General features: G+C 35.4%; 4 protein-coding genes across 7 annotated transcripts; 3 read left to right on the top strand and 1 right to left on the bottom strand.

Annotated features, from left to right (window-relative positions):
- The first annotated feature begins 21,519 nt into the window (after nucleotides 1–21,519).
- Nucleotides 21,520–29,754, top strand: LOC132275140 (cyclin-T1-4-like). 4 transcript variants are annotated; one of them, XM_059776547.1, is made up of 7 exons: nucleotides 21,522–21,808; nucleotides 22,852–23,404; nucleotides 23,548–23,629; nucleotides 24,254–24,388; nucleotides 24,823–24,998; nucleotides 29,105–29,250; nucleotides 29,438–29,754. In XM_059776547.1, exons 2-7 carry the CDS (start codon nucleotides 22,857–22,859, stop codon nucleotides 29,470–29,472), a joined length of 1,122 nt encoding a protein of 373 aa, XP_059632530.1. In that variant the 5' UTR covers nucleotides 21,522–21,808; nucleotides 22,852–22,856; the 3' UTR covers nucleotides 29,473–29,754. The 4 variants fall into 4 exon arrangements, with proteins under 4 accessions (XP_059632532.1, XP_059632530.1, XP_059632529.1 ...); XM_059776546.1 differs by having other exon boundaries at nucleotides 21,522–21,812; XM_059776548.1 differs by having other exon boundaries at nucleotides 21,526–21,812; nucleotides 29,441–29,754.
- A 2,584-nt stretch (nucleotides 29,755–32,338) lies between these two features.
- Nucleotides 32,339–54,469, top strand: LOC132275139 (long chain acyl-CoA synthetase 6, peroxisomal). The gene is made up of 23 exons (XM_059776545.1): nucleotides 32,339–32,471; nucleotides 33,970–34,030; nucleotides 34,110–34,187; nucleotides 34,335–34,406; nucleotides 34,486–34,567; nucleotides 34,733–34,838; nucleotides 34,927–35,003; nucleotides 35,409–35,453; nucleotides 35,548–35,634; nucleotides 48,600–48,689; nucleotides 48,884–48,963; nucleotides 49,079–49,172; nucleotides 49,667–49,755; nucleotides 49,838–49,926; nucleotides 50,695–50,824; nucleotides 50,975–51,093; nucleotides 52,368–52,491; nucleotides 52,592–52,678; nucleotides 53,073–53,176; nucleotides 53,241–53,326; nucleotides 53,845–53,931; nucleotides 54,006–54,092; nucleotides 54,180–54,469. The coding sequence occupies exons 1-23, from the start codon at nucleotides 32,354–32,356 to the stop codon at nucleotides 54,276–54,278; spliced, it is 2,091 nt and encodes a 696-aa protein (XP_059632528.1). The 5' UTR covers nucleotides 32,339–32,353; the 3' UTR covers nucleotides 54,279–54,469.
- A 5,041-nt stretch (nucleotides 54,470–59,510) lies between these two features.
- Nucleotides 59,511–63,694, top strand: LOC132275137 (sugar transport protein 8-like). Its single transcript, XM_059776543.1, has 4 exons — nucleotides 59,511–60,031; nucleotides 60,704–61,023; nucleotides 62,389–63,015; nucleotides 63,111–63,694. The coding sequence occupies exons 1-4, from the start codon at nucleotides 59,911–59,913 to the stop codon at nucleotides 63,522–63,524; spliced, it is 1,482 nt and encodes a 493-aa protein (XP_059632526.1). The 5' UTR covers nucleotides 59,511–59,910; the 3' UTR covers nucleotides 63,525–63,694.
- A 2,100-nt stretch (nucleotides 63,695–65,794) lies between these two features.
- LOC132275138 (sugar transport protein 8-like) lies at nucleotides 65,795–68,082 on the bottom strand. The gene is made up of 4 exons (XM_059776544.1): nucleotides 67,851–68,082; nucleotides 67,285–67,604; nucleotides 66,517–67,143; nucleotides 65,795–66,320 (listed from the first exon to the last, which is right to left on the bottom strand). Exons 1-4 carry the CDS (start codon nucleotides 67,960–67,962, stop codon nucleotides 65,907–65,909), a joined length of 1,473 nt encoding a protein of 490 aa, XP_059632527.1. The 5' UTR covers nucleotides 67,963–68,082; the 3' UTR covers nucleotides 65,795–65,906.
- Between the last annotated feature and the right edge of the window lie 4,007 nt (nucleotides 68,083–72,089).

Genomic DNA, 72,089 nt, shown 5'->3' with positions numbered 1-72,089 from the left:
TTCCCATTGTATTTCAAGTTGTAAATATTTTTAAAGCCATGTAATATTCATCAAAGGATGCTATGAAGCTTCAAGAAGGTCCAAGAGGGTTAAATTAGGCTTCAGAAATTTTCTGGGATTTTTTAGCAATTTTTCAGAATTTTTCTGGAATTTTTTAAGGCCTAATTTAATTTCTGGAAATTTTTATTAATTTTTCTGGATTTTTCGGCGTTTTTCCGGTGGCCGGAGCATCACCGGCGGCGAGAAGAGACGTCGGAGGAGGCTAGAATCAGGTGTGGCAGCGGTGGGGTGAGCCTGGCGCGTGAGGAACACGCGCCAGGAGGTGACATATGCTGGCGCGTGCATTGCACGCGCCAGCCAAGTGTGTATGGCCTCCACGCGCGTGCAGGCGCGTGGAGGCGCGTCCCACGCGTCCCACACGCGTGCCAGCGCGTGGGGGCGCGTCCCACGCGTCCCAGGCGCGTGCCAGCGCGTGGGGGCGCGTGGCTTCACCTGCAGCATGCCCCAGGCGCGTGTGAGCGCGTGTAGGGCCCTCCAGTCGCGTTCCAAGCAGTGTTTTGCTTCTTCTAGCGCGTATCAACCTCCTGCGGGTGTTTGCAAGCTGATGGAAGATCCTCGCGCAATACTTAGAGTAATTAAATGTTAAAAGCTGAATCCATTGGCCATTTAATTTGCTTTATCTGTCATTTATTGTTGTATGTGATGCATGAAATAATTAATTGCTAATTATTATTATTCATGCATTGGATCCATGATATTTATTTAAATGGCTTGATTTATATTAGTTAAATTATGAAAATTAATTGGATTTGATTACTAATTAATTAGAGGGCACTTATTGGGAAACGAAAAATTATTTTTATAAATTATTTTTGAAGTGTGCCTCAAGTTAAATATTAGTGAATCGTTTAAAGTCCAAATATTTTCTAAATTTAATTGGATTAAAATCAAGACGTTTTGCATGCATTATATCATGTAAATGAATAAAATGAAAACCCTGATTATGAATGATCAAAAATTGAGTGGGAGCGGGGATTTTTATACATTGCCCCATGGCCTTCGTTATTAAAACCATTGTAATTAGATCTTCAAAAATAAGGCCCCACGCATGATTTGAAGAGTCTTAATATTACAAGAATGGTTGTCTTATGAAAATAAAAATATTAAATGTTCATTGTAATTAGATCTTTAAAAATAAGGCCCTACGCATGATTTAAAGAGTCTAGATTATAATGACAACATATTTAATGTTTTATTTTTCATTAGAGCATTAATAATGTTATACACTCAATCTAAAATCAATAGTGTTAGCTCCCCAACGGAGTGGTCTACACTAGGTGATTTTAGAAAGGCTAAACATAATCGGGAGTCATTTCATATAGATAGACAAGGCATTGTCTTAAGAGATATGAAGATGATGGGATTTGCCCGCCAATAGCAATAATGAACTTCGCCAACCGAATAAGTTATTGGTGTATTGGTTATCCGATTTTTCATGTAGTGGTTAAGGGACCCACATACTATTTTAATGGAAGTGCTCACCTAATAGTAAATGAATCTCAACAATAGTAATAATGAACTCCTCCAACAGGATAAGTTATTGACATATTGATTGGTTGATTTATTATGCTACAGAGTTGAGGGACCCGCATTAATTAAAAGGGATTGTTCACCAATAATGATAATGATCTCTTGTTCGATTGAGATTTATTATATTATATGGTTAACAAACTCATTTTAATTTTAAATATGCATGACAGATTTAATAATTCACCTTGCATATTGTATGAATGCATTTATATTCAGATTAATTATGTCTAATCCAGTTTATCTACTTGCTTACATATTCTATGATATTGGACCTTATTTATAATGACTGGAAAATGAACTTAGATATTTTATTCACAACGTAAGGGTACAAAATGTGTTTATTACTCCTATACCTATCTCTTTTACTTTGAGATACCAAATTTGACATTAATGCTTTTAATAAATTAGATAAGGCAACTGATATGACTTGGTGCAATATACTAGAGTTTAGCTCGAATATACTCCAAAGCTAACATTTGTATTATTTTATTTTCTTCAAGCATCATATTAAATGTCAATGAGATATTTTGGTGAGATTAGATAGAGCATATGCCTAAGTACTGTGTCAAATTTAAATACCATCAAGATAGCCTGATGAACTCCAGTTTGAAATCAAATTTTGGAAAATGATTGTTTATTATTTAAAAATTAGCTGGAGATCAATAAGGCTGACTTGGGTGGTAAGTTTCAAGTTGACATGATTATTGCCTTGTTACCAAACTCATTCGACTCTGTTAGAGTGAACTAAATAAGGAATCAGTTTGAGTTCACACTCGCTGATATTCTTATAGAATTGGTAACAGAAGAAGGGATAATCAAGAGTATGGGCGTTCCTATCAATCTAACCTAGTCTATACCATCTTCTTCTAGGCCCAAGTGGATGGGCAAAGCAAAGAAGAAGGATGATAATAGGACTAGGCTAGCACAAAACATAGGTATCTAAAAGGTTAAAGGGAATAAGGCAGTGTATGTGGAGGGCGAATGAAACTGTTTCTTTTGCCGTTAACTAAGACACTAAAGGACAAACTGTCTAAGCAATGACGTGGCATAGGAAAATATATATTTAATCATTGAGCCATGTTATGTGGTTGTATCTATTGATTCCTGATGGATAGATTCTGGAGCCACTAAACATGTTTGCAATTTATTGTAAGGATTTCAGGAATCCAGAAGCCTTGATGATATGGGTATATATTTATCTTTTGACCTGATGCCAAGGTTGTAACTAAGTCAGTGGGAGTATTACATCTGAAATTAGAGAGTGTGAGGATATTAGTATTAGAGAACTATCTTTATGCACAGAAGTGAAACGCAATCTCATTCTTATTTCACTTTTGGCTTATAAAAAACTAGATCGTTATTTTGTAAAACTGGTTTTATAAAATTGAATAGATATGTGATTGCTTCTGGTGTATTGAAAGATGGTTAATATACTATAATCACAAGCTCTTAAGATTTGCAGGATGTAGAAACTAATGTTGCATCTTCTAGATTGAATGTTAAGAGAAAATTTGTTATTCCTGACTCATTGTATTTTTGGTGTCTATTTTTGGGTTGTAATCAATCAAAATGAGATTTAAAGATTGGTTAAAGAAGGTTTATTACCTAGTGAGGCAGAGGAGACTAAACCAAACTTGTGAATCTTGTTTTGAAGGATAGATAACTCTAAGGGCTTAATCAGCCAAATGAAATAGACATAAAGAACAATTGGAGTCGGTACACACGTACACGTGTAGTCTTATGAACATCCAATCAAGATTACTCACGTTTTGGATAAATTTACCTGTTGCGACACAAGTCTTATACTTTTGGTATATTCCGAGAGGGTCAAGACTGATGTGGAGCACAGATTAGGTAAACTTATTAAGACACTTCGATCTGATCGAGTATTTGAGTATTTCTTGGGATAGTGCAAAGACTATATGGTCAATGAGGGTGTTATGTACCAGTTTTCCGCAATTGACGCTAAATTAATTTAGGTGTCAAATAGGAATAACAGAATTCCACTTAACATGGTTAGATCTATGATCAGGAATGCCACATTATCTCTTTCATTTAAGAGTTTAGCGTTAATGACATCGATGCGCATTATGAACTGCATTCCATCTTAGTCTGTCTCAAGGATACCGTTGAGCTGTGTTTTTGACTAAATATTAGTTTGAATCATATGCACATATGGGGTAGTCTTGCACACGTGCGTTTGATATGGACAAGTAAGTTGGAATCAGATCATAGGCATGCTAGATTTGATAGCTACTCTAAATGTCACTAGGATGGATTATTTTATGATCTCAAAGATAAAAGTTGATTGTTTTCACTCACTGTTTATCTATAGGAGAATCATATTATGAATCACATACCTAGTAGCATAATGTTAGAGAATTTGGTATGAGTACCAGATGTACCACATGTGAACACACTTATTATAGAGATTGAGAATAATATATGAATTCCCTATTGATGCGTTAGCATCATCTACTACACAGATTCTTGCATCGGTACATTGATGTAGTGGGAGGATTATCATCCAATTCGACAGAATCATGTTTTTAGGTGAGACCATTATGGACATCCCTGTTAAACATGAGTTGGACCCAGTAAGCTACACGGAAGCGTGAACCGATGTGGATACAGATCGTTTTGGTGAGTTACTATGAAATCAGAGTTGGAATCTATGTATTCTAATAAATTCTGGGATCTTGTAGAACTTTCTAGTAGGGTGATTCCTATGGAAGGCAAGTTAATCTACAAAAAGATACCAGAAGATTTCTTAGTGAATAAATCATGAGTGTACAAGGGAATGTCATTATTTTTCTTAATTCTATATATTGATGACATCCTACTCATTTATAATGACGTGGAAGTTTTGTCATCAATTATAAGGTAGTTGTTCAATTACTTTTAAATGAAGGATTTTCAAGATGTAAGCTATATTCCTAGGATCCAGCTTTTGCAAGATCAGGTTAAAAGGAAAATAGGCTTATCTTAATAATCCTACATTGATAAAGTTTTGACCAAGTTTGGTATGCATAACTCAAAGAATGAGTTCTTGCTTTATTGATATGGATCGCTCTCTCTAGTAAGTAGTTTTTCAAGACTAGCAGAGGAGATTGAGCAAATGAGACTGGAACAATATGTTTCGGCATATGAGAGTCTCATATATGCCATGGTCTATACCAAACAGGACATCCGCTACATGGTGGGATAGTCAGTAGAGATCAGTCCAATACTGGACTTGACAACTGGTCTATTGTGAAAAATATCATTAAGTACCTAAGGAGAATCAATGATATCATACTCATTTATGGATGTGATGATATGGTCCTAGTCAGGTATGCTAGTTCTGATTTTCAATCAGAAGTAGATACTATGAGGTTCATGACTTAGTGTATGTTCACTTAATGGAAGGGAAATCAGTTGGTAGATTGTCAAGCAGATTTCAACTGTTGACTCAAACCTGCAGGTAGAACATATTGCAGCCTTAAAGGTGGCAATATAAGCCTATTGGTTTGATCTCACTGATTTAGAGGTTGTGGAGCATACTAGCCTGCCTATCGAGCTATATTGTGACAATAGTGCAGAAGTAGTCCAAACCAATGACCCAAGGTTCCATAGAGGAACAAGATACACTGAGAGGAAGTATCATGTTCGACATGATATTGTCCGGCAAGAAAATGCACTTGTAGTTAAAACATTGCATTGGAACACAACTTTGTTGATCCATTATCAAAGGTGTCATTGATCAATAATTTTGATCATCATCTGGATAACATTGGAGTTAGGTGCAATTTGAATTGGCTATGAGGGCAAGTGGGAGCTGTTGGGATTTATATGCCCTGGCATAGCAAATTCCTATCTGGATTGTATTGACATATGTTCCTGACATATCTGAAATATTTATGATTTATATAATTGGTGAATTCAATGTATTATGTTTCAATTCACTATGAAATTGATAGTGTCCAGTTAATTACAAAAAATATTTATATATATGTATGTGATGACAATCAATGCATGATATATAAATAGTAATTATAAATTGTTCATAGTCGGTAATTATGGATGGACTCATAATTAATTAAGACTTGAACTGGATCCGCGTTAGGTTGAGATATATTGCGAGAGCCGTCGTATGCAATTACTCCCTATTACCGTCATGGCATTTGACTCTTAAGCATGAGAAAAGTATAGACTCTTTTATTAATTAATAATTACTTTGATTTGTTCGGCGGATTCTTCGGGATCCTTAGACCGACACCTTGGGTAGTTATGTAATTAATAGTTAGAGGGTTATATTTTCAATATTTGCATCATTGCTACTTGTATTTATTTTGTATTGATTATGGTTGATCACAAAGTAAATTCGAAGGCCTTCGTGTGTTTTTAGACAAAATGATTTATTATATATTTATTTATTTAAATTATTATTTTTGTCAAACAAATGTTTTATTGTGATCGAGCCAGAAATAATCAAAGGTACCAAAATAAATATATTAATTAAGTAGTCGGATTGATGGCTATATTTATCCGATAACTAATTATGCATAGAGGGGTCAAAGTGCAATATTGACTTAGAGGTTATTTATTATTTAATTGGAGTTCAATTAATTTCTTTTAGTGGAGTAGAAATTAATTTATGAATTAATTGAATTGGGTCCATGGACCGGGCCAATTATTAATTCATTGTAGCCAATAAAATAATAGGCCCAATGGATTCTCACTCATAGCCCAACTTGATATTGGAATCATATTAGATTTGAGACATATGAATTAGAGATGGAGAAGGATTTGTTGTTTCCTTTTCTTTATTTTTATGTTGCCTATAAATATACATGGTCTATGTATATTTTAGGGGGTGATTTTTATGAGAAGGAAAAAGGAATAAATTTTCTCTCTCTAGAAAATTAGGGTTTATGTTCTCATCTAATGGAGGCTCCCACAAGCCTAGTTTTCCAAGGTCATTCAAGGAGGCTTATGAGTGATTCCTAAAGGCAAGACCATTACCAAGAAGATGGAAATCCATGGAAAAGATGTTTAGCAAAAGGGATCTACAATAAGTGAGAACATTCACTTTAGAGGAGAGATCTGAGGTTTACTCAAACCTTGATGTAAGTATTCAATCTTTTAGTTGAATAATACATCATATTTTATTTTATTTTTTGCATAAAACTTGTCTCTATGTGATGAATCAAGATCTATAAATTTAAATCCCTCAAAAAGTTTTTAAAACTAGCACGTTTCCCAACACCATTATCCCAATAACCATCATCATCGTCGCCTTTATTTCGGTATTTAACAAAATTTCAAAAATAATTTATGAATTTGTGTCGGAACAAGAGGTCCGAACCAATTAAAGAAAGACATATGCAACTTAGCAATCGATAAAAAACATTCACGAATCTTAATGAACATACAACACATAGCCAAACAGCTCAAATTAAAAAGGAGTTGATACTGACGCTCCACTGTGTTCCTCTCGCTCTCTAACTCCCTTTATTATTAAAATAAAAGGATCGTATTGCCCTCTTTCTTATTTTTACAAAGATGAATTTTCATTTATTATATAATATATATATATATATATATATATATTTCCTTTTCTCTTTTTCAACTGTAATCTTTCCCCTTTCATACTATGCAAACAAACTTAAGAAAACCATTATAAAAAACCCATTACTCTGAACTCCAAAAAGGCGAAACAAATTAACTTAACAACTCAAAAAATATATATATAAATAAAAAAAAAAAAAACAACTTAAAACACTCACAATATTTCATTTAAAGTAATATTTTTGAGAGAAATTATAGAGGCAAACAGAGTAGAGAGAATACAAAGATGGAAAAAATAAATTGTTTGTACGAGAAGACACCAATGAAGAGAAATAAAGATAACCATTGTTTGTCTTAACGGTAAAGGGAGACTAAGGAGAGATCTGGTGAGTTACAATAATATTGGAAGGTTTGTGATGCCCAACATGATGCATTATCTTATCAAACTCTAAATTTAACCTCTTTCAATTTTTAAGCTTTCTTTGTTCCATTACCAATTTAAGAACAATAATGGTGGTTTCGGCATTCTAAATTTCACCTCTTTCAATTTTCAACCATAAGTAAGTAAGCAATATGGACGCGAATCCTCTCAAGTCACTTTGTCCTGTTATCCCATGTGGTGCACATACTTGGTCTATATTTGGCCACATTGACGACGGCCGTTCCAATACGCCAAACTGAATGTAGTGAATGTGTGGTTCAAGAAAAGCCTTTTATGTCAAATTTAAATTTATAAAAACCACTATCAACACTACTACTAACGTAGCAAGAGTGAGTAGGGATCGTCCCAAGGGATTGTACGTGTTGGAATTTCAACTTCGACTCTAGTGTACCAAATGATTGCAAAAGAGAATTGGGTTGGTTGATTACTTCTAGAAAAGAATTAATTTAAATGCATTAAGATAAAGAGTAAGTAAGAAGGAAAGGTCTTGGGGTGTAGAGATCACCGCCAAACAATACTATTCTAAACCATAATCAAGTGACTAATGAGGGAAATGAATGTGTTGCAACAATGTTGTGTGTGTAAAAGACATTCAATTAGTAAGGGTGACTCAACAAGTGCAAATTGTCTCAATCAATATGTGTGAGGCCACAATACATCTATTGGTAGAGGAATATATTGTCTAGACATCATGTGAAGAGAACAAAATATCAAATCAAGTCATTGAACCTTTCATTAAGCTCATAGTCCAAGCAATCCATAAGGATGACTTAGTTAAACATGCATTATCTAAACATCATGTGAGAGGCCACAATTTATCTATTGGGAGAGGAATAAATTGTCTAAACACATGTGAAAGATACAACATATCATAACTAGTCATTAATCCTTCATTAAGCTCACAATCCACATGCAACACAATATTAGAGGAATATGCCATTTGGACTCACAAGCATGGAACATCAAACATCAAGAGTAGATTGTCCTCCCATCTAACATTATATTACCACTACACTAAATCTACACTACTAGCATGAAAATAAAGCTATCTAGACTAGGGGAGAGGCACAAGCCATCAAGAATAGGCATAAACCATCAAATGAACCAAAATAACATTCATTAAGCATATCATCTTGATAATCTCTAGATCTATAGCATCAATACACATAGACATGCATCAAAAATACTAAATCTAGAGATAAGCACATGAATATCCTACTCTAGCATACATAGACATATGGGTAGAATAAAATAGTCAATTGGAAGCATTAAACCATACAAACCATGAAATAATCAAGATTTATATATACATGAATATCAAGATGTATCATACAACACTAATCCCTCAATAATACATAAGATTAGAGTATAGAAAGCATGCTTGGGGCTAACTCTAGCCCCAAGAGGATGTCTAGACACTCATGGTAGTGATGATCTAACCCTCAAGGGCTAACTCCATGGCTGCTCCTTGTTGGTGAAGATCTCCTCCAATGGTGCTCTAGCTTCCCTCATTCCTCCTCTCCAAGAAGAGCCTCCAAGATGATTTTCAATGTGTGACAAGAGACTCTAGGCTCCTCTCCAAACAGTGTATCATATTCCTTATATAGGTAGGTCAAATACACCCTATGATGAGCTGTGGTCGTGCAAGGCATATTCTCCAATGATTGGGTGAAGGACGGAATAAATGAGCTGGACTTTAACTTTTTCTCGCTGGAGGAAGTTCGATCGATCGAACCTTAACTTGGATCGATCGAAGATGGGTTCGATCGATCGAACTGCATCTTGGATCGATCGAAATGGTCTGACTCCTCCGGATAAGGACAAGGTTGAGATATTTCGAAGATATTTATGGGGAAAAGGACAAAAGTGGTTGGTAGGCGTACAGCTGTGGATAAAATCAATCATTTGAATATGACAAAATAGGGTTCGATCGATCGAAGGTGATGTTGGATCGATCGAACTTGGAATTTCAGCAAAGGCCAAGGTTGGATCTATCGAGAAGTACTGTGATCGATCATAGATGTTCGATCGATCGAACTCTAAGTTGGATCGATCAAACTTTTCAGCTGCACAACTTTGATTCCTTTTTGCTCCTTGCTTTCTCCACTTTGCTCCCTCCTTTGGTTTATCTCAGGATTGCTTCAATTAAGCTCTTATTTGGCTGAGTTAGCTCAATTTTGGGATTAGTGCCTGAAAATATAAATAACACGTAATAAGTTTAAAACGGCAAAATAAGATAGATAAAGGTACTAGAATGCTTAAGCTTAACGGGTTTAAATGCGCACTTTTCAGTGCTCATCACACATCCTTATTTGTTTAAGTGCCATTGAGACCGCATTTGGATGCGGTAATTACACAAAATAGCTTAGTCCCTCACCACCACCTTCACCCTCAAAACAAGGTATTTACATAGTGCCGACTAAATAATGTCACACATAAATGTAACTCAACATATTTGTAATGTTTCTCAATTTTCTATTTTTCAGGTATTTTTCGAATATTTGAATAATTTTTCTTTTTCTTGCCTTGTTTTGCGTGTAATGCACTGGTTTGCGTGCCATGAAGGTACCGAGAGTGGTTTGGGGTATATCTTTGAGTTTAGAACTGTCATTTCACCAATTTAAGGATTTTTTTGTCAGGGAGGTCCCGGGTAAGTCCCGCACCTGATTTTTTCGCACTCGGAATTATTTTTTAGGGTCGTTGCATTTTATATATTATTATTTGGGGTGTATCTATGTGGTTGTGTATTTTATTACACCATGGTAGCATGTTTAGTGTGTGTATGTGCATAAGGAGGCTTTTTAGGCATTTTAGAGGTCAAGCAGGACCCACTTTGACCATAGGATTGTAAAAGACCACTCCTCCAGATTTTTTTGGGTTGTTTTTTGTAATACCCCTAGTTTTCAAAAGGATAGAGTTGGAAATTTAATTTTGTTTTTCATTGATTAATTAATTTAGTTATGTGACTTAGTTGTTTTGTTTTTTTAAGTGATTAATTCTGGTTGCTTAAATGATTTTAATTGTTTTGTTTCCTTATTTGAATTAAGTGTTGTATTATTTGTTAATTTTTTTTTTAGTTAATTGGTGTATTTGATTTATTTATTTACGTGTATTAATTGGCTGTTATTAATTACTGTAATTACATAATTGTTTAATATAGTTAATTCACGGTTTATGGGAGCTGGTGTATCGTGACTTAGGGTTTTAGATGTCAAGATGTAGCCGCCTTGTTATTTTGCCTATTAAGATGTTTTATTCTCGGAATACAACTAGAATTAGGGTTTAGGGTTTATAAGTCTATAAATATACATATTTACATTCTACCTAGGGTTGCAAACAAATAAATTTCTCGGAGAAACAGAGGGAGGAGTTAGAGAGAAACGCAGAGTATCCTTGGTTGATTATTAAAGCAGTTCAAAGAGGAAGGCATGGGGTGTTTCTAGGTTGAACTAAAGCACTGGAGGAGCAGACTTGCTGTTAGGACACAAACGTATCTTACAGAAACTGTGGAATTAGAGTTTCAAATCTGAAACTCCAAGGCAAGTTTCTGATCTTCTCTTTCCCAGGAATTTGTGTTCTGTGCATGCTTAGTTACACTCCAGGAATTAAAGTAAGACTTAATGACATTATTTATACATGTTATAACAGTATTAAACATCATTGAATATAATCTGTTTTCATAGTTTTACACATTCAGCTTAAAATCTTATTGTCGATGCTTTACAAATTGATGTTTAGTTCCGTTATTGTTTGTATAACTCTGTCTTGTGGTTACTCTGGGATGTGAGTGGGATCTTAAAAACTAAAATTAAACATGTTAAATAAGTTTCTAGCATGATGGAATTGAATCTGTTTCTCAATCGACTACAAGTTCAGTCTTTTGTATGGTTGCCGTTGTTTCAAACTTTGATCTGTTATTCAACTAAAAGGGGTATAACTCTGTCTGGTGATTTATCTGGGATGAGGATAGGACTTTAAAATCTGTAATAAAACTATTTTTAAAGACTGTAACCGCCGGAGTCGAAGATGACAGATGCAGAACAAGCCAGGGCTCTTAGGGGTGAGAACAGGCTCCAAAAATAGAGGGAGCCTGCTCCCAAAACACTAGAGCCGGCTCTCTAGGGGTGAGAGCCGGCTCCCACCCATCTAGAGCCGGCTCCCAAGGAAGGGGAGCTGGCTCTCCTAAAGTAGAGAAGGCTCTGTGAAACTTAGAGCCTTCTCTTTCTCTTAAAGGTGCGTAAAACTGAAATTTTATGTTCTGTTTGGCTGAGTCTGGGTTTCTGGAATGGTTTAAAGGCTGTTGAGTGAGGTAATACACTGCTTATGATGTATGAAATAATTAAGAACCAAGCTTACATTCTGAATCTGGGACAGAATTAACATTAGTTTGATCAAAGGTCCAAATGTGGTTAAGGGAGCAACTGGCTTGTGTTGCAGACTGATGTGCAATTTGTTTTCTTTGCATGGTCTTAAGTTTTGAATTATGATCTGTAGTTGAGTTATGAACATTATGTTATTTAAATACATGTATGCTTGGTTGGGATTGACTGATAGCTTAAATATATTATATATCTCATTTGCTACAACACTGTCTAGAAGAGATTTGATTTCTTTACATGTTCTTAGGTTTTGAAGCATGGTTGGCAGCTCTGTTATAAGCAGGTTGTTATTCAATTATGTGTATGTGTGTTTGGAATAGTCTGATGCTTAATTCAGTACATAAATGCACAATTATAGTATTGTTTGGAGAAGGAAGTTGCATAAACCTGTTATATCAATTTAATGGACTGAAACTTGGGTTCTAAGTCTTTCAGTGGAGGCATGGCTTAGTTACACCCATGTTTAACTATATTTATGTTGGACCAAATTTATATACACCTTGCTACGGAACTGCATCGATTTATGTACAAATTGAGGAATGTGAATGCTTAGATTATTTTGGCAGTTTACATTATTTGAATGTTATAGTTAGGCCTTATAATGAATGCCTAATATTGATATATATATATTTAAATTATAATGATGCATATTTTGGAGAATGGTTGTTGAATACATTGTGTTATTTGTAAACTATGCTATTTGGAGGGTTGTATGCACCGGTATGGGACGGTGGCATATTAGGGACGGATTAGTTAAAATACTAACTCCTACCTATTTTTGAATAAGTTGAATTAACTATAAAAGTTAAGTTCTACTTGTATGGATGTATATGCACCGGTATGGGACGGTGGCATATTAGGGATGGCTTAGTTTAAAAAAAATACTAAGACCTACCTATTCTGAAATAAGATGGATTAACTACAAAAGTTAAGTCCTACTTATAACTTTGTGTCAGGTCAATAAGCTTTTTGAATGACACACTTTGAACGGACTTTATACATTTATTATATGTGCCATGGTATAAGCCTGAGTCTCAGGACCATGGTTAGGGCGCGTATATCGCCTAGGATGGATAACTGGACATAGGTGTTGTCCCCTGGTAGGTCTAGGTACCCATGCCCACCTTAGGGTGCGTATTTGCATGTTACCTTCTATTCAGGCTGAGACAGACTTACTGGACTAACAAGCGTCCTATAGTGTGTACTATATATACATATATGGACTACTCTAGATATTGTTGAGTCTATCTAAGATGTATCTGCATATCGAATTCCTGTTTGGATCGTAATAGATCAGGACTTGCATGTAGGCCTGACCCACTCCTTTATTTTTCAGGTATTCTCCAGTACCAGGCTTAGAGATTGATCGTGTTGATGCAGATACGGACACTCACTCTTCCGGTTACATAGGATTTCCTTTCTATTTTGGTTTTGGATTTTAATACTATAAATTTATTCAAGGATTTGGGATTAGGGGTCCACTAGGTGGATTCCCGAGTTGTACAGATTTGAAGGATTTAAATGTTATTAATTTTATTATCTTAAGTTGAGGATTTTTATTTTAGAATTCTTTCAGCGTTTTATTATTTTAATTTTAATTCAATTTTTTTTTTTTTATTTCTGCTTGTTTACATATTAATTGTTTGGTATCCCTCGGATCTGTGCTCGGACTTGATCACCCGTGGCTCTAGAATCGAGGGGTATTACATTTTTCCTCCTCCCAAAGCTCCTTCTCTCTCTACAAACTCTCTCTCTCTCTCTCAATTTAAGCATTTAAGCCCTGATTTCATCCATTTCTTGTGAGATTTAAACTTTGCCATTGAAGGCAAAGTTGACGAGCTCGACAAGGGCTACAATTTGATCGAAGTTGATTTTCAATTGGACTACCTTGGGATTTCAAAATTTTGGGGAAAATTGGGACTTTGCTCTTCTATTGAGGTAGGGTTTCTAAAGCATTAATTCTTTGGTTCTAATGAGCTAATTTCCTTGTATTTGCATGTTTGTATCAATTATTGCAAAAATAAATGCTTAAATGATATTACTTCATGTTTTACATGTTAAAAATGCCATGATTAATGGTTGATGGTATGAGAATTGGTGTATTACTTATTCCCAAAGCATGCAAGTATGATTGTAGCTAATATATGAACTGTTCGTATTCGTATGAGGTTGCAATACATGAAACATTCATGCATTGGCATTAGGTGAAAAAAAATTAGATTTTTAAATGAAAAGCCGATTTTGGGAAAAGTTTTGAAATAATGTTTGCGAAAACCGGATGGCAAGGAGTTACCTTGTGTCAGTGGCGTTAATCAGCGGTAGAGCCAGGATTTCAATTCAAAGGGGGCACAATTTATAAAACAAATAAATAAATAAATAAACACGCAAAAAGAAGAATTTTACGACGAAAAAAGAAAAAAAAAATTGAAATAAATTTGAATGGAAAAAAAATTAGAGTGTGATTCAAAAAGGGAAATTTGACTTTTAAAAAAATTTTTTTTTTAAAGGAATTTAAAGAATAAAAGAAAATAAAAGTTAAGATAATTTAGATAAAAAATTTTGGGGGGCATGATATATAATTTTTCATACATACTTGAAAAAAAAATACAAATTAACTATATATATTCTATTAGGTGAGCCAGGCCAGGGGGCATGGGCCCCCAGGCCTTAATTGGCTCCACCCCTGGCGTTAATAGAACCTTAAAGAAACGTAGGGAGACTGCTCTACACGTGGTTGAGTTACCTAGGTCCCAAATGACACTAAGGAGTTGCCTTAGGTCAGGGATAATTAACCAATCCTTCTCTTGTGGTACCGGGGAGTTGCCTCGGGCTGGGTTACATTAACGATTTGACAGTTATTATGTTGGAAAAGATTTTGAAATAAATGGGGATTAACATTAGCATTACATTGCATATTATTGATGGTGATCGTATTGACATAATGATATTTACTTGATTTATTTTCCCCAAGGTATGCATGATCCCTTCTCTATATTCCGTTATTTGTTTGTGATTCACGAGGTCATTAAGAGGTGTGTTTCAGACACTACGTACTGAATCGTTGTGCTCATCCCTTTATTACCATTTTTCACGTCACGACAAGGAAATAATTGAAGAAGGGCACCTCTGTAATACCCCTAGTTTTAAAAGGGATATAATTGAAATTTTATTATTTATTTTATTGTTTTCAGTATTTATTTTATTATTTTTAGGTGCTTACGTGACTATGTGTGAAATTTGAATTACGTGTTGTTTGAATTGACTTTTTAATTATGTGTTTAATTGTATTTTATTTTTTCTATAATTGAATTAAATTCATTTTAACTTGTTTAAATGCTTTGTTATTTTATTTAAATGAGTTAATTCAGTTTAAATTATTAATGAATTAAATTGTACTGTTAATTAGGGTTTAAGGTTGGTATATCTCATGCCGACTCAATTAGGTTTTCCATGGTGGATTAGGATTGGGCTTAGGGTTTCGATTAGTGCCTATATATATACTGTCATGTGTCTTCAAAAGGGTTTAGAACCCTATACACGTATAGTAGGATGGAGAGAAAACAGAGAGACGTTGTGGGGGAAACAGAACAACCTGGGTGAAGGTCTTGGCTGTGGTTTAAGGGTCGGACTTAGGAGAAGGGAAGGCTGAGCAGTAGGAGGTGGAGTGGACAGTAATCGGACATCGCCGGAAAGCTTAGGAAGACGACAACAAAGTTTTGAATCAAAAACTGTAGAGGCAAGTTATTTCCTTCATCCTTCCCTTTGGCTTGTGTTCTGTGCATCTAGATGGTCTCTAGGGTTTAATTAATCATTAACTGAGTTTCACATGTATAATAGATGCTATATTGATGATCTGTATGGGTTAAAATCTGAGTAATTACAGTTCGTGCATATTTGATATCAGTGTGTTTCTTAAAGCATGAAAAGTCTTTAGAACTTGTAGTTTATGTATTTGATTTTAACTGCTGTAAACACACCATGGGGATTATACTGGACATAGTTGGGACTCTTAGGAACTGTTGTAAAACCAAACAGACAGGTTGAGAGTGGCCGGAGACAAAGAAGAAGGCCGGAGGAGGTTCAGGTTTTTTTTTTTATGATTGAGCCTGCCCTTTTTTTTTTTTTTTTTTTAATTGAGCCTGCTCAATGTGTTTAGAGCCGGCTCTTTTTTTTAATGGAGCCTGCTCAAAGTGTTTGGAGCCGGCTCTTTTTTTTTTTTAATTGAGCCTGTTCAATGTTTGTTTGGAGCCTGCTCTACGAGTTTAAGAGCAGAATCCCTTGTTTTCGTGAAATCTGGACTTTTGGGCCCTGTTTGGGTACTTGTTTGGTGTTCTGAAATGGTTTTTGAAGTGCACTGTGGGTTTTAAACCTACTTTCATGAATTATTAAAGTCTCACATGGCAAAGATTATACCCATAGACTAGTGGATGAAACAGTATTAAACTATACAATTTAACATACTGTTAACGGACGGGTGGAACTGAATTGTTCTCGAAAATTCTAGGACTGCACAGAATGATTAAGAAGTTAATTTCAGGTGTTAATAGAACTTTAATTGATTAAAGTTTACCCCTAAATTAACGAAACAAACCATATAAAATTTATGCATTTATTTATACGGTTAAAGGATGAAAGAACACTTAAATTGCCTAAGCTTAATTTTGGCAATCCAGCAGGATCTAGTATGTTTATAAATCTTATTTTGGTTGCATGCTAGGATCATTTAATTAACAAGTTTGATCTATGCATATCTTGGATGTTAATGGTTAAAGTACTATATTCTTTTCTGCAGTTACTTGGACTATGGATTTGGGATTTTAATTGCTAGATTATTAAACTGTTTTTGCAATTACTTTGATTAAATGTTTGAATTCTAATTGCTGGATTATTAAACTGTTTATGCAATTACTTGGATTAAATGTTTGGATTCAAATTGCTGGATTATTAAATTATTTATGCAATTACTTGGATTATGGATTGGGATTTTTATTGCTGGACTATTAAACTGTTTTAGCAATTGTAGGGATGGTATTTTGGGATTATAGTTGATGTACTGTTTCAATTCTGTTTTATCAACTAGTTGGATTATGTGGATTTATTTGATGTACTGATTGAGTTATTGTATCATTTATGGATCATATGCATGGTATGCACCGGTATGGGACGGTGGTATACGGAAGGACGGATTAGATCAAAACGCTAATTCCAACCCGTTCATACATACGGAATGGATTAACTAAAACAGTTAAATCCTTCATGGTTTCATGTCCTGTCAATTAAAACAGTTGAACGACATATTGGATGGTTGTTTATATTTTCTGTTAGTAGAATAGATTGGGATTTAATTAAAACATTTAAATTCTAATTTTATGTCGTGTCATGGCAACGAACTGTTGAGTGGCACTACATTGGTTTGGATGGGAATTTATATATATAAATTATGGTACCGCGATCTGAGCTTGAGTCTCATAGTCGACGGTTAGGGAGCGTATATGCAGTAGGATGCGTAGCTAGCTATGTTGGTTGAGGTATACCCTGTTAGGCTTAGGTAGTCATGCCCACTCAAGTGTGTTTTTGCATGTTACCTTTTATTCAGGTTGAGACCTTCAGTATAGCCTAGTGAGAGTCCTGTAGTGTGGTTATATGTATATATCTATTTACGGATTATATAGATATGGTTGAGACATCGATGTATCTGCGTATCGGGTCTCAGTTTGGATTGTAATTAGGATAGAACTTGTTCGTGGGCCTGACCCACTATTATTTTTCAAGTAACGGACAGTATCAGGTCTTAGAGCTTGTTCGTGCTGAGCAGAGATGACTACTCACTTTACCGACGACATAGGCGGTTCCTATATGATTTAGCATTGGATTCCTTTCCGGTGGTTCATTTCTCAGTGTTGGTTTTATTAGAAGTCCACTAGATGGATTCCCGAGTTGTATTAGAATTGGAGAAGTTGGATGTATCAGATTAATACTTTATTTATAAAAATTTTATTCTGAGGTTTTCAGTTTTGGTTTATCATTCTAGTTTCTTTTCAGCAATTTATTTATTCCTGTTTTCTTAATTGTATTCTGTGTTCATTTATTGCTAATTGGTTTGATATCCTCGGGTAATCGGGTGTGGGCCTGGTTAACCAGCATCCGGAAATCCGGGAGTATCACAACCTCACAAGCTTAGTTGGGGTTAATGGTTGCATTTTGTGAACTTTTTTTATTCAATGGTTGCATTTTTGTAAACTTTTTGTAAAACATTGTATTTTGTGGCATTAAGGCCCGAACTTGTAATGTTTTGTAATTGTTGCAATGGTAATGTAACTTTATTCTTTTGGGTTTGTAATTATCAATTTTAAGCACTTTTATGTAAGCTAATGATTGAGGAATTGAAGTTTTTTTGTGTTGCCATGTTGTAGCCTCTATAAGTTGGCTTGGTAATTTACTTTAGACTATCCATGTATGTTGGAGTTGAGGAGGGATTGAGTGTCTAGCTTTGAATGCATTTAAAATGGCCAATTTTAGGCTTCCTGGGTGGGGAGCTGACTATTTTTTTTTAAGGGAGCCAGCTCCTTTTTGTCTATTAGGCTTTTACGCCAACTTCTCTAAAAGGAGCCGGCTCCCTTGCTACTATTATACATTTTTTATTATTATTTGTCTCTAGGACTTTCTCCAACCCTTTTTAAAGCTATTACAGGCCTTGTATACCATCCATTTGGATACTGTTGATGATTCGAAACTAGTTGAAATGTTACATGATAATTTATTCACGCTTGATGACTATTTCACTCTTCGTCCCCACATTTGGGTTTGGATTTCGAGTTTGATTTATTTATTTCGCTTATGCACCAGGTCATGGGGATTAGGGGTGTGACAATATTATTTATGTTATTATTTGATATTAAATGTATGCGGCAATTTATTTATTTTTATATATTTCTTAGAATACATGTATTAGCCCAACAATACATACATCATTCAAGTCAGGAGTGCGATTCGAAAGCGAAACCTCAAGGACTTACCTCCCAAATCCCTGCTAACGTCATTGCCCTTGGAGGCAATGCATGAGACAATTACACATAAATGTATTCACATGTTATTATTTGATATTTATGAAAAAAAATTGGTAAAAATTAATATTAATTGTCACACTCAGTACCTTCACCATCAAAAGAAAGTATTCACATAGTGTTGAATAACTAATGTCACACATAAATCAAACCCAAAAATTTGGAGATACCGATCGACGCTTAAGGACTAGACATCTACCGAAATCCCCTAATTGGTCAACGTGTGGCCAGTTCACATCGACCGAGTCTCGTATACATTAAAAAGAAAAACCACACTCACCACTTTCACCATCAAAAGAAGGTATTTACATAGTGCTTAATAACTAATATCACACATAAATCTTACCAAAAAAATTGGAGATATTGACCGATGCCTAAGGACCAGACGTCGACCGAAAGTCCTTAACCGGTCAATGTATAGCCACTTCACGTCGACTGAGTCCTATATACATGGAAAAAAAAAAAAAAAAAAAGACTATGACTCTTTTCATTATTTTGCTAAACACTGAGTATTTTGTAAACATCGAGTATTTTTGTATGTTGTCTAAAGTTAGCCCAAACAACTTTAACTTTGGGATGGAACTCTTTAAATTAACTTATGATAATGATTTTTATGATGCTCTATTTTTTTTGTAGTAAAATATATTTAACTTCAAATAATAACATAAATAATATGTTGAATTGAGTTACATTTATGTATGACATTATTTAGCCGGCGCTATATGAATACCTTGTTTTGGGGTGAAGATAGTGACGAGGGAGTAAGTTATTTTGTGTAATTGCCACATCCAAACATGGTTTCATGGCACTTAAATAAATAATGATGTGACCAACTATAGGCTAAGCAATATGCACTGCATGGGACAACATGGCAAAGTGATTTAAGAGGATTTGCTCCCGAGGAATATATGATTTCAGCATGGCAATTGACATTTGACTAAGGCAATTGATGCTTCAACCATTGTCTAAGTGATAAAAAAAAAAATGAATTTTTGGTGATGGTGTCGGATTGGCCTTTTGCAACAATAATTCTTTCCAATATTAATTTAGGGTTGGGGAGAGTGTTTCGCAGATAAAAGGATATATGAGTAATGTTGTCAAATTTAAAGTGCCAAAGGAGAATGTAGGAGCGAAATGAGAACAAATACAACAAAAACCGGCCCTAAAGAGACATATATTTCTGGGTGAATTAAACTATAGAAGCTATTAGCCATTTCTAATGCAGAAATTCCTCGTTACATTTTCGGATGTTTGTGTAAATTTCTCTATTCACAGATTTTTGCGCACACAATGCGAAGTCAACATTTGCTATGGTAACTTTTAATAAAAACAATTATATCATAGAAATTGATTCTTGTACCGATTTGTTGTATGAATTGTCAAGTTTGCTTAATTTAATTGGTTCATATATGCAACAAATAAAGAAGTGACCTTTTCACTTACTTGTATTGTGCATAAATAAATTTTCAAAAAGGTAATTCACTATAATAACATTACTCTTGTATCATTTTCCAAAAAATTTGTATTTCCTTTATTGTATCATTTTCCAAAAAAATTGTATTTCCTTTATTTGAACATTAAAAGTGATAACTTTTTAAAGACAAAATTACCCTTTCAATGTTGGACTTTATTCTATAAATTCAATGCGTATATAGATATTTTTTAAAAAAAATTTGTGAAAATTTATTGGTTATCAAAAATTTTAAAAGTGGTGATATATTATTGACCTTTCCGGATGAAGACAATAATTTTATGCGTTAGTACTCGAAGGATAGATACAGGGGTGCAATTTGGGTCGGGCAACCCGAATCTAACACGAGCCCAGTGTGATATTTTACGAGTTTAAATAATCATTTTATAATTAAAATTAGGTTTGGGTTGAAAAATCTGAACACAAACTCAATTAGGGTCAAACTTGGATTGAATATATTAATATTAGAATTCTAATATTATTTTCATATATATTTTATTTTAAATACATTTTATATAATATTCAAATTATGATCACCTTTTTTCTTTTTAAAATCCTTTGTTAAATATTAAATTATTGTAACTTAACATTTAAGAGAATTAATTTTCTACGAATTTGTATATAATTTATTAAAAATTTGCAATAATTTATTATTATTATTATTATTTTTTGTTGTTTACTAGAATTGATACTATAATTCAAGAACGCATTAAAATTTTGGTATGAAGACTAGCCATATGGGTAATCTGAAATCTAAGTTCGAGTTGCAAACTCATGTTTAAAAATAAAAGGACGAATTAGACTCGAATTGAGTAATTAGATTTTAAAATAAGATTAGAGTTGAACTTAAATTAAATATTTCATATGTTGACTCAAACATCTGAAATCAAATGTTTTTTTTATTTTTTGTCCTTAATTGAACTTTTGTTGGTCAAGCGCTGGCGCAGTGCGCACACACGCGCATCGTATAAATTCTAATGGTTGGAGGGTATGGATCTTGGATTAGGTCCACCTCACCGAACCAACAAAGGACAGAATTTTGGCACGGTAAGAAGAGTCCTCTCTATCTATACACGCATATACGTACAGATATAAAGTATCTGGCACGCCTTCGATTTTATCAGCCTTTCTTTCAAGACCTTCATATTGCTTTTCTTTTCTTTTTCATCGATTAATTTTATCAAAAGGTTTCGTCTTCAAAACTCAAACCCTAACCACAAGCAAGCATCATCTTTCAATCTCATCATATATAGCGACGACGTCTTTCATTTGACAATACAGAATCATCAGACCTATTAATTCTCTCTGCTAAGTAGGTAATTTTTGTTATTATTATCGTCGTTTACAATATCCTTGTTTTTGGTTAATCTGATTTTATTCATTTACAGTTTCATTTTTTTTGCTCAATGTTTGTTTCTATTAGGATTTGACTGGGAGGGCATTTGGGTTTTCAGATTCTAGGTTATGAGGATCAAACGATTATATCTTTTTTGTGATATATATATATATATATATATATATATATACATTTTTGCTGCTATATACTTTTAACTTATTCTAATATGCGTTAATGGTGTCTTTGATTGCAATGACTACCTCATCCAATTCTCTGAATTGGGAAAATTTGCTTGACTTCAGATATCTATAGCAGTAAATCGGCTGAAAAAAATGTGTTTATATGCTTTGATATGAAAATTTGAGTTTAAGAAGTTTGTTATAGCTAAAGGCCGGTAGTGAACAATGAGAATTGGGAAAATTTGCTTGACTTCAGATATCTATAGCAGTAAATCGGCTGAAAAAAATGTGTTTATATGCTTTATATGAAAATTTGAGTTTAAGAAGTTTGTTATAGCTAAAGGCCGGTAGTGAACAATGATTGGAGCAGTGTGATAGCATTAGATTTGGGATATCTGCATCTGGTCTAATTTAGTATTATCCTGATCAGGATTACCACATGAGGGCGCCTTTATATTTTTGTAATCTGTGAAATTGTCCATAGTTCTAACCTATATTGTTATTGCAAACTATGGCAGATCATTGTTGTTGTTGCTGTATTAATTAGTAGACTAGTAGTATTAGTGGTTTTTGGCCAACGCTATGAATCAATTCTTCAATATCAACCTTCCCTTTCTGGCAATCTTTGTTTGCTACTTCTCTAAAAATTAACAATTGGCAGTTCTAGAGAAATTCTAATTGGTAAAATTAACTTAGATTCATAAAATGAAATACAATGAGGCAGGAAACATACACATAGGATGTGTCATCTTAGTGGATAATAATATTAACTTGATAAAGCAAACACTTCTTTATTCATTTGGGTTCTCAAACTTATTATTTCCTTTGACAATTGAGCAGGAACTATGGCGTTTAGACGAAATCACCGTCCACAAGGTGGCACTATCAGTGATGACCACAGGTCATATTCCAGTAGAAATCTCTCCTCATCCAACACCTCCACCACCACTAACACCAACAATAGCAACCATCACTCGAGGAATTTTGCCAATTCCCTTAATTTCTCTAGGAAGTTTGGGGATGATAATTACAATGTTAATTATCTTAGGCTTGATATGGTGCCTTCTGTGAAAAGGAGAAAATTTACAGCCTCTTCCTGGGAAGATAGCAGGAGACATTTTCAACAACCCAAAACACATGATGGTGACCCTTCAACCCGCAACAGCAGTTCTGTCCTTCCTGCTCATACAAGAACAGATGCCATTGCTTATACGTCTACCACCGGGAAACGTGATCGGTCAAAGTTTGAGGATGATGATGTGGTCTTTATGTCAAGGAATGAGATTGACAGCTGCTCTCCATCAAGGAAAGATGGGATTGATGCTTTTTCTGAAACACATATGCGGTACTCATACTGTGCCTACCTGCAGAATTTGGGATTGCGACTGGAGTTGTAAGTTCTTTCCCTTCACATTTATAAACTTATGTTGTCTACAATCTCAGGCTTGGTTGTAGATATGGATTGTATTTTAAAACCATCATTTTAAGTATATTAATTAGTCTTATGAATCCCTTTTTTTTTGGACTCACTTGCAGGCCGCAAACCACTATAGGCACCGCCATGGTTCTTTGCCATCGCTTTTTTGTTCGAAGGTCTCATGCTTGTCATGATAGATTTGTGAGTTTCCTATCTTTCATGCTTCAAATTTTCTGAAGTTCTATAATCTTCCATCTCAGGATGCTATTTTATTTACAAAATATTTTGTGAAACATGTTTAAGTTGTATGATTTGTATCATATTTACTACGTTCTTATGGATGGATCTTTAAATGGGACTTAAGTACAATTGCTTCCAATCTTCCAAAGGTAAAATACCTCAGCTGGTTTTGCTGCTCTCAGAACCTGTTAGTCTATTACTTATATAAGAAATAAATAATGTTGAAAAGATTTCAGTATGTATGTATTGTTGTTTAACTATCTGGTGCCATGGGATTGTGCTTTGTTACCTGCAAGTTCATGATGATGAAATCTTGACTCTTGATGCAAAATATGATACATCAGTTGAAGACCAAGCCTACAGCTCAAGTGCTATCTCCTCCTCCCACACGGGAGGTTGAGGGTTCAAGCCCTAGTAGTGGCAGTAGTGGATGGGGTGGTGTATGAATAAATTATAAAAAATAAAAATGGTATATTACCTGGTTGCAGTCTGTTACTCCTTTGCCTATCTGCTCCTGTATTTGTTATTGTTATTTTCTCCCGGTTGCTGTGAAGGTTAATAATTGCTGATATATTTATGTTGCAGTTGATTGCTACTGCTGCACTTTTCTTGGCTGCAAAGTCTGAGGAGACACCACGGCCTCTAAACAATGTATTGAGTGCATCATGTGAAAATTTTCACAATTGGGATCTTGCTTTTCCCTTCCATCTGCTCCCTGTTGTAAGTATTTTTGGAACTCCCCCCCCCCCCCCCCACACACACACACACACACACACACACTCACAAGAAGGAAAAGAAGAAACGGAAAATTTTGCAGCAATGGTGCAAATAATCAATGTGACTGTGTAATTTTAAAGTGTATGATTACTGATTTGGTGTTAATATCTAACTTCGCCAAATCACATCATGAGTGCCATCATTAATTATTTAGTTTGAACTGGTTATTTCTTATGGCTATGGATGAATTCGGATTTTTGACATTATCAAATCACAACATAGGTGCTCTCTTTTAGAAACTCAGTTGAAAACTTCAAGATATACTTCTGTAATGGTCCAACTAGCAACATTTCCTAATCATAAGCATCAGTTGCACATTACAGTTCTTAATAATTGTCTTTAACATGCTTTCACAAAGTGGCTTACATATTGAACAGAACTGGTTTGAGCAGTATCGAGAACGGGTGACTGAAGCTGAGCAAATGATATTGACAACTTTAAATTTTGAGCTTAATGTGCAACATCCATATGTGCCGCTTACATCCATTCTTAACAAGTTAGGCTATTCACAATCACTTTTGGTGAATCTTGCACTGAACTTGGTCAGCGAAGGGTAAGTTCTTCCCTTTCAGTACTTTCTTAGTTTCTTGATGTTTGTACTATTGTAATTATAGTTATGGATCTCATTTATTTACAAATTACAAGTGCGGAATCTAGTGCATTCTGAAGTTTACCTCATTGCGTACATCGGAAATTTATTCAATCTTTCTCTTGATGATCTTTAGCTTGCTTCCACTTCTGCCATTATTTGGAATCTGTTGTTATCTTCATATCCATACAAATTCTGCTTGTAATGTTGTATATTTCCTCGTGTTTATGCTTATCAATCTGCTTTGATGGATGTGGACTGTTGGTGTTTGAACTTCAATGAAATGCAGATTTGTTGAGGTCAAGAGCCTGTTCGAAATGGAGGAGAATTTGATTCCTCTTTTTGCTTTCTTGGATTTTGAATTGTTTGTTACTTGTGTGAATATTTCTATATTCTATTTTCTTGATTAATTGCCCTGTGTCATTCTGCCATGGATATTGATTATTTTGGATTGGCATATAATTGCAGGGTCTATACAAGATTAGCATGCTCGCCTATTTGATATTCTTAGCTGGCGGATTGATATGCTGTTCATGGAAAGTTTTGTTTTACATCTGAAGTTGAACTACCGATGTGTTGTGCATGCCTTTTCCATGCATATATATATCTGACTTGATTATTGGTTATACAGAATGGCCTCAGAAGCTCCAGAACCAGTATTGACATTTCACTTTTACATTATTGTGATAACATTGGATGATTCGTGTTGATTCCCGTCACGATTTTCTTTCGTAGGATATGGCTGCCTATATTCTTGGTGTCCATACCAAGTAATCTAGAGGATACTTATGCGTAGGCAAATAAATCAAGAAATGGTGTTGAGTTATTTCTTCTTCATTCAAATTTTAAGAAGAGGGATAAGGCCAGATATTCATTGAACCTTTTTGGAAGAGCAAGCTTAAAGATTGAGTAGGAAGAACATGCTAGAGAAGATGGCGATTTATTTTGTTAGCTTTTGTAACCACCTATTTTTCTATTGTTGCTGGTGATTGATAGCATTACTCAGACTACCATCCGTCATTGCTCTCTCATCATTATCTTCAATGTCCATCATAGCCACCACTGCAACAGTCTTAGTGCCAATTGCTACTCTGTCATCAAATTGCTGAATTCCCAGTGTTTTTGCAATTACCCATCATGAGTGTCCTAAACTACTAGAAATCCTTGTCCTCTTCCTATGCGATTGTCTTTCACTTGCCACACACATCGGATATTCACTCTTTATCTTTCCTTTCAGATTCTCTCTCACTTACAAAGCTTACATGGAGTCCATAACTGAGAGATGCGGGCATTCTTGTCCGAAAGGCTATCTTTTAAACAGTCATTGGTGGAGGAAATGGCATGGGAAGGCTTACTTTTGGCTTTATGGGATTGGGAAAGAGTTAATTGGATCCTTAACACACACATACACACACTTTTATATATGCTAGTAAATTTATTTTAGAGGGCATTTCAAATATTTACCCTATTTTATTCTTATTAAGTAATAATTACCTACAATTAATTCTACACTACTGTTTATTTTGTGAAGCCTTGACTTTCCCCCCCCCCCCCCCCCCCCCCCCCCCCCTTCATTTTCTCTGGGTGTGTGTGTACCTATTTAGGCTTGAGGTTGTATGCTTTTGCAGACACATGTAAAAGGTTTTTTAGTATTCCTTTTTTTTGGTACAGGAATGCCACAAAGAGTCAACTCCATAGACAGACTTTATATAAAATGTTCTTCCCCTGCTTTTGTCCTCTTCCCAAAAGAAAAGAAGGGAAACGTTTCTGCACGAGTCTTTTCACTATTTTAGTTTATTTTGTCTCCTGCCACAATCACATATCTACTTCACCAAATCGGCGCCTTGGAATTTCCAATCCCAAATCCAAGGTTCGGTGCTTCCAAACATAACGGTAGTAAATTCAAAAATATATCAGTTACAAATCAAATTTTTTTTTCATGATTAATTGCTCAGATTGAACCCTAAAGGGTTAACATACATATATTTATGCCACAATTTTGCACAAAAATGAGGCTTCATGCCTGGTGGGCACTAATTTGGTCAACTTGTTTCTTTCTGGTTCTTTAATTGATCTATGCTCTACCCATTTTTTAGTGTTTTCTAGACAATGGATTTAAAACTATTATTGGTTGCTCATTGCCACCTCTATTTAATTCATGGTTCAGAGTCTGTTATTATTGTGGGCCGAGATGATGGCTTCCTTTTAGTATATTCTATTTTTCACTATCTATCCTTAAACTATCTTCTAGTTGTCATTTTTGTGACTTTCATTCAATTTTCTGAAACAACAATAACGACCAAGCCTTATCCCAATTGCTTGGGGTAATTAATCGATCCTTGTTACAGTTATTTATTTTTTTATTTTTTATTTTTTTCAATTAAGTTGGAGAACTTCATTATACTTTTGATAATTTATTATATATATACAGCTTAATGGTTGTTCTTTGTTGTTTTGAGTTCTTTAAAGTTGCTCCTATGTTTTCTAAATTTTCAAATCCATCCAATTGTTGTTGATCTCTAATTGGAGAATTACCCCAGCATAGTTGAAGAGGGTGATCTTTTAAGGTGCGGCAGTTGTTATTAACTACAAGGTTCTTGAGAAAACTAGATAAGAATCTGTTAGAACAGAATAATGTAATTCATTTGGATGTATGTGGACGTCTGTGCTCAATTTTGATTGTCACAGAGCTTGGTGGCATAGTTTGGGAGGAAGTGGTGTTTGGTGGCATAGTTTGGGATTTAATGAAAATATTACATCATTACAAATATAGAGTTAGCATTTACTTTTTTTCCCCCTGAATTAGTTGGCATTTATTTGTTTATACAGTTTTCTGACACTTCATTCTTACATTGTGAAATTACAATGACATCTTTATTTCCATCAAGTACACCCAGACGTACCATTCATCAGCAAAATTTGCTAATCATGGACATTCTTTTCTAGTTCGCGATTCCTGCAATTTTATTTTATTTTATTTTTTGTCATCTCATTTATATTTTATTATAGAGCCAAAATTCAACCCATTTTTCTTTTGCTATATTTTTAAAATTTTAAAAACTCTAAGCACTTATTTTGCAAAGAATAACAAGTACCTATTGTGAATACATTTTGCTATTTTACTCTTGGCAGCTGAGATTGATGTCTCAGAAGGTTTGTGGTGGCACCCAAGTATCTTTTACCATAAGGGCAAAACCACCATATGACCATAATGAGGTGGAATTGCATAATAGAAGTTTTATTGGTTAATTCTCTCTTTTCCAAAATATGGTAACTGCCAATGTAGGGCTTGGCTATTAATTTCTCAAAACACGTGTGTATATATTTATGTTCAATATTATGGATATATGGATATGAGTTAACTATATGAATTACTAGTTAAAGCCTTTTCAAGCCTCTGCACTATAGCTATAACTTGAGGATTCGGGCAGCATTCCCTAGACTTTTGTGTTCATGTCCTTAGCAAGAAAGCATGCATGTTTGGAATTCTACTCAGGTTGAAGCATTGAGCAGAAGACACTTGCACTTGCCATGAGAGGTTTGCTTGCTTGCAACATGTGTTGCTTCTTCCTGTTTGCCTTTTCATTTGAATTGTGTATGCTGTTGGAATCATAATTTCCCTGCAGCAGAACTTGGCCTGCCAGTTGATGTGTTGTCTAGATGGTATAACATGTTTGCTATAGTTTGGTACTCTTATTGGCAATACTGCAGAAGATTCATGGAAAAAAATTCACCTGGGTTGCTGTTTGTGGTTGGTAAGGGAAAATTGCCCTGGATTGCTTTTCTTACTTGATACTTTGATTTTTATGGTCTTGTCTTCAGAATTTAATATGAAAGTACTCTTGGAGTTAAAATGCTCGCAATTGTATATTAGTCATCCTTTTTGTAAGTTTTTGAAGCTGATGTTTTGTTAACGTGGCTATTATTTATGTTGTATGAGACACATCCCATTCATTATAATGTTGCTTCAGATGGTTTGTTTTTCTATTCATTAATTTCTCAGCTAATGTTGAACAATGATGGTTTTCTTGTTTCTTTTGAGTTCATAACTGATGGATGTTATTTTGCAGGCTTCGGAGCTCACTGTGGCTACAGTTCAAGCCACATGAGATTGCTGGTGGAGCTGCATTCCTTGCTGCCAAATTGTTAAAGATAGACCTTACTTCATACCAAAGGATATGGCAAGAGTTTCAGACGCCACCATATATTCTTCAAGGTATTTAATCATGTCTCTTTTTTCTTTCTTGTTGATCTATGTTTACATGATTAATTCCTTTCCCTAAGTAATTTCTTTCATATTCTTTCTTGTGGCAGTTTTTCATTCTCTTCCTTCTCTATTGTGGAACCACATTGTATGTGCATTCCTTTATATCTGATTTAAATTATAATGTGATTGTTTGAAGCAGATGTAGCACAACAGTTGATGGAGCTCTTTTAGAAGATACAAAAGATGACTACAATCGGTTCAACGCGACAGTACATGTTAGTTTTGTTCATATATATATAATCTGATGATCTCTGCGTCATTTAAGTCGGGATAATATGTTTTCTGCTGGTGGTCAAAGTGGTTTATGTGAGAAGGCTTTTAGGAGGGAGAATAGCTTCAAACACTTTTCCCTACACTGTAGGAGAATTAGTCTGAGGAGTATGTAATTTGAATTTTTACAAATGTGGAAGTGATGACTTATATACGTTATTGAGAGTTCATGATTTTTGTTTATCCGGTTGTGGTGGCAGTTTGTGTAAATAGCTTTCGTTTAAACGGTCTTTCTTGGTTTAACGGCATGGCGTGACTCTCAGCCGGATGTACTCCTCTTGTCTACCTGACCTAACTCCTCTGCTTTTCCGGATAATTTTGCATTCATTAGGTTAACTCATCGTTATCTTTATCATCATATCATAAACTCGTTTGTTTTTTTTTTTTTTTTTCTTCAGCGAATTTGAATTGTTTTGTTAGTTGACTGTCAAATTCTATTTAGAATTTGTGTTCTACTATCTGAATGGTTTATATTTGTAGTTGAATTATCTAAAACGCATGCATTTGACAAAGGGCAAGATATTCATATACAGGCCAGAAAGAGTTTGTATGAATGGAGGGCATTTGTACAAGCGGGTTTTTTTTCTTCTTCTTTCTTCTAAGTTGGAGCTCACACATATACTTCCACTGAAATTCGAGACCTCCTCTGGGGTCTGGAGTGCATTACAAGCTTCAAATCATTAATTTTTCATTTTCTTCGAAGAACCATCGGTGAACATCGAAAGCGGTCTTAAATCAGCTTGTATTTGAGAAGGATATCAGGATCCAATCCATACTTTTAAAGTTGGAGAAATGTGATACAATGATTATTTAATATGATTCCAATGCGTGCTTATAAAGTTGGAGAAATGTGCTACAATGATTATTTAATATGATTGAATAAATGAAATGTAAATTTAGTAAAAAAATCGGATTTTGATAATACATTGTTCATGATTTAAAATTAAAAGATTATCCAAATCACCATTTATAAAAGATATAATTAGTAAAATTGGTGACACTGAAAATCTACTCATGTGATTTTATGTAGTAAAAGAATAACAAATAAATTATATATAAAAAAAATTATTGAACAATTATTTTGCTAATAATTTAATAAAAATTGAGGATATTAAGGCAAATGACTGAAATAAATATGTCTACTAATTAAACATTTAAAATACGAGGACAAAATTAGAAATGAATCAAGGACATGTAATAGAAAAGTCTAAGCGGTAGGGTCTAGTTTAGGATAATGTAATTAGGAACCCAGAAAAACCAAAACAATTTAATCTTTAAATTTTTTTTAATTTATTAAATAAGTACTTTCAGGCACATTTCCGAAAGAGTAATACTATTGTGCGAGAGCACTCTCGCAAAAAGTATAAAGAACTTCCGCTTATAAGTCACACGATTCCACCATTCTTTTTTTTTAGGGATTTGGACTCTCGCAAGAAGTTTAACTCCTGCTTAGAAGTCACATGATTCCTATTTTAGGGATTTGGGAGTGAGAATTAATTAAGAAAGAATTTTTTGCAATAAGGAAACAAATAATCCTTTTTTTTATTTTTCTTCTCTCCACGTTTTCTCTCTCTCACTCTTGATTAACACCCTCCCTCTAATTCTGTGTATTGAATTTCAATAAAATCAAAGCTTAAAAATCTATTACCAACTTTAATTTCTCACGTATTTCTCTAACTGCACCCAAAAACTTGGTGTATTAAAGATTGAGTTTTTTGTTTTTTCTAGTCCAAGATTTGATCTTTGATTTGCTTACCACAAGGAATCAATACCAACAATTGACTATCAAAACTCCATGAGCTTGAATCAATTATGTTCAAACTTTAATTGAAAAATCTTTTCTTCAATCCTTGCCACCTTTCCTTGAAGAGCAACCCACCATTTGTCTTTCTGTCAATGAATCTCTCCACCTGCATTCTATCCTTGGTTTCTCTCTCCTATGCCATCAATTCAATTATCGAAGATAGGTGAGACTTTGTTTTCTTGAAGGTTTGATTTTCTCTAAGTTATGAATCAAAAGACTCTTAAACAAATTGAGTCGTTTTCATTATCTCTTGATAACGAAAAAATTACCATGGATATGAATGAGGGGGGATGGTGTTTTAATTGTTTTCTTGAAAAATTATTGTCTAAGAATGCTATTAACACTAAAGGCTTGCATAGGGTTAACCAAGAAAGAGACAGATTGATTGAGGTTGTTAACTAAGAGAGAGAAAGAGATAACATGGAGGGAAGAGAGAGAAAAGTGGATTATTTTTTTTCTTATTGAAAAAGATTCTTTCTTAATTAATTCTCTCTTCCAAATCCCTAAAATATGATTATAAGCGGGAACTCTTTGACTTTTCGGTGAGAGCGCTCTGTGATTGCATTACTCTCTCATAAATTATTCACTGTGGCTTGAAAGATAACTTTTCCTTAATTTAATATTTGATTAGATACCGTTAATGTTTGGACAAATGCATGGTTTGGGATAAACCGCCGGCACTAACGTCCAAAATTTAGCATTTTATGACTATGAATGATTTCTTACTCCAAAATCATAGTATAGTAATTACTTAATTTAGCATTCGATGAGCATGATTTCTTACTCCAAAATCATAATATGGTAATTATGGTAATAAGCAATAAACACGCATTCCCTATTGGAACCATGTAAGTTATGTAACGACACCATATTTGTAAAGCATTCGTTGCCCTGTCCTCCTCTCACTCTCTGTAAAACATTATGCACATGATGATGATACCTACATCACATGACACCATTTCTTCCGCCGAAAATTCCATGGATTCAACAGCCCAACGCCGCCGCCTTAGAGCAATTCAGAACCACCTCATCTACACCGCCGGCACCCAACAACCTCTTCTCCGGACCAACCATACCACTGGCGAGTTCTTTATTGGTACTCTCTCTATGTATGTGTGTATATATATATGGGTGTGTTTATGTATCTTTACGTGAATGATGTTCTATCTAGCTGTAGATGTTTTGTCTATTGATATTGGAGGTCAAGTTGACGATACCGTGTTGCTTTGTAAAGGTTTTGAATTGCTTTGTTTTTACTTGTTTTGGTATCTGAAAAATTAAAACTTTGCATCAATCAAAGCAAACACTTCTATTAAAATTTTATTATTAACACAAGATCAGGAATCTTTAAGATGAAGTGTTGATGACAGTTCCAGAATTCTAATTGTTGCTTTTGGAGATATAGATTTTATTGGTTCGAAAATTGGATTGTGTGTATTTGACTAAAAGGGACCCAAAAAAAAAAAAAAAAAAAAAAAAAAAAAAAAAATTCTGTAGAACATTTTGGCACCAATGAGAAGGCTAATGTTATTGAAGAGAAATGTGAATGTAAACCTACAAGAAAAAGGGGGAAAAAAAAGTGGAATCACGTCATATATTTTATTTTATTTTTTGGAATGGAGTCTGAGTTTCTTCAACGTGGAGATGTCGATATAGAAAGAAACAAGAGGAGATGTGGGGTTTTAGAAGTCCCACATTTTTCGTATTTGGATAGGTCATTTTCACCCACTGAAAAGTGCTTATCGAGAGAAAGAACCTAACAACTTCAACTATCTCTCTTTATGTTATGGTATTGAAGAACTGATTAACAAAAAGAATGGACAAAAAGACATTAATTATTCCTTGTTCTTCCTACACAGTGGTTGGGAGTAAAAGACTGGAAGGAATTGCTTTATTGGTATCTGAGTTTTGCTGGTAATTGTTACAAGGGAATTGCTTCATTTGAATTTCTTGATAGCTGGCACATTGTGCTGGAACTTGGAACACTGAAAAGTTGAACTTTAGAATTGGGGTTTGGGTTTTTATTCAAATTCATTTCATATTTTGTTTGGTTGATTTGAACATGAATTGGCTAAATATTTTAAGAATATGTTTTTTATGCTATCAATACCCTTGGGAGTTATGACACTTAAATTCTCAAAAATTGCAAGAGAGGATGTTCAAACTATTGGTTGAAGTACTTTCCAAGGGGGATTGTGGAATTTATATGGAATGTAATTTCCAAGGGGGATTGTAGAATGTATTTATAAATTATAGAGAAACTAGTCTAGAGATGTGTGCTAATGTCTATTTGTGAGAAGATCGGGATGTAGTATATACCTCTCAGTTGCCAATTGCTGTCGCTAATCATTGTGATTCCATTAGTCTTAATTGACTAGTCAATTCTAGTTTTCTAACTGGTCCACTTTTGTCTTAGTGGCTTTAGATTTTAACTCCCAAGCCCTAGGTCAAGGTTTCGAGACGGGTAGAAAGAGAAGAACGGAAAAACAAATCTAGTTTTCTAGGCTGGTTCTTTTAACTGTTTATCATCACCATTTTCATCATTTTTCTTTCACGTATTAATGTTGTCAATGCTGGCCTGGAATTCTAAGCAGAGCAAGGGTACAGTGTTGTGCTTCCAGAGAAATTGCGGACAGGGAAGTGGAATGTACACAGGTTGGAATTATCTGTTTAATTTTTATTAACTCAGCATCACCCCGAGGCAGTTGCTAATATACGATTATTTTCATGTCAGATCTGCACGCACTCCTTTGAAGCTTTTAAGTGGATTCCCCGATCATCCTGAAATTGGTACCTTGCATGATAATTTTGTGTAAGCATCCCTCCGTTACTTGGTTGAAAACGCGCCTTAACTCTGTTTTTACTACTGATATGTTTTGTGTCCATATTTTGCCACCTCTGTGCTAATTTCATTCAGAAGAATTCACCAAGTTATTTCCTCTTAATTTTGTAAACGTAGGCACTCAGTTGAGACTTTTCGAGATTATAAATATTTGGGTACTCGAGTTCGTTTAGATGGAACAGTTGGAGAGTAAGTTAGCATTCAAATTAAACTTGCAATTCATATTTGAAGCTCCCTTATTCATTTGAATTTACTTCTACACTTTAAGGTACAAATGGATGACATATGGCGAAGCAGGTACTGCTCGATCAGAAGTTGGTTCTGGTCTAGTGTTTCATGGGATACCAAAGGCAAGTTCTTGAATATCATTGCACTCTTTTTGATTCGACCATCAGGTTATTTGAATTTTGTGTGGTTTTCTGTAGATGCCTGCTTTGATGAGGACATTCAATTATACTTCCTGCATCTTTTGTCTACTATACATCTGATTACCCATTTGGTTGATGTCACTACAGGGAGCTTGTGTTGGATTGTATTTTATCAACAGACCAGAATGGCTAATAGTCGATCATGCGTGCTCTGCATATTCATATATATCAGTTCCTTTATATGACACCCTTGGTTTGTCATTGATTGTTCAGTAAAACAATCTTTGTTCAACTTGGCCAGACCCTTCTGTTGTTAATATCATTCCTTGTTTGCTTTGCAGGTCCAGATGCTGTAAAATATATTGTGAATCATGCTGTTGTACAAGCTATATTTTGTGTGCCGCAGACATTGAATACTGTGAGTTTGCTATATGTTCTGTTGATAAAGCTGTTCGTGTCAGGAGAAGATAGTCTTTATTGTTGAAATTTGTTTGTAGTCAAATTCTCTAAAGGATGGGAATTTAGCTGTAAAATATTCATGCAGTTACTACCTTTCTACCAAAGAAATGTGACAAATTCAGAACTTTGTGTGGAATTTTGGCATATAGTTTATATTAATCTTGTAATGTCCAATATTTAGAAAATTATAGTGGATTTTGAATTTTTTTGAAATCCGGAATATGGATGTGATTTTCGATCACTATTAGATTTCTATAGATATAACTAATGGTTGGAAGATACATCTGAGAACTTAATTTGGCAAACCTTTCTTTATTTTAGTGTCATGGTGCACTTGTCTTATTCTCTCACTTGGAATTTGCAGCTGCTGAGCTTCTTGTCTGAGATTCCTTCTCTACGTTTAATAGTGGTATGTCAAGTGAATTGCACAAATTAAAACTGACCCTGATACTGGTTCGTCAGTTTTCCCTAAAGTTGCTTTAATCTGCTTTACTATTGCATAGGTGGTTGGAGGGGTAGATAGTCAAATGCCATCACTTCCATCAACAACAGGAGTTGAGGTTGTAACATATTCAGAACTACTTAGTCAGGTGATTACATGTTCTTCCCTTTAAAAGTTCCATTAGAGTTTTTTGGTGCCAATGCTCTCGTGATGGTTCATAGTAATAAAAGCTGGTCACCTTTGAAGAATGCCGGGACGGAGGTATCTTGGGCCCGGGCCCAACGTGGCTCGTCATACACACACACACACACTTTATTATGTGCAATCACCCCCCCTCCTAAAATTTTCTATTTCTAAAGTTGTCCCTTGGGCTCAATATGACTCTTCAATATATATATATAAATTATTTATTTACTTTGTGTATGTAATTTTTTTAATTTTAAAAAAATGTCCCTATAAAATTCTCCTTGTCTAAGAATTTCTGTAACTCTTTCTTTCTTTTTTCTTTTAATTTTTTGTTTTTTTTTTCAAGTTTCTTTGATCCCTTCAAAAAATTTGCATTCACTTTATTCAATAAAACCCTAATTTTCTTCTTCAAAGCTTTCATTTTTTTTTTTTTTTTTTTCCTCTTCTTAATTTTTTTTTTCTATTCTTTATTATTTTATTCTTGCACTCATATTTGATCTTCGCTGCTTTTTTATTAGAGCATCTTTAAGAACAGAGTGGTGCTGTAAGGATTATTACATGGAATTACAAATCATGATACTGAAGTTAAGAGATCATGCATGTCCTAGAAAGTTGCATGGTACATTTGTGCATAACTGTTCTGTTTTCAGTACCTAATCTTGGTGGCTTCTTCCATATTTGTTGTTTTCTATATAATAAAATTCTGTTAATGCTTTAGGACTAGAGTGGCACTTCAATTTTTTGAAAACCGAATACTTTTTTTTTTTTGGAAAATAAAGCTACTTGAAAACTGAATACTTGTTAAGCCTTTCATGATGTATTTTATCTGAAGAGCTGACCTTCTCATATCTGGCTTCCTGAATTTCGCTTACTTTCTAAATATCAATGAAGTTGCTGGTTGTTAAGCATATGTAGACTATACGTTAGAGTTTGTGCAGAGGAGATGGTACACAGATATGGTGTGGGGTCTGGGAGAATGGTACTGGATGTGGCCGAGGCAATTTGAGAGAGAGAGAGAGAGACGGACCGCCGGGGGGGGGGGGGGGGGGGGGAAGAAATGGCAGTAGAGGGTTGGAGGGTGTGGATTCCAAACTCAAATTAGTGCTTGAGTTTGTTGGAAGATTAATCTAGACTTGTCTAGATTCATCTATGAAGACCAACTGATACTTGAGAAGGTGCAAAGAATCTCATAATAATTGCTAGTACATGGATCATTTTGGTGTTGTTCGGCTCCAAAAAACTGGGGTCCTTTCCAATTAGGAAAGGAGGGTGAACGTCGAGCGTGCCAGGAACTGCTGTCGTTCCAAAGTGGATATCTGAACAACTATCCAGTAAGAAATTGTAGGATTAGGCGATTGAATGAAGGACTGGAATTACCACCTTCAAGGGTTCTTTTTGCCTTGAAAAAGGACTTTCGGACTGAACTATGGCTAGTGAAAAGGAAAGCTGTATTGAAAGTGCAGGACTTCGAAGTAAAGTGCTGGAAAGTAGGAATAGTAAGTGCGGGACTTAAATTAAACATATTGAAATTGCATTACATGAATGTAAAGATACATGAATGTAAAGAAATTGAAGTGTTGTTGGTTGTGTGTGTTGAACAGAGTTTGCAAGTGAAGCATAAGTGCTTTATTTATAGAGCTTTCCATGCATGTAGCGGCTTAATGTGGCAGCTTCAGCAGCTTCCACGTGGCCAAATCTCGGACTGCCATGTGTCCCATGATCTTTCAACCTTCTCTAAATGTTGCTAAGTGTAAAACCATATTCTCTCATGACTTATAACTGATAGATGGTGGACTTGGTGGTTGAATACATGCTTACAAGCCTTCTCCCACGTTCTGGAACTACCCAGATGGAAAGGCAGCAGTTACAGCAGCAGTTGAGAACTTCTATCTAGAAGGTCCAGATCTTGCCACGTGTCCCATGTGTTCCTTAGTCTTCTCATAGTGTTGACACATGTAAGAACATGTTCTCCCATGATTTATAACTGATAGATAGTGGACTTTGGCGGTTGAATGCATGTTTGTAGGCCTTATCCCACATTTTGTAACTGCCCAGATGGAAAGGCAGCAATTCTAGCAGTTGAGAAATTCTATCTGGAAGGTCCAGATAATGCCACGTGTCCCATATTTTCCTCATATTTCTTTGGTAAATGCATCATATTTTTAACCCATTTTGCTGATTTTTAGCAACCTCTTCACCTAAATAAGGTAAGTGGTTGCCTTATTCTTGGAGTGACTCCTACAAACTAAGAGATATTATAGGAGTGGGGAAGTTATCATTCTTGATGACTAGGTCAAAGGTACACATGGCTTTCCAGATGTTTGTCATGTGTCCCTTTGGAAAGTTCACGTCTTTCCAACTGCAGATCTTGTACCAAATGGCTTTATTTGATGAAACCAGATGTTGCTTCATGATTGCGCTTTTACATATTACCTTTCCAATGGGATTAACTACGACAAACCTTTCCAGCCGGAAAATATATATGGTGTAAACATATGTCCCCCAAATTCCATGCCTTGTGGAGTACTCGATCACAAGGCGTGGGATTTAAATTCCGCCATTATGAAGAAGAAGAAAAAGAAATTGAAGAAGAAGAAGTGGAAGTGGAAGTATTGAAAGAAGGAGGGGATATTTTGTATAAAGTAAAGGGATAAGAAAAAGTTTCTGAAATATTTTCAGTATGGCTGGACTTAGCTTGGAATTGCTAACATTCAAATGTATGTATAAGCAAGATGAGTAATTTCCAATATGAATAAAACCTGGACCATGTAATGTAGCCTCTTCTCAATGAAATGCTCCATATTTAGGAAATCAGCTGATCTTAGAAATTTAGCTAAGTCTGCTTCATAACTTTAGCCAATATACTTTTCCAAGTACTTAGCTTTTCCTTCTTGGAATGGTCGAAGTATGGCCTTTCCAATTTTCCGGTTTACTTGGAAAAGAAGATACCAGCCATTTTACTTGGCCAGTTGAATGATTGTGGATTTCCAGTTTTCATAGATGGAAGGGTGATACTCTTTCAAGTATACCCCATTCACAGGATGCTTGTGGGATCATCCTCCATCAATCAAAATGTAATGTGGCGCCAAAAGCTGAACCCTCTTGTCCACATTGGTACTAGGCTCCTGCAAGAATTGGATAATTAGTGTTCTCCAATATTCCAAGTCTAATCCATCTATATCAACATTGAAAATCTCCCATGTCTTCTTGGCAGGTTTGATTATTTCTGGCTCGTCAACTTGGAAATGACGTGCCATCTCATGCCGTGACTCTATAGAAGGGAGAGTCCTTCTTTTGATTGTGATCATGGTCTCTTCTACGCCCAGTGGGACTTTCACTCGAGAGGCTAGTTGTGCTAGATCATCAGCCTCCGTGTTCAAATGTCTTGGCCAATATTTTAGTTGGAAATCATCAAATTGGCAAAGTAATTTCAAGGCCAAAGAATGGAAAGGCCTCAAATGCCAGTTGTAAGTAAATTCACCTGGAAGGCTCCCAAAACAGATCTTTTTGCTGCTGTTGGAACTGTTGGGGATTTCCAAGTCTGTTCTATCTTTTATAGGAGGGTCGTCTGCAGTCAAGGAATTTCCAACCTCTGAAACCAAATCTAATAAATCATCAGGATCTCTAACCCCTCCTTTAGCTGGAAGTTCAGACAAGTTTGATAGCTTAGTAGTCTTCTTTGACCAATTAGACCAACCATGGTCTTTCTCCCATAATTTCCTTCCATCAGCCCTCTTCCTTTGCTTCCTTCGCTTTTGTGTGCGGGTCATATAAGAGTCATCATGAATGGAAAACTTGGGATGATCAAGTCTTCTCCACCCCTCATCTTGCAAGGTAGGAGGTCTAACCATTCTTGGTCGGAGATGTTCACTCCCCCTTCTAACCCATGCCTCCGAGGCCATTTTTGGCCTGGAATGCTTATCACCTTCAGAACCTCTGTCTTGCCATCTACTACTTTCAAACTTTCTGCTAGGACGAGGCCCTGCTTGATAGGAAATTCTATTCCTTTCTATACTCCTTGGAAGGAATTTTGATCTCCTTTCTGCTGCCTTTCTTTTTGGATGGATCCGGCTTTCCTTCTCTGGAATAGTTACAATAACTGTGTTTTCTACCTTTTGGAAAGTCAACCGGGCATGGACCTTCCTTTTTTTTGCCTCGGTCATCATTAGACAGATTCTCCTCTAGAACATTTCTATGACAACCTTCATTCTGAATCTTACACTTGGGGCAACAACCTTGCTGGATTAAGGCTATTTGAGCCTCACGGAGTTGCCTTTCCAACTCGACCACTGTTTTCTCCAAGGACGCTGCGGCTTCAGGACTTTCAAGTTTTCCACTAGCTCTTGAATCTGCCAAGTCCACCTTCTTCTTAGGGTGTTCTGCTGCAAGGGAAGTAACAATTGTGGCAACAACCTTGGGGAAAGGATTTTCATCAACACCCATGACTTCTATTTTTTCTGGAAACTTCAACCTGCCATCTTTAATCGCCTTTTGCACTATGTTACGGAAAATCACACAATTATTAGTGGAATGCCTCCATGAATTGTGAAATTTGCAATACTCTTTCATGGCCATTTCTGAGGCCGATGGCATCTTGTGGCTTGTTGTGAAAATCAGTTGCTTGTCAGCCATGAGCAAATCAAAAATATGCTCGGCTTTAGAGATGTCAAAAGAATAACTCTTGGAGGGGTTTGCTCCCTTCCACTTGGAACCAGAAGCGGCCTGCAAGTTGGCCGTGGCTGACTTTGGTTTTGTCAAGGCCTCACAAGTATAAGCCTTCTTTATGTTGAGCTTGGTACATTTACTTCAAACTCCCCTTCAGTTTTAGTGGTAAACACCTCATAATTAGGATCACGATAGTAAGTGCCCTTGGAAGAGCTCTTCCGGTCTTGTTCCTCACGAAGAAGCTATTCATACTTAGCCACTCTGCCGGCCAAGTCAAACAAATCATGAAATTTTACACCTTCAAACTTCTTGCAAAGTTCAAAATCTAGGCCGTTCACAGCCATCTTCACATATTCTTTTGGCGGCAAAGACAAATTACATTTAAACTTGGCCCGCCTGAATCTGGAAAGGAAACTCATCACAGACTCTCCAGGTAGTTGATGAAGTCTGGAAAGGTCTGCCACAGACACTTCAAGCTCAGCTCTATAAAACTTAGTATGGAATAAATCCTCAAATTGCTACCAACTTTGAATGGAGTTGGCTGGCAAGTTGAAATACCACCTGAAAGCATATCCAGTCAGTGTGTTTGGAAACAAGCGTACTTTCAACCATGGATTGGCTATTGCTTTTCCACATTGGACAGTGAACTTACTGATATGTTCCAAGGTAGACTGTTCGCCCTCTCCATTGAACGTTGCAAACTCTGAAATTCCTTGGAAATTCAACTTTATCAATGAACTCTGGATAGGGCTTTCTGCAAGTTGGCCTTCCACCCCTTCGAGTTAGGCCAAATTCCTGTTAAAAGAATTCTGCAAATTGGCCTCTATCAAGCACCATAGGTTGTAGAAAGTTGTTGTCTGGCCAACCTTGAGGTTGATTGGCCACTTGATGCCCCCCACCTGCCATAAGCAAGGGGTTGGCATCTTCATAGTTGTTCCTGCCACGGTTCCTTCCCCCTTGGTCAAGAAGTGGCTCCCTTGGAAAAGGTTGCCCCCTAACTGCTATAGGAATGACCATGGGTGGCCTTGCTGGAACAGGTGCGGCTGACTGAATGTTCACAGGTGGAACATTCTGTTGTGCTTGAGGGTTGTGATACGGCCATGGTTGGCCAGGCTGATCATGCCAAGTTTGTTGTAGAAATGCCACATGTGGAGGATTCTGAACTTGCTGGATGGTTGGCATGGGCGCAGCTTATGGAACAGTCATCTGTGCCACTGGAGCAGTCACAGGTGCAGCTGGAGTGTAAGTCTGTTCCATTGGAAGGGACTGCACCTGCTGCTGAGTTGGAGGGAACGACCCTGCATGTTGTTGAGAGGAACTTTCTTTAATAAACGTGGCCGGCCTGCTAGCTTGGAAGGCCGACTGTTGAGACCCTTCAGAGTGGTTTGGCCGAGGGGCTAAACCTTGGTTTGAGCTTCTAAGGGTCCGTTCCAACATAGACTTGAACCTTTGAGAGATTCGGTCTACCATTTCTTCTAACTTTCGCTCGTTAGCAAAAGCGGCTTTTGCATGGTCTTGACTAGCCTTAGATTGGTCTTACACAACTATGGCTAAGTCTTGGGCGACTCTAGCTTGGTTTTGCCCAAACCTATCTTGTTGCATTGCCATCATGCGGATGTTGTCCATGATGGGTCCATTTGCCATTGTTTGAGCAAATTTTTCCACCATATCATTTTCATCAGGTGCAAATCGTGAACTTTTCACTGGAAGTTCACTGGCTTGCATCTCTTCTAGTTCGGGAGGGTCTTGGACAGACTTGCCTTGCCTTCTTCCACCGGCCATTAAACAATCTGTTTAGATGTCGCCGGGCGTGCCAATTATGTTCGGCTCCTAAAAACCGGGGTCCTTTCCAATTAGGAAAGGAGGGTGAACGTCGGGCGTGTCAGGAACTGCTGTCGTTCCAAAGTGGATATCCGAACAACTATCCAGTAGGAAATTGTAGGGATCAGGCGATTGAATGAAGGACTGGAATTACCACCTTCAAGGGTTCTTTTTGCTTTGAAAAAGGACTTTCGGACTGAACTATGGCTAGTGGAAAGGAAAGCTGTATTGAAAGTGCAGGACTTCGAAGTAAAGTGCTGAAAAGTAGGAATAGTAAGTGCGGGACTTGAATTAAACATATTGAAATTGCATTACATGAATGTAAAGATACATGAATATAAAGAAATTGAAGTGTTGTTGGTTGTGTGTGTTGAACAGGGTTTGCAAGTGAAGCATAAGTGCTCTATTTATAGAGCTTCCATGCATCTAGCAGCTTGATGTGGCAGCTTCAGCAACTTCCACGTGGCCAAATCTCGGACTGTCATGTGTCCCATGATCTTTCAACTTTCTCTAAATGTTGCCAAGTGTAAAATCATATTCTCCCATGACTTATAACTGATAGATGGTGGACTTGGTGGTTGAATACATGCTTGCAAGCTTTCTCCCACGTTCTGGAACTGCCCAGATGGAAAGGCAGCAGTTACAGTAGCAGTTGAGAACTTCTACCTGAAAGGTCCAGATCTTGCCACGTGTCCCATGTCTTCCTTAGTTTTCTCATAGTGTTGACACATGTAAGAACATGTTCTCCCATGATTTATAACTGATAGATAGTGGACTTTAGCGGTTGAATGCATGTTTGTAGGCCTTATCCCACATTTTGTAACTGCCCAGATGGAAAGGCAGCAGTTCCAGCAGTTGAGAAATTCTATCTGGAAGGTCCAGATCATGCCACGTGTCCCACATTTTTCTCATCTTTCTTTGGTAAATGCATCACGTTTTTAACCAATTTTGCTGATTTTTAGCCATCTCTTCACCTAAATAAGGCAAGTGGTTGCCTTATTCTTATAGTGACTCCTACAAACTAGGAGATATTATAGGAGTGGGGAAGTTATCATTCTTGATGACTAGGTCAAAGGTACACATGGCTTTCCAGATGTTTGTCGCGTGTCCCCTTGGAAAGTTCACGTCTTTCCAATTGCAGATCTTGTACCAAATGGCTTCATTTGATGAAGCCAGATGTTGCTTCATGATTGCGCTTTTACATATCACCTTTCCAATGGGATTGGCCACGACAAACCTTTCCAGCCGGAAAATATATATGGTGTAAACAGGTGTATATGAAATATTTTGGTTCATTGTGTGGTTCATTGCATGTATTAAATTCATGTACTAGAAGTATCCATTTAGTAGTATAAATAGGTGAGTCATGTAAGTGTATTTCAATACAAAAACAATTGAGCAATACAAGATAAAGAATTCAGCTTTATAGACATGAATGTTTTTGAATTGTGTGTTTACTAATTCAGTTGAATATATGTGAGTGTATCCCATTTGTGTTCATTTGCCCTCCAACTCCAACAAAGTGGTATCAGAGCCTTGTTACAAGATCGGCAAAGAAAAATAGCGTCTAACAACATGTTGCAGCCCCAACTTCCCAAGTTTAGTGGGAAGAATTACAACCAGTGGAGTATACAAATGAAAGTGTTGTATAGATCCCAAGATTTATGGGAAATTGTTGAAAACGGTTTTGAAGAACCGGAGAATCAAGCGGGGCTAAGTCAAGCACAACTCAATGAGTTGAAGGAGAATCGAAAGAATGACAGGAAGGCGTTGTTCTTCATTTATCAAGCAGTTGATGAAGTAATTTTTGAAAGAATCTCGACAGCCATTTCAGCAAAGCAAGCGTGTGATACGTTACAGGCCACTTATAAGGGTGAAGATAAAGTTAAAGTGGTGAGATTGCAAGCTTTTCGAGCTGAATTCGATACGATTAAGATGAAAGATTCTGAAAGTGTAGAAGAATATTTTGATCGTATTCTTTCGATCACTAACCAATTGAAGGTGAATGGAGAATATATTCAATATCAAAGAATTGTTGAAAAAATCCTCCGAAGTATGCCCAGAAAATTCGAACTCATCGTTATAACACTTGAAGAGTCAAAAGATTTGTCGACTTTGTCAGTAAATAGCTTGATGGGATTTCCAATCTCATGAGCTTCGATTAAAGAATTTTGATTCAATGCTTCTAGAACAAGCATTTTATGCTCAAACTTCTTTTAGAGAAGGTTCGAGAGGAATAAGAAGTGATCGAGGTGGCCGAGGAAGAGGAAGAAATAGTGAAGGAAGAACTTTTGAGTCTAAGGAAAATGCTAATTTTCCTCCTAATAGAGGAAGATGAATGAATAGAGGTCGAGGCCGAGGTCGAAGCAGAGGACAAGGTAGAGGTCGCGGTGACTCATATCATCTCCAGTGTTTCAATTGTGGAAAATTGGGGCATTTTCAAGCAGATTGTTGGTTCAAAAAGAATGATAACGAAGCAAGTAACAGTTCGACATTCATACACAAGGAGGAAGAAAAGGAAGAAGGAGTTTTCATGTTGGCTTGCAATACACAAGAAGAAGTTTCAGAAAATATATGGTATATCGACAGTGGTTGTAGCAATCACGTTACTGGAGATAGAACGCCTTTGCAAATTTGGATGAATCTATCTAAAGTAAAGTCAAAACTGGTGATAATAAAAGACATTTTGTCAGAGGAAAATGCGACATTCTTGTCAAAAGTAAGAAGGGAGTGCAGAAGATTACTGATGTATATTATGCTCCAGGTCTTAAATACAATCTTTTGAGTATTAGACAGATTCTGAAAAAGGGAAATGATGTACACTTCAACAATGATGTTTGTGTGGTTAAAGGCAAAAATGGTGGGCTGATTACAAAGGTACAAATGAAACAAAACAGAATGTTTCCATTGAAGCTTATGTATGAGAAGATGGTCAGTTTTAGTGCTGTGATGAATGAAGAATCGTGGCTATGGCATCACAGATATGGGCACGTGAATTTCAACTCATTATCCTACATGCGTCAAAAGAACATGGTGAAAGGTTTGCCAAGAATCAATAGAGCAGATGGAGTTTGTGAAGCTTGCATTTTGGGAAAGCATCATCGAGAGCCTTTTCCCATTGGAAAGGCGTGGAGAGCTTCAAAACCACTTGAGTTGGTATATGCAGATTTGTGTGGACCAATGCGAACCATGTCAATAGGAGGTAATCTTACTTTCTGACATTTATAGATGATTATAGCAGGAAAACATGGATTTATTTGCTGAAAGAAAAGAGTGAAGCATTTGAAAGATTTAAAGCATTCAAAGCCCTTGTCGAAAATGATAGTGGCTACAAGATCAAAACCATATGATCTGATCGAGGTGGTGAGTACATTAGTTATAAGAAGTTTTTGATCAAGCATGGTATTCAACATCAGAAAACTGTTCGAGGGACTCCACAACAAAATGGAGTTGCCGAAAGGAAAAAAAGAACCATCATGGAGTTGGCTCGAAATATGTTGACAACAAAGGGGATGCCAAAGATTTTTTGGGGTGAAGCAGTATCATGTGTGGTATATTTACTAAATCGAGCTACAACAAAAGCTGTTTAAGGAATGACTCCTTATGAAGCTTGGAGCGGTTTAAAGCCACGTGTTAATCATCTAAGAATTTTTGGCAGTATTGCTTACTCCCATATTCCAGACGAGAAGAGAGGTAAATTAGATGATAAATCTGAAAAGTGTGTTTTTGTTGGCTATAGTGAAAGCTCAAAGGCATATAGGTTGTATAATCCTACCTCAAAGAAGATAATCATCAGCCGAGATGTGAAGTTCAATGAAAAAGAAGCATGGAAATGGGAAAATACCATTCATGAAAGGAATTCAACTGTTGTGGATATGGAAAGCAAAGAAGAAGATCAAGATGTTCAGCATGTTGAAAACATACCAAATTCTCCAAGCTCAAGTTCATTATCATCAAGTGATGAAGAATCGCCTCCTCCAAAAACAAGAAACATCCGGTAAATTTATGAAGCAGCAAGAAGAATTGATGGGGATGACTTGATAAATTTTGTGATGTTTGCTGATGCAATAAATTTTGAAGACGCCGCAAAAGATAAGAAATGGAAGAAAGCTATGGACCAAGAAATTGATGAAATCAAAAGGAACAAGACATGGGAATTGACCGAGCTTCCAATAGACAAGAAACCACTTAATGTGGAGTGGGTTTACAAAACAAAGCTAAATGAGAAGGGAGAAGTGGACAAGTACAACACAAGACTTGTTGTGAAAGGTTACAAACAAAAACATGGCATTGATTATGAAGAAATTTTTGCTCCGGTGACTCGAATGGAGATAGTTCGATTAATTCTTGCAATAACAGCTCAAAGAGGATGGAAAATACATCAAATGGATGTAAAATCAGCATTTTTAAATGGCTATATCAAAGAAGAAGTTTATGTTGAGCAACCACCAGGTTATGTGAAGAAAGGTGAAGAAGGCAAGGTATGTCATTTGAAGAAGGCCTTATATGGTTTAAAACAAGCTCCAAGGGCTTGGTACAGTCGCATTGATAGTTTTTTCATAAAGAATGGGTTCAGGAGATGTCCTTATGAACATGCTCTCTACACCAAGGAAGACAAAAATGGAAATATTTTAATAGTTTGCTTATATGTTGATGACTTAATTTTCACCAGCAGTTGTAAGAAGATGTGTGATGAGTTCAAGATGTCGATGATGAATGAGTTCAAGATGACAGATATGGGGCTTCTTCATTATTTCCTTGGAATCGAAGTTAAGCAAAAAAATGATAAGATCATAATTTCACAAAAGAAATATGCAAAAGATTTGCTTGCAAAGTTCAAAATTGAGGAAGCCTCGCCAAGTACAACACCCATGGAAGTAGGTTTGAAGTTGAGCAAAAATGATGTGAGTGAAGATTTTGATGCTATTGTCTATAGAAGTCTTGTGGGAAGTCTTATGTACTTAACCGCAACAAGACCAAATTTAATGTTTTCAGTTAGCATGCTAAGCAAGTTCATGGCAGCACCAAAGCAAAGTCATTGGGATGCTGGAAAGAGAATTTTGAGATATATTCGAGGTACAATTGATCATGGAATTCATTACAAGAGAGTTCAAAATTCAACTCTGATCGGATATAGTGATAGTGATTGGGGAGGTAGTGGAGATGATCACAAAAGTACTTCTGGTTATGTCTTTAACATTGGTTCAGGTGCAGTATCTTGGGCATCAAAGAAGCAACCTGTAGTAGCACTTTCAACGACAGAAGCTGAATATATTTCTCTGTCCACAGCTGGTTGCCAAGCACTATGGTTGAAATGGGTATTAGAAGATTTGAAGTATTTTCAGGTGAAAGATACTGTTTTGTTTTGTGATAATAATTCAGCAATTACACTTAGCAAGAATCAAGTTTTTCATGGCAGAAGCAAGCATATTAGAATCAAGTATCACTTCATTAGAGATTTGGTTAAAGATGGAGAAATTGTCACCAAACAGTGCAAAACCGAAGATCAGATTGTAGACATTTTTACAAAAGCATTGAAGTTAAAAAGTTTTATTAAATTGAAGGAGAAACTTGGAGTTGCACAAGTCTAGCTTAAGGGGGGATGTTGGAAGATGAATCTAGACTTGTCTAGATTCATCTATGAAGACCAAGTGATACTTGAGAAGGTGCAAAGAATCTCATAATAATTGCTAGTCCATGGAACATTTTGGTGTATATGAAATATTTTGGTTCATTGTGTGGTTCATTGCATGTATTAAATTCATGTACTAGAAGTATCCATTGAGTAGTATAAATAGGTGAGTCATGTAAGTGTATTTCAACACAAAAACAATTGAGCAATACAAGATAAAGAATTCAGCTTTATAGAAGTGAGTGTTTCTAAATTGAATTGTGTGTTTACTAATTCAGTTGAATATATGTGAGTGTATCCCATTTGTGTTCATTTGCCCACCAACTCCAACAGAGTCAACTGCGCTCTCCTCACTTTCCATGATGGGAAAGACGGTAGAGATAATGACGATTTATAAAACTAGTGCAGACCATATAGCAATCTTGAAGAAAAAATAAATAGTTGGAGGTGCTAACTAGGGGAAACATGACATGCTGCAGAACCAACCAAACTCAACTTATATCTGGAAGACACATGACATCTGCTAAGACTAGGCAAGACACATGTCCTACACGGTTACATATGCAGTTTCCTAGGAACATTAGCATTGCTTCTTTTCCTTGGTAGGTGAGGTTTTCCCTTGTCAATGTCATGCATGTATTGAACATAAGTTGCAGATATCATATGATGCCATATGTATTCATGTTTCTTTTAGAGGTATTGCTTCCAAATCCTATGATATATTTAATGACGATGTGCAAATTTATTTAAAATTTTCTCTACTTTTGTAAGTTCAATTGTTCTCTAAATTTATGGATTGTTTTCTTTAGGGCTGCAAAAGCCTTCAGCCATTCTGCTCACCAAAACCTGATGATGTTGCCACAATTTGCTATACAAGCGGTACAACTGGGACACCAAAGGTGATAATTTAAGTGGTACAACCTGATAATATGGCTTCCTTTTTTTTTAATTTTTTTATTAGTAAGACAACGCACCCAAATCCAAGTGGGGCAAATGATATCTTTCTGATTTTGACGCGAAATTTTTTTTTTTTTTTTTTTAATTGGCTGCTATGGTAAGTGAATGAAGTACGTTCCTTTGTAATTATGGTTAGGGAGCTCTATTGACTCATGGAAACTTGATTGCAAATGTTGCTGGGGTATTCCTTACCGTCAAATTCTATCCATCTGATGTGTGAGTATCAATAATTTAGTCTACCAAAACATATAACACCATTATTGGTGCACCGTGATTTTTTATAGTTATGTTCAATATTTTATTTTTCCTAAATTCTCTCCTATTTTGGCAGTTTCATATCATATCTTCCTTTGGCACACATATATGAACGGGCTAACCAGGTGATGACGGCACATTTTGGAGTCGCAGTTGGATTTTACCAGGGAGTATGATCCTCAACTATACAATTTTTTTCTTTTTCTTTTTCTTTTCTAGTTCCACTTTGTGAAGGGTATTGTTTGAGTAATTACATACAATTATTTAATATATTAGAATTGACGCTCTCCCGCTCCCACTTTATGTGACTTGGATCATGATAAACCTGTACCATCATTATGAGTGTATCATATTGAGTAAATGGTGCACGTCAAATATCACATATTGTCATCAATATTTGTCTCCATCATATATGGAATTTCACAGAGGCCATTGTGGCACATAATTAACTCATAAGACATACCATTTGTTAAATTAGAAATAGCTGAAAGAACTTGGATTTGACGTTGTTATTTTTATAACATTCAGTTGGTATTGGAGTTTAATGCTTATGCTTTCTATAAGAATATCAGCTTGGTTTGACATGCTACATTAGGAGAAAAAGTATCCTGTTAGAATTTTTTATTCTTTGAGCCTTACATGCTCTGTTAACCTTTGTCTGTAGGACAATTTGGAATTAATGGATGATATTGCCGCTCTAAGACCCACTATATTTTGCAGTGTTCCACGCTTGTACAATCGAATATATGCTGGGTAATAATTATTATCCTCAAATTATTCATGTAGTTGCAATTAAAGTTATCAACAATTCAATCAGATGCTTCAATTGCTGCAGTGTCATGAACACTGTAAAGATGTCTGGTGTCCTGAGAGAGAGGCTATTTAATGCTGCCTACAATGCTAAGAAGCAAGCGATATTGAGTGGTAAAGTATTTGATTGACTAGATTGCTATTGCATTTTAGCATATGAGGCACTTTCATGAGATTCTTTGGCGTATGCTGATTTAGCTAATCAACTGAACTGATATGTGCTTAAAAGTTCCTATATCTTGATTTTGACTAGTATGTGTTACATTTTTTAAGTTTCTATTATTAGTATATTTAATATGTATTTCTATGATACATGTGCCTTTGCTAAGATTTGTTCCTTATGTTTTGACTTGTGCTTAGGCTCCAGGAGATCTTAGTGCCTTAGTGAACCTTCAGCCTTTATAAGTAAGCTCCAAAGTATGATCAAGTTATTTGTGCCCATACAAAAACTTCTTCTTCTTCTTCTTGTGTGGGCTTCCCTTTTTTTTTTTTTTTTCATATAAAAAAAAACTTGTTTCTATTTTTTTCAATAAAAGAAAACTTGATTTTGTATTATTGAATTTGTTAAATGGATAACACAATTACGTGTAGAATACTTCTTGTAAATTGAATTGTTATAAACTTTTGGAGACAAAACTCTATCCACCTGTGTTGCTTATCCTTTTGTGTTTATGTGTTGAATAAGATAATTGTTCATTTGTTCATCTAGTTACAGTTCCAAATCTGATTCAGCACCCTTTTTTAGCGGTGTCCTTTTCTGAATTATTCTGATCTGCCTGTTTCTTTAATCTAAACAAGAGGAAAAGAAAAATGAAAACTTGTGATGAGTTTCTGCTGTTTCTTAGATTTAGAGGTTCAGTTACATGTTATTGCATGTTTCAGGCAAGAATCCATCTCCAATGTGGGACAGACTGGTGTTCAATAAAATAAAGGAAAAGCTTGGAGGCCGAGTTCGTTATTTGATTTCAGGTGCCTCACCCTTGTCTCCTGATGTCATGGACTTCTTGAGGGTGTAAGTTTATGGGTTCTCTTGGCATGAATGTCCACCTATATATTGAATTATTGTTTTTATGACTAGTTTTTTCACTTGTTGAAAAAAATAACTAGTTCTTTTTTCTTTTCTTTTTAATCAATTTGCTAATAACTTGAGATTACTTCACAGGTGCTTTGGTTGTCAAGTTGTAGAAGGATACGGAATGACTGAGGCCTCTTGTGTTATAAGCGTTATGGATCAGGGTGACAACCTATCTGGTCATGTTGGCTCTCCTAATCCTGCTTGCGGTATGTTATTCACTTGATTGTAAGAAAAAATTATTGATTACCTGGTTAAGCTGTTTCAGATTCGCAGTTTGTAATGAGCATTTTCAAATAGATGCCACTTTGTGCTGAATTGTGTCGGCATAGTTTTACATAACCATTTTTTGTTTGTTTTCATGTATCACCAACCAGCTGAATAGTCTGATTCTCCCCATCCCCCATCCCAATTATTCTCTTAACTAATGAATATATATTGAGGAAGGCTAATGTGCATTCATGGATATGGGGTGTAGATAGAATTATTTATGAATTAAATGCATACATGGATCTTTAATTTTTCTCTTCCTTGTCTTTCTGTTGTCGTGGTGGTGGTTTTGTATTGTTTACATCTGTCCTACATTCATGGATGTGGTTATACCCATCTTTTTCTTCTTCGGTCATTTCTTTTATTACATGGACTCTTCTAAATGCATGAAGTGCTCATCTTGAACACACAACACCAGGATATAGCTCATACGGGTTTGTGATGTGTTTCCAACATGCCTAGTTGGACTGCACCTAGAAAGCATATTTGATAATTCAAGCACTACAGAAATGCACATAGAACTCTCTTCTTGTGTTCCATATGTCGCATTATTACTTCAAAATGAGTGTGTGCTGACTCACTCTATGTTGAATTGGAGCACTATTACATCTTAAAAAATAAAATAAGAAAATTTTAAAATATGAATATTTAGCAATGACCTAGTGTCTCATGTTTGGGGATATGACGATTTTAGACTAACACCCACCAACACACACACCTAAGTCCATGTAACATACGTAAGCCGTAAGCATTGTACTGAATTTATGGAGTATTATAGGCAACTTGATTTCTTCAAGTCTTTATCCTATAAAGAAGCCATTACATGGTGCTTGTTCCACCCACACGAGGTATCAAGAAGGAAAGATTGGAGATAGACCTAACTTTTGGTTTTATTTTGCACATGATGACTGCTTCTACACTTGAACCCGTGTTAGCACACTTGAAAACTTGAGCTTTTATCATTGCATCAAGCAATAACCCCTAAACACATCAAGTGAATGGATTGAATTTATGCATTGAAAGTATTAACTGGTAAGTAACTAATTTATTTGTGAAGATGATTATGAGTTGACAAAAAGGGGTTTCTTAATGCAAGATTCATATTCTCTTCATAACATTTTTTGCACTTATGTTACTTGTTTTTTCATTATATTTTTTTTGAAAAATTCTACTCACTCTGGGTTATTTTTATTTTCTACTTTTCCTGTTTCAGAGATAAAGCTTGTAGATGTTCCGGAAATGAACTACACGTCTGAGGATCAGCCCTATCCACGGGGAGAAATCTGTGTAAGGGGCCCTACTGTATTCCAAGGTTACCATAAAGACGAAGTGCAGACGTACTCACCTTCGCTTTCTGTTTCACGTCCTAAATTATAATTTGAATATGTTGAATTTGTCAAAGTTGAAAACGTCTAATGGCCTAAGAAAATTGGGCAGGAGAGAAGTTATTGATGAAGATGGATGGCTTCATACAGGAGACATAGGTTTGTGGTTCTCTGGAGGTCGCCTAAAAATAATTGATAGGTAAGATCTATTGATGAGATTCATAATGGCATGCCTCTTACCTCATTTGTTGGCATGGATGTGGTAAAATGGATTCTAGTGATCTAGTCTGCATATGCAGGCTGTCCACTTTTGTCAAAGGCTATGTATTTGTAGTATATTCTCACGTCTGCCTTTTGTTTTGAGTCTGAATCACAATACTTGCCTTAATACCATATGAATGGGTCGGCCACATGATTTTTCTTTTTCCATTTTTGTTTTTCACACAACATTCTTTTCTACTACTGTTACTTATGCAAAAGCATCCATGTCATCCTACATTAATTGAGTTTGGAACATGTTAACTACAGTTTTAGGAGTGTAAGCAAAAAGTTTTTACTTGAGCATTGTACTCAGTTGTGTAATATTATTACAGGAAGAAGAACATTTTTAAGTTGGCACAGGGAGAGTATATAGCTCCAGAGAAAATCGAGAATGTATATGCTAAATGCAAGTTTATTGCACAGTGCTTTATATATGGTAAGAACAAAAGTCTCTGTGTGTGTGGGTGTGTGTGTGACTGCTGATTTATTTTTGCTTGTAGGTGACAGCCTGAACTCTTCCTTGGTTGCTGTTGTCTCGGTCGACCAGGATGTGTTGAAAGCTTGGGCTTCAACTGAAGGCATCAAGGTGATTTCTTCACTTAGTCTAGCAAACATGACATTGATATTCATCATAGTTGTGAAGTTACTTTTTAAAATTATTCAAAAATTGATTACAAGTGCACGACTGTGACAGCCAAAGTTCAAATCACCTTTTTTGCCATATTTTTGTACTAAAATGTTTCCCTGTAGGCATAATCATGTTGAAAAATAAAGTTCAGAAAGGAATTTGTTTGTTTTGAATATACAAGTCTTCCAATATTCCTACTAATCCGACCATTTAACTTGTGAAATTAAAATTTGTGACTACGGAAATTTTGATGTAGAAAGGATATAAATTGTTCATCAGGAAGCCCAAACAAGTATTTTCAATCTGGATACCTTGAACTTGATTATCTCATCCAATGTACCAAACTGTCTTCCAAAAACAAAAGATGGCTGATTCTTTATTATTTTTGTGGTCACAACATATTATTGTGATGTATGGTAGTGTCTTGGCGTGCATTTTTGTCTTAGTATTTCATGGAATTATACACGCAACTGCAGTATGAAGATCTAGGACAACTGCGCAGTGATGCAAGAGCTAGGGCTGCTGTCTTGACTGACATGGACGTCATTGGAAGGGAAGCTCAGGTGTTCTATGTCACTGACAAACGCGTATTCTTTTCTTTTGCTTTACATATTCATATGGGTATACTTCACTGCAGTTGAGGGGTTTTGAATTTGCAAAAGCTGTAACTTTGGTTGTCGAACCATTTACATTGGAGAATGGTCTGCTCACTCCAACATTTAAGGCAAGTGAAAAATCTGGGAGCAAAATATTACTGCTGTAGATGAACTGAGAATGACAGACTCAACTGTGTTTTGTTCTTTTCTTTCAGATCAAGAGACCTCAAGCAAAGGCATATTTTGCCAAAGAAATTGCTGACATGTATGCGGAACTTTCGACTTCTGATCCCTCTCCCAAGAGCATGTTGTGAAATACAGCCTCAAATACAGAGGATGATCCGGCATTTCCATTTTTTATTTTTAAGCAGTGTCCAACTCGAAAAACTTACCAATTACAACATTTCACGAACTACTGTTTGATATTGTAGCCAACATCACTGAGTAACATTTGAGCATTGTAGCCATATTTGAGTTTAGTTTATATCCCTTGATATTCAGGCCATTTAAGTGCATATATATATATATTTGGAGAATCAATATTGAGTTTAAGGCTGTGTACATGTGTAAGAGCATCCGGGGCGCATGTACTTGTAGAGAGATAGTGTGTCAGTATAGAGAGAGAGGGGGGCGGTATGCACAACAAATGGAGTGTCTTTTTGTGGGCCCCACAAACACTAATCCATTGGGTTCTCTACAGACAGAGAGGTGTTTGTAGAATATGCATTAATTTTTTTCTTTTGTTTAATTGGCTGCTGTCTTGTATAGATTATCACAATGAATCAGTTGATACAACGTAAAAAGGAGACAGAAATGACTTTTTCAACAGCAGTTTTAACAGCTATTTACTCTATAAATACTAATTTTCATCTTCAATAATTCTCTCTCAATATTTTTTTAACATTCATTTTTATGGATCTTCAACCTCCATTCCATTGCTCCTAACTCAACCAGTCTCATAACTCCGAATTACCACCGCAATCCAATTATAATTTGGATTCTTTAATTTTTTTTCAATCCGAAAATTCATCTCAACTCCAATACTCTTATTTCCCATTCCAACCTTCTCAATTCCAACTTGTACCATATCCCCAATTCCCACTCATTACCAATTCTAACCATCTCAATTCCAACCATGTCAATCCCAACATAATTTTAGGGTACGAAAACAAATTAGTCTATTGAAGAAGATGAAACATTATGCAAAGTATGGGTTGATATTGGAAAAGATCCAATAACCTTTTAGCCCCCACACCACTTGCTCTTAACTTTAGTGGGGTTGTGATCATTGAATGCTAAAGTTGAATATGCAGTCGTGACGGTCACCTCAACTAGCCGTTACTAACGGATGTTTATTGTTTAATACTAGTAGTCTAGTCCACAATGGGCCTGGAAAGTTTGGGCTAGATCTTTTGAAGTGTGAAAAATCTGTTCTTGTGTTGGGCTTGGGCAAGTATTAAAAACAAAAGACAATTGTACAGAAGTTCTCAAAGGAAAAAAGAGGCCCAAGGTCCAAAGGCCAACCAGGTACAAAAGCACATTTGGGACCAGCACTTTTACTGATGAAATGCGAAGAAGCAAGTCTAGAGTTGGAATAAAGGTGAGGCTAGGTCAATAGGTGGGGTGGGATGGACCAAAATTAGAACAGTGCTTCGGTTCCATTAAGTTAAGAAAACACCTTACAAAAAAAGTTATAATTTCTAACTTATTTCTTAATATTTTTGTAAATTGTATCTCTAACTTGATGGAACTATGATTGAAGAGAGTTTTGTTTGGAGATGAGATTGTTTTAAAGAAGGATTGAGATAGAGAGGTCATATTGAGATAGAGAGCTCACGACCCTACACTCAGATAAAACTTTTAAAAACTCTTACACTCTCTCATTTGACTTGAGACTAAAATTCAAGGTAAAATTGCTCTTTTACCATGATAATTTTAATAATAAAATAAAGAAATAAATCTGGGATTATGAATTGACATTTTTGCCCACAATCCATATTAAAATTATTTCCTCTCTTTCCTCCATACTGTTCCCTCTTTGTTTTCTCTCTCTTCTCTGAACCTCCTGCCACCACCCCCAACCACCCCTAGCCGCGGTGACCACCATCTCGTTAGTTGGATCCTCTCTCTCATTTCTTATTTATTTATTGACTTCTATAATATAATCACGTACTAGGTATTCAAATGTTTATGGCAGTTGATGGTAACTTTATCTTTTAGTCAGTCCAAGGTCCCTCTCCCTTTAATTTCTGTCTCTTATTAAACCTCTTTGAAAAAAAAATAAAAATAAAATAAACACGAGAATTTATGTGGTTTGGCTTAAGTCTAAGCCTATGTCTATGATCGACAAAAGATTTTAATTAATAAAGAGTAAGATATTATAAGTTTTAGTCTTCAAACTCTAATTTTCAGTCTCTTCTTTCTTACGATTTTCAGTATTTTTTCTAATCATACTCCAATCCTAAACGCTTTTATATATCAAGTTATAAGAGAACTCTAAACAAGATTCAGAAATTGCAAACCGAAAAACTAGTCAAATTTTTTTTCTCGGAGTTATTACCTCTTAACCCAGTAGCAGCTTAATATAATTTGTAGCCTTGGACGAAAAATATAAAGTGGTCTTTTGATATTCATACCTATATCAAATATGCTCATTATTTCTTTCGTGATTTTTAAACTTAGCACTAAAAATTTTTCAGTCTCTAGTTCCATCGCTAGTTAATTAGCTTTGTGCTAACTACTAGACACATTCAATAATATAAATAAAAATGATAACAACTCACAAGCAAAATATATAAGTTTATGACAACAAAAATTAATAAAATTATAAAATATTTGAAGTTATAAAACAATAGAAACTTATTTCAAAAAATTTGCTCCAATGTTTCAACAAATTCTTCATTACAATAAAAATGTATTTAAAATCTTTTGACGGAATGACATATATAGTGAAATTGTAAATTGTAATGAGTACTAACTGGAGAAGAGAAAAAAAAAATTTAAATGAAAGAGGAGAAAAAAGAGCAGTGCTACACATTTCGAATTAAAATTCCATATTTGATCTTCAATTTGATGAGGCGATATCTAAAGAGACATTAATATTCTTTAATTTAAAATATATTACACTCATTAATATTCTTTAATTTAATACATAGTACATATGTGTGTTTCCTATTTTAGCAAACAAGAATGGAATTGTCCAATTGAAGAAAAAAAAGGAAAGAATGAATAATTACACTAGGTTTTCTCTCTCTATCTTTAATTTGTTTTCCTCCACTAATCTTTTTCAATATATATATATATACAAGTGTCAAATATATATAGGAGTGTGTGTATATAATATATATATATATATTCTCTTATACCCTCTCTATGTTTTTCAACAACTCTATATCTTTGTTGGGTATTTCTTTAAAATTTAATCGTAATTAAAAAATACCAAATCAAAATATAATTATAAAAAGTCTTAAATGAATTATGTAAATTAGGGTTCTTATTCATCAAAAAGAGATTACTCATTCATGGTAAAAATTTGTAACTTCTGGTTTTAATTATTTGAAAATTTAATAGAAAGAGTCCCAAAAGAAGATATATACTTACTAAGATTGAATTTAAATTATTAAGTTATATTAAAGTTTGGATTCTATAATCATTTGTTTTTCTATTTTTTTTCTCTTTTCTATATTAAGAAAATTATACTAAGCAGCATAACATTAATAGATTCATAATGTTAACATTTTCGTAATAAAATCACAAATTATATTTTCTTTTATTATTAAAGCTCAACTAACAAAGAAATGTAACGGTGAGTCCAAAATATTTTTATTATTTTTTTTTCATAGTTGATATTCATACACACATGTCTCCATAAAGATTTGAACCCTTAATCTCTTTTTAAAAAATAAAATTCTGATATCGCTATGCCACTTACCCGTTATATATATATATATATATATATATATGAACAACCAACTAACTTGGCTAAGACTCCAGCCACCCTGTCTGAACCCAGTGGCTTTGGTGGACTTAGACCCACACAGAGTGAAAATTTCAGGTCAAAACCGGGTCGCGTTGTGACCCAGATGAAACAAAATTCGGACAACCAATTTTTTAAGTAGTGAGGATGGTCCAATGACTCCAATGGTGCGAGAGGATGGTGGTGGGCCAAGTATGCATCCTTAGTGTGTGTGCGCGCGTGCATATGCCTTACCAATTGTGCGAGAGGATGGTGATGGGCCAAGTATGCATCCTTACTGTGTGCGTGAAAGTGCTTATATATACCTTACCGTTAAATTATCAGATCATATTTACTAATAGGCACATTACATTGCGGTCAAGTACGTATCCTTGGTGTATTTGTGAAGGTGCATTTGTGTGTATATATATATATATATATTACAATTAAAGTATTTGATTTTTTTTTTAATTATTTATTATTATTATTATTATTTTTTTGTACTATCTGATCATATTCACTAATAGAGGGACTTTCCTAAAATCATGCATTACTATAATCATACTCGTGTTGACTATGCAGGCCTCCCCATTTTCAGCACTACATATTGTTTTTCCCAACCAACTTTTTATATCAATAAATTCAGTTTATATTTAAATATAGACGAAAATGGTAGGGCCGTAGTCTCGTAGATATGTAGTGCATTGGTCACAAATCATGGTATTGCCTTCAATTCTCCAACGCAAAATTAGATTCATTCTCAATCTTTCATTTCATCATTTAAAATTAATTTTGTTTTTAAATTTAAAATTGTAAGAGATAAAATTGAATAAAAGGATGACGTGGTGGCTGAATATGTATTAATGGTGCGTAATCCAATAAAAAAAAGTGCTATAATCTTGATATCCTTAGTGTGTGCGTGAATGTGCTTATAAATGTCTTACCATTAAAGTATCAGATCATATCCACTAATACGCCCATTACATTACGGTCAAGTACGTATTCTTGGTGTATTTGTGAAAGAGCATATATATATGTATATATATCTTACAATTAAAGTATCTGATCATACTCACTAATAGGGACATTTCTAGAATCGTGCATTACTATAATCATACATGTGTTTGACTTTGCAGGCCTCCCCATTTTCACCACTACATATTGTTTTTCCAAACCAACTTTTTTTTTTTTTTTGTTAACTCGGATGTCCGGAATGACACGAATCTTTAGGACCACTCAACAACTCGACTAATTTTCGAAGACCTGAAAGGGCACCTCCCCACCCGAACCCGGTTATCCAAAGTAGATTTTCCCAACCAACTTTATATAAATAGATTCAGTGTATATTTTAGTCTAAACCAAAATGATAGGGACGTAGATATGTAGTGCATTGGCCACAAATCATGGCATTGCCTTTCATTCTCCAACACAAGATAGATTCATTCTTAACCTTCCATTTCATCATTTGAAATTAATTTTGTTTTTGAATTTAAAATTGCAAGAGACAAAATTGAATAAAAGGATAACGTGGTGGATGAATATGTATTAATGGTGCGTAATCCAGTAAAAAAGATTATTAAAGAAATGATTCCTGTAAAAATTAATACTAATAATTAATTAAGATTTCTTCCTTTTTCTGAGAAATCATCAATTCTCCAACAGCCTTTGTTAATCCACTAATTATCCGACTCTAAGGCATTCCAAATTAGTAATTAGTTTCATTATAAAAACTCTCATTATTTCTCTCATTCTCATTATCTTATGTTAGTGTAAAACTCTTTCGTAACCAAACAGGTTGCAGAGCAAGGGAGAAAGAAAGAACCCCTTTCTCTCATCACTCTGCATCTCCACCGCTGGCATCGATCCTTTTTCTTAGCAACATTTTTACATATATGTTGTTTATATTCTGGGTGTGCAAATTACGTTTTATTGACCCAAAAAAGGATTAAATTTTGTGTTTTGTAGATCTTGGATAGTTAAGAAAAGCAAAGATGGAAATGGAAAAAACAGGTAGTCCGGTGTTCAATTCAAAAATCACATTTTATGTGGTAGCGTGTTGGATTCTTGCAGCCTTTGGAGGTTTAATGTTTGGTTATGATATTGGAATTTCAGGTATGTTTAATGTTTTTACTCTAACCGATATAGATATACACACAAATGAATACATAACTCCATTTTTTGTTGGGTGAATTTTTTTATTACGAATTATTTTTTTTTCAAAGTAAAAATGCTAACCAGTTTGTTATTTATCCTTAATTTACAATATATATATATATATATATATATATATATATATATATATATATGCATTTAATATATATATAGATTTTCAGATTAAACTCTCTAGTTAAGGAAAAAAAAGGAGCTATAATCTTGATATCATTTATACAAAATTAAATGACTATCGTATATATATATATATATATATATATATATAGATTTTCAGATTAAACTCTCTAGATAAGGAAAAAAGGTGCTATAATCTTGATATCATTTATACAAAATTAAATGACTATCTATATATATATATATATATATGCATTTAATATATATATATATATATAGATTTTCAGATTAAACTCTCTAGTTAAGGAAAAAAAGTGCTATAATCTTGATATCATTTATACAAAATTAAATGAAACTCTCTAGTTAAGGAAAAAAAGTGCTATAATCTTGATATCATTTATACAAAATTAAATGACTATCATATATATATATATATATGTATATATATCAGTTTTTATAAGGGGAAATTTTGTTTTGATTGATTGTGGTTGGTTTTAGGGGGAGTGACTGCGTTTGATGATTTCTTGATAAAATTTTTCCCAAAAGTCCATGAGAAAAAGCTTCACGCAAAGGAAGACAATTACTGCAAATACGACGATCAATTGCTCCAGCTTTTCACATCTTCCCTCTACCTTGCTGCACTAGTCTCGAGCTTTGGCGCTTCAAAGGCTTGTACTAAATTGGGTCGCAAACCCACAATCCTCATTGCATCAGCCTTTTTCTTGGCTGGTGCCATTGTAAGTGCAGCAGCTCAAGCTAAATGGATGCTCATTGTTGGCCGAATTCTTTTTGGCGTCGGAGTCGGATTTGGCAATGAGGTATACATATATATACATTTCTGACTGTTTTTATATGAGTGGAGGATATGCTCACATGAAACAACAGTTGAATTAGTCTGATTGTCGGATGATTTTGTCGGATTATATAACTTTTGCTATATCTGCCTGAACTATCAAAAATACAACTAACCTCTGAACTATACAATTTGGTGAACAGCCGACCAAAATTTGACCGTCATCGGAGCACGTGTCGTGATATGATATATAAAAATATGGACAATATTGTCCTTATAAATTTGAAAAGTCTAATTTGCCCCTCTTAAAAAACACAAATTATATTAACACCCAAACACGCGTTATGGTTACTGTTCATCTTCTTCCTCTTTCTGTTCATCTATTTCTACCTAAACCCCTCTCTCTCCCTCCCTCTATCTGTATGATATATATATATATAGTGTTGGAAGCCATCATTTAAACGGATTTTTCGTTGCTGTCATGTCAATTTTGGGTTCTTAGACCTTCTCCCAATTTATGTCTCTAGCAGAACTTTCTCTCTCTATAGATAGAGATATATAAATATATATATATATATACAATTTCTCTCTCTAGCAGAACTTTCTCTCTCTACAGATAGATATATATATACAATTTTTCTCTCTAGCAGAACTTTCTCTCTCTACAGATATATATATATATATAAGCCCGTAATGCCCTTTTGTTGCCAGAAAAAAAAGGGAGAAAAAAAATTGTCACTCCAGTTCTATTGCAAGGAAAAACAAAAAAAAAATAATTGGTAATCCAAACCATATATATACAGGTAAATTATGGTAATAACTAATTTAATTTGGTAATCCAGAAACACTGAAAATATAATTTCCATCTCTGCAACTTATTTGACAAAAGAAAAAACTCTACAACTTCATGCCCTAGGTTCAAGCATCTAAGAAGAAGACGGGGGTTTATCCATCCAATGCGAAAAAAATCAAATTTGAATTCCTATTTCTCCTTCAACCTCTGTTGCTATTTCTCTCTTATAAAGACCCTTCAATTATTCTTCATCTTCTGCCCCTGTTACCATCTATGGCTCCTCTTTCTCTCTCTAAAATGCGTTAATGTAATATACACATACCAGGTCACCAAGCTGAATGGTGTGTTGTCCCTATTTAATTGGTTATTGAGATTTCACGGTCCATGTCAGCATGTTTTAAGTCTATAAAGTTTGAAACTGTGCCCTTTTTCTGTAAGGGTAACAGAGTCTTTTGGTTTTTCGGTGCCGGAATCTTTGCTACTGGAGTAAACTGCAACAAAATAATAATTTAGAAGAATTTTTTTTATAATTCAGGGGTCTTTTTTGCACTTTTCTCTTTTTCTAATATGAATACTAAATTTGGATTGTTTTTGCAGTCTGTTCCAGTGTTCTTGTCAGAGATTGCACCGGTCCAGCATCGTGGTGCTGTCAACATTCTCTTCCAACTCTTTGTAACAATTGGAATTCTGATTGCAAATCTGGTGAACTACGGCACGTCAAAGATTCATCCACATGGATGGAGGCTATCTCTAGGGCTAGCAGGTATTCCTGCATTGATCCTATTGTTGGGCTCATTGGTGATCAGTGAAACACCGACGAGCCTGGCGGAGCGCGGGAAGGAACAAAAGGGTAAAGCAGCACTGAAGAAGATCAGGGGTGTGGACAACGTTGATGCTGAATACCAACAAATCTTGATGGCCTGCGAGGAAGCCAAACAAGTGAAGCATCCGTTCAAGAAGCTCATGAAGCGCGAGAGCAGGCCTCCGTTGATCATTGGCATTTTGATGCAAGTGTTCCAGCAGTTCACTGGGATTAATGCCATCATGTTCTATGCGCCAGTTCTGTTCCAGACTGTCGGGTTCAAGAATGATGCATCGTTGCTGTCCTCCGTCATCACTGGACTTGTCAATGTGGGCAGCACTTTCGTGTCCATCTACGCAGTTGACAAGCTTGGAAGGAGAAAATTACTTCTTCAAGCTTGTGTCCAGATGTTCATATGCCAGGTACATACCTTGATTATTGTGAATGTGTGCGCGTTTACTTGAACTTCCAGAAAATTAAGTAGGTACTTATATTTTTTAATTTGAAAAAATCTCAGGTGGCAATTGGATCAATTTTGCATGTTCACTTGAAAGCCACAGGGTCGACACTTAGCAAAGGACTAGCTGCTGTTGTGGTGGTGCTGGTGTGTATGTATGTGATGTCGTTTGCGTGGTCATGGGGACCTCTAGGTTGGTTGATACCTAGTGAGACATTCCCAGTGGAGACGAGAACAGCAGGGTTTGCATTTGCTGTGAGCACCAACATGTTGTTCACTTTCCTCATTGCTCAGGCATTCTTGTCAATGTTGTGCCATATGAAAGCTTTCATATTCTTCTTCTTCTCGGCTTGGATTTTCGTGATGGGGTTGTTTGTGGTGTTCCTGTTGCCGGAAACAAAGGGTGTCCCCATCGATGTCATGAACGAGAGGGTGTGGAAGCAACATCCGGTGTGGAGAAAGTTCATGGATTGATGATTTGGGGGTCGGGAATTGGAGGCATTTGTCATGGCCTAGATAGAAATTTGCCTAGACACTCCCCCAATATAATTATTTTTTGTTTAGCATTTTTAATTCTTCTTTTCTTTCCATGGAAATGTTTGGGAGGTCAATATTCTTGTGTTGAATTAGCAGAATTATCTGTACCCGTTTGTTTTATTGGAAATGGAAAGAAAATTCAAGAATATGCTTTTACTAATTTGTTGATTGAAGATTTTTAATAGTACAAGTAGTGCATTTCATCAATTGCTCCATGTGAAAGCAAGCAAACAACTAGGACAATTTCGAATTTATAAAGCTGAGTAATAAGAAAATTGATTTCTTATTGATAAATAATGATAATTTTAAGAATACTTATAACTAATATTTATATATGTATAGAAATCCTAAAAACTACCCAATTTTGCACACTAGAAATATGAAAAATCGGAATAAGACTGTTCCTAATGACTAAATTAGGATAACCACCAAAAATCAAACCAATCCTAGTTATTGGATAACACAAAAATATGAAAGCATATATAGCTTATGAGTATTTGTTTACGTCCTAAAATAGGGATTAGTTGAAACTGTACTAATAATATTGTTATCCTTGCTGTTTGTTAATCACTTTTGTTCGGAAATGTGTCTTCCGAATGGAAAAGGATTCAACAAAACTGTACCAATAATCTTGTATTTTTACTTATCTCCTCAATCTCGCCGACATTTATTACTTATCTCCTCAATCTTACCGTTTAGAATTCTGGTGGTCCAACAATTGGACATTTATTACTTATCTCCTCAATCTTGTTTTAGAATTCTGAGGATTCGACATTTATTACTTTATCTCCTCAATCTTGCCTTTTAGAATTCTGGGGATCCAACAAATCGACATTTATTACTTTGACATTGAAAAATGATTTTCAAGTAAAAAATTAGTGATACTATGATCCAATAATAAAATAACACATTACATTTAATTATAAAATAATTCATATATAAAAACACTATATATGAGTTTATTTAATAGTTGATCTGAAAAAGCAGAGAAAGGTGTAAATTATTTTATTATTAAAAGTGATGTATTATTTTGTTATTGGATCACGTAAGAATGAGTAACTTCATCCTACCGGTCAGTAGCTAAGTATTGTCCATATATATTATGTTACATTTTATACAAAGAACAGAGATTATACGCAGTGATTAAGTGGCGTATTGTTTGGCGCCTTAATCGGATTGGCACGGGCATGCGGAGACGTGTTAGAGCCATGCCTTACGTCCCTAGAAGTCATCGAGCATGGGCTATGCGCAACGGTATTTATGGGCCGCCTGTCCGTTTCAAGTGAAAGGCCCATACCTACCCATATAGCCGGCCCTTCACTACACAAAGCCTACAAAGCAAGCAATATTAGGGCTAATTTTATTATATGACACATTTTTATTGAGTAAACAATTGCCTATTATATAGTTAGTAAAATAGGGTGTTGTAAATGTAGGATATGATGTAAAAAATATATAAAAACGAATATATTCGGATATAATACTTTGTTTGAAATATTTTAGTAATTATTAAATATTGAAATATTTTTTACTATTTATTTCAATAATATAAAAGACTATAATACTTATTAAGTTAGGGAAAAACTAAACCAAATTTTACCTCGCGTTCATTTACTTTCCAACATGTAATGGAAAAAATTTGTGGCATATATAAATCAACCTGTATTGCAAAATTACCATACCAACTATCTGGAACTAACAACTTGCTTGAAATTAAGTATATAATGTGTAGAAATGTGTCTAAAGTTGGCTCTGAGTTTACTTGGTAGATGATATTAGACATTTAATTATCACATATTTTTTTTAAAAATGGTTTAATTCAATATCTTAAAAGTAAACATTATAGGCGAGAAAAACACTCATTTAAAAGTTACAAAATTGACCTGTATTACAGCATATATATATATATATATATATATATATATATATATATATATATATATAGAAGTATCACAATTTTGTTCATCATTTTGTTGATTGCAGTACCGTACATTACTGAAAATATTGTAATGGACCCATCCTTTTCATAGGCTAGAATGCAACAATATCAGCAATTTTTTGAGTATGCCAGCCTGATCCATATCTAATTTTCGAATTATTCAATAAATTAAGTAATAATTGTTATAAAGCATCATCCAACAAACAGACTCACATGGTAATATATAAAGATTGGATTATGATTTTAAGCATTTGAACCAACATTTTTTTTTCCATGAACATTAACAAATTTCAAACAGAAAGCTTCAAAGCAAAGAGGCTACAATTTCATTGTCACAAGTTGTGATATTCAGACAATTTAATTTTCTGGACTTGACTTAACTAGTCCATAAACTTCTTCCAGACTGGATGTTGCTTCCAGACCTTATCAGCCATGGAATCGATGTGCACACCCTTTGTCTCCGGCAAGAGGAACAACACAAACATCCCCATGATGAAAATCCAAGCCGAGAAGAAGAAGAATATAAAGGCTTTCATATGGCACAGCATTGACAAGAATGCCTGAGCAATGATGAATGTGAACAACATGTTGGTGCTAACAGCAAATGCAAACCCTGCTGTTCTCGTCTCCAGAGGGAATGTCTCACTGGGTATCAACCAACCTAGAGGTCCCCATGACCACGCGAACGACATCACATACAAGCACACTAGCACCACCACAACAGCAGCTAGTCCTTTGTCAAGTGTTGAGCCTGTGGCTTTCAAGTGCACATGCAAAATTGATCCAATTGCCACCTGCATTTGCAATTCACCAATGTAAGTACCTAGTTACTACCCAAAGTTCAAGTAAACACACACACTCCCACAATATTTCCTCTAGCAGGGTTCGAAATCTCAAACTCTCTCTTGGGTATGAGAGATCATATATACCATCTGGGCTAATGCCCATTGTCGAGAAATTAAGTTCAAGCTGGACAATGAAGGTACGTACCTGGCATATTAACATCTGGACACAAGCTTGGAGAAGTAATTTTCTTCTTCCAAGCTTGTCAACAAAGATGATTGAAACGAAAGTGCTGCCCACATTGACAATCCCAGTGATGACTGCGGACAGTAAGGAAGCATCATTCTTGAATCCCATGGTTTGGAATAGAACGGGGGCGTAGAACATGATGGCATTAATACCAGTGAACTGCTGGAACACTTGCAACATAATGCCAATGATCAATGGGGGCATGCTCTGCTTCTTCATGAGGCTCCTGAATGGATGCTTGACTAGTTTGGCTTGCTCACAGGCATCCACAATCTGTTCGAATTCAGCATCAACATCGTCCACACCCCTGATCTTCTTCAGTGCTGCTTTACCTACATGATCCTTCCCGCGTTCAACCAGACTCGTCGGTGTTTCAGTGATCACCAATGAACCAAAAAATAGGACCACGGCAGGAACAGCTGCTACTCCTAGAGATACCCTCCATCCGTATGGATGCATTGATGATGTGGCATAGTTCACAAGATTTGCAATCAGAATTCCAATTGTTATAAAGAGTTGGAAGAGAATGTTCACAGCCCCACGTTGATGGACCGGTGCAACCTCTGACAAGAACACAGGAACAGCCTGCAATGTATGTATATATTTAAGCACTCAATTTAATAAGAAACATTGGATTAATAGTAACACTTTTTACATTTATCCGAGTTTAGTATACTATTCATATTTGCGATGAAAATATGTATATATATATGTATGTATGTATACCTCATTGCCAAATCCTACTCCAATTCCAAAAAAAATCCTCCCAAGAATGAGCATCCATTTAACTTGAGCTCCTGCACTTAAACCGGCTCCGATCAAGAAAAAGGCTGATGCAACTAGGATTGTGGGTTTGCGACCTAATACAGTACAGGCCTTTGATGCACCGAAGCTGGCGACTAGTGCAGCGAGGTAGAGGGAAGATGTGAAAAGCTGGAGCATTTGATCATCGTACTTGCAGTAATTGTCTTCCTTTGCATGAAGCTTTTTTTCATGAATTTGTGGGAAAAATTTGATCAAGAAATCGTCCATAGCGGACACTCCCCCTAAAATCATGAAAAGCAAAAATAACTTTATCATATATAAATATTTTCAAATGCCATCTAATTAGTGTAGTCTACAATTTGTTAGTTTTGTATCATTTCTATAAGATATATAATAGGCCATCATCTTACATGCTCATTCTTAATTAAAATCTATACATGCATGCAACAATATATCTATATTTTTACATTTGTATGTATATCTATTACATTAATTGGTTTATGAAATATTGACAAAATGAAACATACCAGAAATTCCTATGTCATAACCAAACATTAAGCCACCAAAGGCAGCAATAATCCAACATGCAAACACATAACCCGTGGTTTTGGAATTGAAACGGGCGTCTGGTCCTGCCATCTTTGCGAATTCTCGAAGATGTAGCAAACAAAAACCGAATTACTCAAAGTTGAGAACAAGGTAGAAGAGGGCAGGCGCTCTCTTCTTCACCTTGTTGGAGGTATGGTTATGGAGGAGGAAGAGGAGGTATGGTCCTAATGGTAATGTGTTATGAGGACAGGTATGGGTATTTGTAGACATTTTTGTTTTCAAATTTGGGTCGTTTCAGAATAGATATTTGACAAAATCTACGTAAATAAGATTGTTTTTATCTAACAATAGTTGTAATTTAAGAAAGTACGTGTAATAAGCTTAATGGACTTTTCTGTTTTAAACAGTGGTGTGTGCTGGGCCTGCTGGCAGTGTTTGCTATTTAAAGGGGTCATAAACTCCCTTTTTCTTTAGATAATGCAGGTAGGTTAATTATCTTTGACTCATGAAAAATAATAACAATAACAAAAATTATCTTTGAAGTTTTATTTTGAGTAAATCACCGTCACAATAATATCCTATTTTTATTAGTGCATGCAAAGAGTTGTCTGTCATTTTCTTTACCAGTCAATGGATTAACAGCACGATTCAATAGTTCACAACATATCCCCAGTAAGCATAGAGGTGATCTCCAAATCACAGTCCTTTTGTTTTTCCTATTAATAATATCACTATTTGCTACAATATATATATATATATATATATATATATATATAATTGAATCAGATAATTTCTCAGGCGCGCACACTCATTTTGCTGTAAAATTGATGCAGAGAACAGTGAAGTAGTAGACAATGCTCCTTTCCAACTGTTGACCCTTTAAAAGTATTCAGAAATTGGCTAATACGTGTCGGAACCAATGGGCTAGTTCAAAACTTCAAGTTAGAGATCTTGGTCAAACTGAGTCTCTTTTGGAAAATAATTAACCAGGCTATTGTAGAAATAGTGAACATTGAACTTTCTTTAATGGGTTCAATTGCCTTTTAAGTGAAAAGGACTATGAAGGGAAGAACGAATTGCAATGAAATTGAAATTTGAATTAAAATGAAAATTGAGATTGAAATAAAACCCAAAGTAGCTTCTAGTAATGAGTTAACGTGAATTGAATTTGCAAGAATCTGAAAAATATGAGAATTAATATTGCAAAAGGAATACATTCAAAAGGAAATAACTACTAAAATAAATAGAATCAAACTAAAATTATTAACTAAAAAGGATTTGAATTAAACTAGAAAATTAAGAATGACAAAGCTAAGATAGCATGATTGAAAAGGAAATCAATTGCATTGAAGATTATGAGGGTGTGACCCTGTGCACATAATGCTTCTACTCAAAAATTGCTAACCCATAAATCTAGATTTTGTCTTGGTTCCTTTGTTGAAGGGTCTGATAAATATATTCTCATATTAATCTCCAAAGTATGGCTAAATATTAAGGATAACTATATATAAATCCTTATAGAGCATCTCCAACCATTGTGTTTTTTTTTTTTTTTGTAAATCTGATGTGTAATAATTGATTTACACAAAAATTTGGTGTTAATATCTTGTTTGTTCCTACAATGTACCTTTTTTTTCGAATAAGTAAAACAGATTTTCCCCTCAATTTATCTAGATAACTATGGAACTGAACCGGGTCGATGTTTCACGGTTTGGTTCAGTTCTATGTCCCAACGGTTCCGATCCCAATTCTAATTTTTTGGGAACGGTTGAATTTTGATTTAGTCGGAAACCATATCGAACTAGACCGTGTGTCTGATGACCTTGTGGGCGGGTGTGCTGTGGGCGGGTGAGAGAGATACTGACAGGCTACCACACTGGCGAGCTACGGGTGTACAAATGTAAGTGTGTCATCTCCAATTGGTATGAGGTCTTTTGGGGTGAAGCTCAAGAGCAAAAACCGTGCGGGCTCAGGTCCAAAGTGGACAATATCATACCATGTGGTGGAGTGGATTGTTACAAATGGTAACAGAGCCTGACCCAGCCGGAAGTGTGCCGACGAGGATGTCGGGCCTCCAAGGGGGGTGGATTGTGATAACCTTGTGGGCGGGTGTGCCGTGGGAGGGTGTGAGAGATACTGACAGGCTACCACACTGGTGAGTTACGGGTGCACAAGTCCCACATCGCCTGGGTAGAGGGAAAGGTGAAGTGCTTATATGTAAGTGTGTCATCTCCAATTGGTATGAGGCCTTTTGGGGTGAAGCCCAAGAGCAAAAACCGTGCGGACTCAGGCCCAAAGCGGACAATATCATACTATGTGGTGGAGTGAGTTGTTACAGTATGCACCCCTAACACTTCATTAGTATGGTGTCACATAGTTGTAGACTACACCATAACAGTTGTGGAGGAAAGGGCCACAACTACATGAGATCCTCGTCAATATCATAATTACCTCACTTTAGAATTTTCCTTCCTCTAATTTGTTTATTACTTTTTTTTTTTTTTTTTTTCTTTCTTCTCTCTTTCATTTTTGACAAGGCAAAAGTGCACTAAATAGTAAACATCCTTTGACTTGTTGTAAAAAACACCATTAACTATTAATTGAGTAATTAAGTCTTTCAATTTTCAAAAGACTCACATTGCACCCGTAAAAGTCCTTAACAGTTAAAAAAAAATTGTCAAAATAAAATAGAATGCCAAATTACATTTCTAATTTTAAACATCAACAAAGATAAGTGATCAGTTAATTAATTTTATGGATTAATTACAACGACACCCCCTGAAGTTTACCCTATTGACAGTCATATATAACTTAGTCGTTTTTTGAACAAAGACACCCCATTAGATTTGATAAAGTTAACAAAGACACCCCAATGGTCGTGAATTGACATTATTGTTCTTTGACACATTCAATTACCAATTTACCCAATACAACTATTTTTTATTGACCAAAATACTCTAGAAACTATACTCATACCAGTTCACACCCACCACCACCATTTCACAGCCCTACCATAGCCACCGTTGCCGCACTGCCGCCGCCACCATGTTGCTCGAAATAAAGCTATCAAGGATCACAAAATACAAAATAGAAAGTGCAAAGATCAACTCCTAATCTCTCTGTATAATATACAAACATATATGTGTATTTATAACCCGTAATCCATCATCTTTCCCAAATCCACTTCCCCCAAATTCCTGTAATCCTGTGTTACCTGGACTCGCCTGTTCAGGCCGAAGTGTCCGTGTCGACACGACACGACACGGACACGGACACTGGATCTGAGTCGGATCCTTCATGGCGTCTACCGGACACGGTTGATAGATAACGAAAACTCAAACAAAGATGTTTGGGTTGGTAGTTGTGAAGGATTGCGAACTTTCTTCATACTTTATTTGTTAAATAGGTTGCCATTAATGAGATCAGAAAACTTACTGGTACAACAATGGCGGTTTGCTTCAAAAGTAGCGTCTTTCGAAGGTTAGAGAAGACTGAAGTGTACGTGCTTTGTTTGTACAAAATTTTGTAACAGCCGAGCGTGTTTTCACATTCTTACTAATGCTTTTAATACCCTTCAACGGTCACAATCATGCCACTTGTCAATTTGGATGTAAAAATATGGGAGAGTTTGGTCTTTTAACAAGGATAATGTTTTACAGCTGTAAAACACCATCTAAGCTATGAACAATTTACAACTGTACAACTGTATTATTTTATTTAAGTAATATCTATCGGTCAATCTCAAGTAAATTTTTTGACCTGACAGTTTGACTTTATGTGATACCCCCGGATTTCCGGATGCGGGTTGGCCAGGCCCACGCCCGATTACCCGAGGATATCAAAAACAATTAGCAATTTAATGAACACAGAATACAATATAGAAAACAAGAATGAATAAAATTTTGCTGAAAAGAACCTAGAATGATAATCCAATAATTGAAAACCTCAGAATAAATAATTTCATTGATAATTAAAACTATTTTGATACAACTGATCCACCACGAATGAAAATCGTTCTCCAATTTATACAACTCGGGAATCCATCTAGTGGACCCCTAAAATATCCAATGGTACTCAAAAGACTGGAACAAAACCCAAGTCTTAACATGAAATAAAATCCTACGCCATCAGTAGAGTGAATAACTGTATCTGCTCAGCACGATCAAGCTCTACAGCCCAGAACTGACGAACACCTGAAAAAAATAATAAAAGGGTGG

Source organism: Cornus florida, unplaced genomic scaffold, assembly GCF_030987335.1.
Source record: "Cornus florida cultivar Cherokee Brave unplaced genomic scaffold, ASM3098733v1 CherokeeBrave_3.0.0_Hap2_Chr09, whole genome shotgun sequence".
Lineage (NCBI taxonomy): Eukaryota > Viridiplantae > Streptophyta > Magnoliopsida > Cornales > Cornaceae > Cornus > Cornus florida.
The sequence above is the reverse complement of the archived record's forward strand: the minus strand, read 5'-3'. Positions and strand labels throughout refer to the sequence as shown.

Excerpts from the sequence above, each read along its gene's own strand:
- LOC132275140 (XM_059776547.1), top strand. The coding sequence starts at position 22,857 with ATGGCGTTTAGACGAAATCACCGTCCACAAGGTGGCACTATCAGTGAT. Across the intron at positions 23,630-24,253 it reads ATGCTTGTCATGATAGATTT|TTGATTGCTACTGCTGCACT; the intron begins GTGAGTTTCCTA and ends TTTATGTTGCAG. Across the intron at positions 29,251-29,437 it reads GCCACCATATATTCTTCAAG|CAGATGTAGCACAACAGTTG; the intron begins GTATTTAATCAT and ends GATTGTTTGAAG.
- LOC132275139 (XM_059776545.1), top strand. The coding sequence starts at position 32,354 with ATGGATTCAACAGCCCAACGCCGCCGCCTTAGAGCAATTCAGAACCAC. Across the intron at positions 34,188-34,334 it reads ACCTTGCATGATAATTTTGT|GCACTCAGTTGAGACTTTTC; the intron begins GTAAGCATCCCT and ends TTGTAAACGTAG. Across the intron at positions 35,004-35,408 it reads TGCCGCAGACATTGAATACT|CTGCTGAGCTTCTTGTCTGA; the intron begins GTGAGTTTGCTA and ends TGGAATTTGCAG.
- LOC132275137 (XM_059776543.1), top strand. The coding sequence starts at position 59,911 with ATGGAAATGGAAAAAACAGGTAGTCCGGTGTTCAATTCAAAAATCACA. Across the intron at positions 61,024-62,388 it reads GAGTCGGATTTGGCAATGAG|TCTGTTCCAGTGTTCTTGTC; the intron begins GTATACATATAT and ends TTGTTTTTGCAG. Across the intron at positions 63,016-63,110 it reads TCCAGATGTTCATATGCCAG|GTGGCAATTGGATCAATTTT; the intron begins GTACATACCTTG and ends AAAAAATCTCAG.
- LOC132275138 (XM_059776544.1), bottom strand. The coding sequence starts at position 67,962 with ATGGCAGGACCAGACGCCCGTTTCAATTCCAAAACCACGGGTTATGTG. Across the intron at positions 67,605-67,850 it reads TTATGACATAGGAATTTCTG|GGGGAGTGTCCGCTATGGAC; the intron begins GTATGTTTCATT and ends TCATGATTTTAG. Across the intron at positions 66,321-66,516 it reads TCCAGATGTTAATATGCCAG|GTGGCAATTGGATCAATTTT; the intron begins GTACGTACCTTC and ends TTGCAAATGCAG.